General features: G+C 42.0%; 1 protein-coding gene and 1 long non-coding RNA gene across 2 annotated transcripts; one reads left to right on the plus strand and one right to left on the minus strand.

Annotated features, from left to right (window-relative positions):
- The first annotated feature begins 17,585 nt into the window (after nucleotides 1-17,585).
- On the plus strand, nucleotides 17,586-48,100 carry ADTRP (androgen dependent TFPI regulating protein). Its single transcript, XM_036406647.2, has 6 exons — nucleotides 17,586-17,958; nucleotides 25,147-25,281; nucleotides 26,690-26,791; nucleotides 37,152-37,267; nucleotides 41,010-41,161; nucleotides 46,941-48,100. The coding sequence occupies exons 1-6, from the start codon at nucleotides 17,806-17,808 to the stop codon at nucleotides 46,982-46,984; spliced, it is 702 nt and encodes a 233-aa protein (XP_036262540.1). The 5' UTR covers nucleotides 17,586-17,805; the 3' UTR covers nucleotides 46,985-48,100.
- On the minus strand, nucleotides 29,996-38,848 carry LOC129046992 (uncharacterized). Its single transcript, XR_008508912.1, has 3 exons — nucleotides 38,758-38,848; nucleotides 38,292-38,340; nucleotides 29,996-30,025 (listed from the first exon to the last, which is right to left on the minus strand). It is a non-coding gene; the product is annotated as an uncharacterized LOC129046992 (long non-coding RNA).
- Nucleotides 48,101-72,089: the final 23,989 nt, after the last annotated feature.

Raw genomic sequence — 72,089 nt, forward strand, 5'->3', positions numbered from 1 at the left:
CTTCTCCCTGCTCCATCTTTCTTTCCTAGGATCAGATCAGTACATATGAAAGACCATAATCTGGATGCCTTCCATTCAACTATTTTCAGAGGAACATCTTGAAAGTTTCCTTTCTCCTTCTTAAGATGAAAAGTTCTTTTCAACTCCATTGGCACTTCGGTGCCAGAAATGAGATCAAAATGAAGGGTTTCTTATTTCTTTCCCTCAGTGAACACCTGGAAGAACACCAGAGGCTATCTGATATTCTGAATATCTGCCATTTTTCTCCTGGTAGCAGATGGTCTCTTCATCCTTGGACACTGCTGTCATGTACTACACTTAAAAGCTCAGAGTCAAGGTAGAGTGCTTTAGAACAACAAAAAAAAAACAATTACTAGAACATAAACATCAGTATAAATACCTCATTTGTAATCAGTTTTATTCCATTGTTACAGCAAAATGCACATTTCACCTCCATGCGGGAGATGACTGAAGCAGTAAGTATACAGCAAAGCAAAACCACCATTGGAAGAGCACAACTTCCCTTGGAAAACAGCCTTAGAGCAAAATCAGAGAAGCACAAAATCCTGCCAAGACGTCAAGTTTTGCTGACAGTTTGTTTTGGAAATAACATCAAAAAATAAATGTTGTCAATACCAAAAAGGAATCTGATAGCAGTATTTACAGTTTCAGTGTGCTAAAATAAAGTTGTTTAACTTAATTCCAAAGCCACCTTTGCTTCAAATTTCAGTCAGTTGTGGTACCTGACTTAATACCTATACCCTCAAGAAAAACAGTGGGATGGAAATGCTCCAGTTACACTGAAGCATGCTGAGAGGAAGATTTGAGTTTTATTATTGTAAAAATTTTGGGCAAGAATAGTGCAATTTAGGAATGTTAGTTTGATTAACATAAAGTCACAGCTGGAAAAAAATTCAGAAGGGATAGTTAAAGAAAACCTCAATCCTGCACTCAGCTCCTGGTGTGGCAGCAAGGGGAAAGTTGTCCAGATGCTGCAGATGTTCACCTTCTGCCTGGCAGGGAAGATCTAAGGATCTTTTGGGGTTTGCAGTCTCTATACAAGGGGGAAGGAGATGCTCAGCATCCTACTGCCAGTGATGGAGCAACCACAGGGCAGGGACTTCTGCAATAGAAACCTTAAGAGGGCAGAAAGGGTAGCAAGAGATTTGGTGGGTGTATGGAAAAGGGAAGAGCAAACAGGGCCAGCTGCTTCTGGATATGGGGCAAAGGTGTTTTCTTGAGGTTTCTGCAGGAGGGATTTCCCCAGCAGCTATTTATTGCCATTTCTGACTTTAAAAGACAAGACTTCGGGAAATACAGCACAGGGTAGATGGTACTGAGAAATACCCATCCCTCCATCTCCCATTTCTTCTTTAGATGAGGAAACCAACTGAAGCCTGCTTCTGCTCCTCTAAGCAGCTGCATCACACACATACACAGACTTTATGTGCATATTTCTTTCTATGTATCTTTTCACATGCCCAGGAGGAGGACAGGGCATGGGGAATGATTACATTTACAGAGGTAGAAAGCCTAGATTGGTTTCCTGGGAAGAGCAAGGTGAGGTCAGACAAGGTGCAAATTGGCAGAGCTATGCCTTTTAATGCTACAGGGTATTTTTGGCAGAAGGGGAACCCCAGTTTCAAAGTGAGCCTTATCCTACAAATAGGAGCTATCTCGTGATGGGGAGCCCATCTCCCATGTGCATGTAGGGAAGTGAGAGTCACAGCACTCCCCAAAAAAGTGATGCCTCCAAAGCCTGGAGAGGAGCAAGGAGAAGAAGGAGCCCTACTCCACCTTGAGGGTTCCTACAAAACACTGCAAGATAGGGTGTGGATGAGACCCTGTGCTGCCACCATCCCCCTGAATTAAAGGATGATACCCTGCAGTCTTGCTGCAGCATCCTTTTGGTATACTCAATCCCACACTAGCAACTTTTCACCTCCTTCAGGGAGATGGGGCTACGTTGTGGCCAAGGATGAGGGTGCTCTTTCCCACGCCAAAGCCAGACCCTTTCTCCCAGAACAGAGTAATTTCATACACCGAGAGACCAGATGGCAAAGCTCAAATGTCATATTAGCTTGTTTCTGAAAAAAAGCCACAGCCCAGGACAAGACTGGCAAAGCAGAGGGAGCACAGCACATGAGCACACACGCCCACTCACCAAAACACAGCTGGCTGGGGTTATTTTTAGACCCAATTTGACAGGGTCCCTTTAAATTTCGCTGGCTTTTGTCAGTTTGTATCACAGAGCGAACGTTGTTTAAACAGAACACATTATTTTTGGCCCGTGAATCACAGGACCCGCTCAGCAGCCTTTTCATGCAAACCACTGAGAGGCCTCTGTTTTTCTCTGCACCAGATTATTGCAAAAATACCCTTAATCACCAGGTACGGGGATTGGCTTCAAAGTTTTGCAAATTAGGAGTCAGCTATCAAATAGCTTCCTAGGGGCTGTAAACCACACAAATCCCATTGCCATTAATGAGGGCTTATGCCACTAAATGATATTTTCTGTACATGCACACATATATATACCAACACATACACACAGGGAGTGTACAGCACGCCTGGTTGGTTTGCTCCTGTAGGAGGCACATGGGATTTCCCTGATGTAACATCCTTGGTAAACCTAACTGGCAGGCAAGCGGGGAGATCTCCCGGGGACCCCTCACTCATCCCTCTGGGAGCCAGCACCCTGGGAGCAGCGGCGGTAATTGCTCAGCTGCGGTTCTAAGGGAGATGCTGGCAGAGGAGCTGTGGGAGTGTTACGAGGGGGGGTGAAACACCAGGGGACTTTTAAGTGTGGCAGGGAAGGAAAAAAAAAAAAGCAAAGGGAAAAAAAGCAAAGGCAGTTTGTTTTAAAGGTCCCAAAGACCTTTGTAAATACATGTGCCTCGTGCCTAAGCACTGCCAGCGGTGACAGGGATCTTCCTGGTTCCTCCGTGGCGGGAGGAGGAAGAAGAACATCCCCATCCCTGAGCTCAGCGCCTACGTAGGCTCGTGGTTCCCCGGTCCCGCTGGGCTGCGGGCAGCCCTCCTGCAGCCCTGGAGCACCACCAGCGCCCTGAGTCACACGCTGCCGGGCCGGCGCCTCGGCCAGCGGACCGCAGCCTGCGCAATGCTCGGGGAAAGCAAAACAAAAACAAGGCACACGCTCCCCCGCCCCGCTGCCACCCCGGGATGGGTTTGGAATGATTCGCAGCTGCTGCACAGAACTGTCAGCTCTCGGATGCATCAGTCCCGTCTCAGCGCCGAGGGGACGGCACGGCAGGGCACGGGAAAAGCGAAGCCCCGAGGAGGGCACAGCTCTGAGAAACCCAGTCCTCCGCTGGGCCATCCCAGTGGTTACTGCCTTCCCGCAGCTTGTGCACATTCAAACCCACTCTTTTAGCATGGCAGGATTATCCAAATCATGACATGCATGTGAAAATGAAAGGAATGCAAGTGTTCAGTTTGTTTGTTTTGTTTAGTTTGTTTTTTTTTAAACTCAGATCTGCAGATTCTTTTCTGCTCTGAATTAAAAAAAAAAAGGGGAAGGAAAATTAAAAAAAAAAAAAAAAAAAACAAAAACCAAGAAAAACCGCATAGCTTCCATGTCCCAAGTTGAAATGAAATTATGCAGCGTTTGCTCTTTTGCACTGGGGATTTCCAGGACCTTCCTTCCTGCAGGAGGAGCGGCCCCCGAGCGCCGCTGGGCTGCCCGGCACAGCTGGGGCCTGTGTCAGGGCCCCGGGCGAAGGGCACGGCACCAGTGGGCGGGCTCCAAAATAAACTCAGCTGCGGCCACATTTCCTCCTCACGGCCGTTCTGTGACAAGGCAGGAGCCTTGCCCAACCCTGTCTAGCCCCCTTTTTCTTAACCGAGGCAAACGCTGCTGCAGTTTGTCCAAAAGGGGTAAGGAGAAGGCGGTGGGGAGGGATGGAGCAGAGCCCAAAAAAGCAACGAGGCTGTGAGGGACAAAAGGCAGGATTAAAACAACAACATTCATTTCCAGGATAAAAATGGTAACTCCTGAGAAAAGATGGCTTAGAAAGTCTCCAGGCAGATGGAAAGTCTCAAAACTTTCCATTTCTTTATTTAAAAAAAAGAAAGGAAAGAAAACAGAAGGAGAAGCCCCACCAATGGTCTCAGTTTTAAAGACCACTTTCCCAGTGTGGCAGCAGCAGTTGTTGCATTCACTGGGTGCACAGCCCTGTGGAGCAGGCACTGAACATCACACCCCAGTAACATGTCTGAGCCCAACTCCTCGTCCATTTCAATTTACACCATCATTCCAGCATCCCAAATTCATCCATTCCTGAAGGGCCCAGGAGGTATCTGTGGTGGGAAGCTCAGGACAGGGGGCCTGAGGTTGCAGGTGAGGCACTGGCCCTACCCCACACAGGTCACTTCACCTTTCCTCACTGTACCCACAACAAACAGTGAGCAAAACAAATGCATTCAAGTCTCAGGGGAAAGTCTGGGACAGGTAAGGGACAAGGGCTCAAAGCAACAGCAAAAAGAGGACTGTGAACACAAGGTTGGATAGATGGTTCTTTTCCCCTAGCAAACATTTCCATTTTGTTCACCCCCTGATGACATTGTCTCCTTTGTGCAGTACTCTTGGAATCTTGGCCCTCTTCAGCATCTTCTTTGAAAGACATATCATCATCTTGGATTTGTGGATAACTTATCCACTTAAAAAAATACACATTACATACAATTACAGCTGTAGCTTAATAGGAATTGTATTCTCTCCAAAATAAGCACTCTGGGCCAGTGAGCTTCAAGTGACTTTCAAACAAGGTTTACCAAAACAGAAACAAAAGTGAAAGATGATACCTACTTTCTGTCTTCCTACCTCCCAAATAAAACAGTTTTGTCCCCAGTGGAAGGTTCCACCAGAAACAAAGGAAAGATAGGATTACATGGAGTCTCCCACATTTGCAAGGGTGGGGGGGGGGGGGGGGGCTATTGAGAGAGGAAAAGACTGATTACTATCTGCTGTTTCTTCTCAACAGTTGAGAAACAAGGGAAATTAGTTAGTTTTGACACTGGGGCACTGGGGACACACAGATCTCAGCAGGTTCCAGGGAGCAGTATCAAGAGAGCTTTTCCTGAGGTCCTTGGGACAAAAAAAAAAAAAAAAGGCAAATGAGGGCAAAGGAGTTAAAGGAGTTAACACTTTACTGTAGGGCAAGCACACTAGTATCACCTAATTTTGAGGGCAGGTCAGGTTCTGGGATTGGGGACAAGGCTGATATGTCTGTGCTTTGTCATTTTAATTTATGTCTAATTCCAGCTCCAAATCCTTAGCAGCACACTGGAAATATACTGGATTTACTCAAGCTCTCAATTCACCCTGTTTTGGGTAGGGGCTTAACCAAAGAAAAAGCAACCTGCAGGGGATATGTGAGTTTTGACTGAAGAGTGGTTGTCAATCACGAGGGTCTCATACAGGAGTCCAGTGCAGACAGACCCTTCCTTCCATCATGGCATCTGATAGAAATGGAGCAGCCCATGGAAGGCCATTCAGCATGTCATCCACATGCCTGGACATTATATATTAAAATAAACACAGGGACTCCAGAAAGACAGAATGCTCCTCCCTGCTTCACCCAGCCTTAGCAGTACATCTTCCTTTAAGGAATCAATATTCAAAGGTAACAAGGCCATTCTGAACTGCTCCTGACCTAACTACCTACTTGCACAGATGATCTTCTACGTTTGAAAAGCAGAATACTTTGTAAAAAGTTATGATCCAGCTTCCTGGAGATTGTTTGCTCTTTCCTCTTTCCATTAGACTGCTTTCTCCCTTGCCCTCCTTCTTTCTTCCTGTAGTTCTCATTATATTTTTGAATCCTTGACTTCACCTTTTCTTGCCAGCCACACTTCTCTCAGTGACCCAAATTCAAATCTAAACATTGAGGCTCATTGAAAGAGAAGGTGCACTCAGTGAAACCAATTACAACAAACAGACAGCCTATTTCTCCACTGCAAAAAGACACTTTAAGTAAGTTTTAAGAGTCCATGCATATCTCACAGGATTGCATGGCTAATTTCAGATTTGCAACAGCAATCCTCAAACTCATCAGTTAAAGATGCCCAGAACACTGCACTACTGAGTCAGTTCAGAACGCATTTAAATCTATGTTCTCCTACATGTTTCTTTATGTATTTCTGGCATTATTTAATATTTTCCTCTATATATTTAGAAAAAAACACCAAAGAGTAAATAAGATATCCATTTGCTGCTGACTGTATGTATTCAAAGTCCCAACATTGAAATGCAAGGCTCTGGTTGTAGATTGAAAAATCTGTTATCTTCTCTCTCCTGTAAGCTGGAACCACTACTGGAGTGGCTTCTGCAAGTCCTGCATAGCCATGAATTTTGTGGAGTCAGTTGGAAGTCACAAAAACTAGTTCTGTGGAAGAATCAGCTTTGGGGCAGCTTAGCTTTATTTATTTTTTTTTTTAATTATCCCTGTAGATGACATTTTTACTAATCTGTAGCAAAGTCCTCACATGCCCTGACTTTTGCGTTGTTGGGAAACAAGCTTACGTTCCACAAAGGTGCAAGCCACCTCTGTTGCAGCTCAGATCTGCTCAGTATTTTACACTTCACTTTCACTCTGCTCAACATCTCTGGAACTGGCTTCTGGCAGAGCAATGCAAAGCTGCACCAGCAAATCCCTCTGCCAGCTGTGGGTCCCAAACCTGCAAAAGCTGTCCTGGGAAGGAGCCCTTCCAGTCCTTTGCAGGGCCTCTCCTAATTGACTTTCGCTGTGCTCATGGAAACCATCTCCAGCATAATCCAACCTTCACTACCTCCATGGATGATGCCCTGTTTTGCCTGTGTGCACACAGCCCATCAGGATGCATTTCAGGGCTCCATGGAAGGACACTCAGGCATGTGGCAGGAGGGAAGTTCAACAGAAGGCCTCATCTGGATAGCCAGGGGAGCAGGGCTGCAGAGTGCAGCACTTTCTACCTCCCACACAGTACAGATGCAGCCCAGGTGGCTCAGAGTTTTTATTACTGCACTGATGGAGAAGCTCGAAGGAATGTAGAATTGGACAGTCTGGAAGTCATTATCCCACGGTGCTGTCTTTAGAGTAGCTATTCTGCCTTGGACAAGCTCCCTGAAAATGTGCACAGGCTAACTCTTATGCAATAATAAATGAAATAGAGCTTTACATAAAAATAGCAATTGCCAGGGTGTATAGATTTGTCTTTGAGGGAAATATGCATTTGCTGAATTACAAGAACTGTTGTGGAAAGCAAAGATGCTATGCTCAAGGTTGTTACTAAATATCTGCAAAGAACCAGAGGCCCAGCTTCATTTAGCACAGACCTTCCTTGTGCTGTGCAGTCAGCAATATTCACACGTGATACTTGACCTTCCTGAACTGCATATTTTACAGCACGATTTTTTTTAAAAAAAAGCAAAAATAAAAGCAAAAAAGACACTTCAAAGCATCTCCAGCATGTGCTGCTGGCATGTGCTACATCCTAGCTACAGCTAGTGGGATTGAACCAGACACTGTCAGCAGACAGTAGTTTGATCCATTCACTGGGGTCCCAGCAAAGCCTTTCTTCTGGAAGAGCATCACTTTGCTTCAGCTCTCACACCAAGCTGGCTAGCAGATTACAAAGCTTATAACCTTTTACATGTTAAGAGTGTATTTTTTCTATTTTCCAGTCACATACAGAGCAAAAGTTCTTTCCCCTTTGAGTGTCCTAAAACATATTATATTTTGAGTTCAGAAATTTACATCTCAATGGAGAGGAAAGACAAAGAAAAGGGTAAAAGAGCAAAATATGTGAAACTGGGAAGGCTCATCCTTTTAATGTGGCAGCCTGTGTTCCTCCCACTGTTGTGTGAACTGCAAGTCCCTTCCTTTAACCAACTAGGTCTGCTGTTTGGTTATTCCTCAGCTGTCATTCTCCTCTGTTTTGCTCCTGGCTTCATCATGAAGCAATACAATACTGCCCAGTTTCCCATCACTGAGCCCACTTAGCTGACACCACTACCTTTCCTTCCAGCCAGAGTAGTCTGAACCAGGTTCTCTTAGTCCACAATGACTACAGCATTTAGTGAGAAGAGTGGTGGCATCTGGAATCATACTTTTTGTGCGAGTGCACCAGCAGGCATGAGGAAAGGAGCACAGACTGCTGACATACATGGCTGTGAGAGCTTCTGCCACTCAAGTCAGTGGCACAACACCGAGCTAAAACCGAGGGCACTGTCAAGCTCTGGGCTCTCAGTATCAGCACAGCATCACCTACTGTTCCCCCTGTGCTTTCTGCATACGTGCTGGGCTAAACTCCAGGGATTAATTTACCACCCACTGAGCAGTTTTGCAGAAGAGGAAGGGATCAAAGATTAGTTCAACAACATGAAGTTGTCACTAATGACGCAGAGGCCGATATTTCCTCTTGGCAGCCTGGAGTGCTGAGAAGGCTGGTGCTGGCACCTCCTTAGGTGACACCAGCACTGCTCTCCGTGCCAGAGTAGCACCACTGGAAGGCAGCACTGCCCAGACCCATATACTTGTGGCTGCCAGAAAAGCTGCAGGTGTGGTATCCCAGGAAAATGCCAGCTCAGCTTGCATGAGGCTGGTGCTAATGGTACTCAGGGAAAGCCTCATCCAGATCTGAGGTACTTCCGATTATTTTTACACTATTATCCTCCCCCCACCATATATTTTCCTTCCTTGATCACCAGCAGATGACTGAAAGGAGTCACCACAAGTCTGACTCCTGCTCTCAGACACCTGCAGCAGCACCACTTAGCATCAGTCCATGTTAGCATGGGGCAAAATTTGTGAAGAAACAAAACTCTCTCAACTCCTAACTGTTCTTTGTTTTTTTACCAGCTTCCATTTAATGTATTGGAACCAGCACATCTGCACTGCTTGTCTAGAAACTCAGGTTTCCTTTTTCAAAGCAAGGGAGGTGACACCCTCCTTCCTCAAAGGGTCTTGGAACGCACACAGAGAAAGCAGTAGAGCACATCACCGCTGAATGCTACAATAAAACACCAGCAGAAAGCTCCTGAAGAAAACAAGCAGGCAGCTCTGTCCTGCACTCTGTAGATGAACTCAAGCTCACTGCCAAACACAAGCAGTTCTCTTGCTGTGTGAACAGTAAACAGTAGAATTAGCTGATAACCAGCATCTTGAATTTGGCAAAGGCCCACTTTTTTTCCACCCCCACTTTTAGGAAGCAAGAATGCATGAAAACTCCAAGGCTTCGAGATGGAAAGTGAACAGCAAACACTGCCTCCCTTCACCAGATGATCCCAAAAACATAAAGGTGTACAAACTGCCTATGTTTTCACTAAGCGGCTAAAGCACATGACTGAGAAGGTTCAGATCCTGCAAATACATTTAGTGTTAATGAAGCACAGCATGATTTCAGAGGGCAGGGAAAAGGAGGCAGCACAAGAGTTTCATACCAAATGGCCTTATTCCAGTCTCAAATTCCCCACAAATACATCTGATTATCTGACCAGTAATTAAATGAAATGTTGCAAAAACTGGAGGCACTTCTCCTCAGCACTGAAAATAGCTGTAAGGAAAGGAAATGTATGAATGCACATCATGTAATGGAACTGACAGTGGGAGAAGGAAACTTTAGGTGTATGAAAAAGTGGATTTTGTGGAGAATATTTTTTGTCTTTTTTTCCTCCCTCTTCCCCTCACTCAAGTTCATTTCTACACCGGATAACTCCTGAAGGATAACACTTTGTTATGGGAGACAGCCAGTCTTATGAACAGCTATGGCAAAGTGCCCTGTGGGAAGCTATCACTAAATCAATCCAGTCTGTGAAATTGTGACACGCTAAATCAAGTAAAGAGGCCCTGGCTGCAGATGCAAAGGTAAGCCACAGCTGCTACAGAAGCACAGGGCTCCCCACTGCCTCTCACTCCCCTGCAGAGGGCAAGCTGAAGCTGTGCCCAAAGCACAGCCTGCAGAGCAAGAGAAAGGCTCAGAAGCAGAAAGAAAGTGCTTGTACTGCCACCTCCCTCACATGTAGCACTGCTAGAGCACAGGTTACTGCAGGCAGGTGCTGTGGGCCGGAACTTGGTCATGCCTGGCACAGCTCTTTGGGCAATACACGTCACCTTAAGGAGGTAGGAGAAGCCACCCAGGGAGGACGGCCTGTGAAAATTAGGAGCTACAGTGAGTGTGGATACATGTGATAACTAAGAGGAAGCTGGAGGGAGTGGATTGACATCCTCAGAAAGGTGCTGGTGTTAGGAAATATCTTTATGTGGGGGTTACCAGGGTCCTGGTGAGCAGGATAAGAAGAAATGAAGCAGAGGCAGCAGGCCACTTCAGCTTGGGAAAGCAGGGCAGGGCTTGCCCCTTCCCCATCCCAACTTCACCAAAGAAACAAGAAAATTCAGAGAACTTCCTGGGGTAAAGGGTCTGAACAATAGGGGCAATTTGCCAGCTCTTCACAGTTGCAGGAATACTCATACATTGCTGGGGAAGAACAACAGCTAAGACACTGAGATATCATTGGTATCACACACAGCTTCCGCTGCAGGATTTGCTTTTTTGTTTGAGAAGGGGGAGATGAAGAGCAGCATTGATTTGGTAAACCCAACATTTGCCTGCTGACAGTGCCCAGCTAGAGGCTGATTGCCATGGCAATGCCTCCCTGGAGAGCTGAGCAGGGGGTTTAGGCTGTGCCTGAGCCGGAATAGCCCTCTGAGTAACCCCTGCTCCAGCAAGGGCCTACTAACAGCTGACTGCTCCGTACGCAAGTAGGATTCAGAGCCACAAGCCTGTGTCAGACACTGCTGATATTTTTTATGAAAACCACAGCACTGGCTCTTATGTAGGAAACCCACTCTCTGTACCCATTGCTTGAACAGCAGTTGGACCAGCCCACTGGTTCAAACTTCATTATTTTGCTAGCATCATTAAAACAGTGCAACCTTTGTTTTATCCTGTCTTTGACAGACTGAAAAAATTACTTTGTTCTTCAGTGCCTGGTAGGAACTGGAGCAGGAACTGGACATGGATTTGGCGTACAAAGGATATTAGTGTCCCAAGGGAGAGGAGATCCTTGTACTTGCCACTCTGGCCAGGTTGCAAGGTCCCAGCATCTAGCAGGGTTTAGGAAATTCTTGGCATTTACACATGTTTTGTAACCCACTGAGTCATCCATCTAGATTATACCAGTGGTGGGAAGCAAACCAGAACCTCTTCAACATCTCTTGCAGAATTATGTTTTTTCCTCCAACATGATTCAGAGTTATGTGGACTTAATGGGAAAAATCATTAATTTACATTTCAGCAGAAGATTTTCATGTGACCAGAACACTGTTTCACTGCTCTGGATTACCCTTCTCCATGCACATGGCAGGGATAAGCAGTTCCATGCTCTGCTCTGCATTTGTTGCAATCTAAGTACCAAAGGTTGTGAAAACAGATTTTGGTACTATACTAATACTCAGTATAGTTCTTATTACCTAATAGATAATCCAATATTATCTAAGATAAAGTTGCACATAAATGACACCAAGTCAGAAGCACTTAGTGGAGTCAGCGCTAGATCTCTATTGCCTTGCATGTGGAATAATTACTTATGGTTATAAATAGACCACATTAAGAGTAACATGATATGCAGTATGTTATCAAACACACATCTATTTACAAGACAAGTTCTTGACCACCCTCTAGAAAGGCCAAAGCAAAAAAAAAAAAAAAAAAAAAAGCATATCTTAGCTTGCCCAACAAAATTTTCTAGGACAGAGTCTGAGAATCAGTTATACTATGTGCATGCAGGATAAATACCCTGGCATTTTTCCCTAGTACACTGTGGTGTGGTTTTTTTCACTCTGAACTTCAGGTTGTTTTTGCACAATATTTCTAAATAGTCATATATTAATTTTGCCTCTCTGACAGAAAAGGGAAAAGGTAAACTTAGGAAGTAACTTATATATCCCTTTAAAAAAAAAAGTATATAAGTTCTTGGAAGCTGTGGAAAATAAGTGAAAACCATGCCTTTTATCTCTAAACAATATTAACCTTGCCAAGAAAGAACACACTCTTGGGGTTTTGTGGTAAGGTAAACAATTACTAATTTCCCCTATAAGTAGGAGATAATGAGATAGGCAAGCATTTTTCTGATAAAATGTTCCTTAATTTCAACATATCTACTTTTAGAATCCAAGTTGTTAGCTGAAAAGATTTTGTTTTGATTGATGTCATAATTCTCATTCATTTAAAAGAGTCAGAAATGTCAAATCATTGTTATACAGGAAGTTTTGGGCTTGGATCAAAGTGACATTTCATTTAGCAGTCTGAATAAACACACAGTTTAAAAGCCAACTCAATGAGAGGGAGACACTATGAAATCTAAGCACTAAATACTTCCAACACTCTGAAACCTAAGCACTAAATACTTCCAACTACTGAATCCAATTTCTACTTGTACACAAGTAATCTCTTTGGGACTGAGAAATCCCTCTGAATTTTAGCTTTTTGGAACAACCTTTTAATTCAATTCAGAACAAAGATATTGAGATGAGGTAAGCCATTTCTTCTTCCTTCTCCTTAAAAATACATATTAAAAATATTAATCTTACACAAGAGAGAGAGGAGAGGTGCATGCAGGAGGATGCATAAGCTGTCTAAGAACCATAAAATTTTCCTGCTTGCCACACACATTAGGTAGATGCTGCAGCAGTGCTTATTCTCAAATTTGTACTGAAATCTTTCAGGATATTTTTAATCAATCTCCATTACTTGTTGCTATCACTGCTGCATTGCTGGGCAAAGCCCTCAGCTTTTATTAGAAGTTAAAATATTTTTACACTTGTTACTCGTACCGCTGTGAAGAAAAGTTAACTCAACCAGAACTCCCAGAAGCTACCAAAGCCCAAGACAAATAAAACCAGAGGGAATTAAGTCTTGTGAATTACACCAACCATATCACTTTGCCTCAGGTTTTGATGATGCCTGGAGCAGACTATGCCAAGCTGGCAATTTTGTCAATTATGTTTCATTTCATACATTGGGGCTGTCATAGAAAGAATTGTTATCATAGATGTCCCTGGGGACATTGAGCTCAGGCAGCCTCACACTACATGCTAAAAAGCTTTCTCAGACAGAGCTTGTCAGGAAAAAAAATCTTCCACACAGAGCCCTGCCCTACCTGCAGCTGAGCCAGAAGGAGGGAAGAAGAGCCCCCAGACACATTCACATTCTGCACAGAGGATGCTGCACAAGAGCAGCCCCGGGCCCCCCTTGCAACGGATGCTGACCCTAATGCAAACCAGCTGACAACAGCAGTACATTAAAAACAACCAAACTAGGAAATCGACATGTGAAATAGCAGAACTGTGTCAAGGACAGAAACATGCATCAAAAAACTAGAAGAAATATGTACTTGCCCAACTCCTTGTTTTCTTTTCACCTTATAAAATCACTCTGGCAGAAGCAAGACCCCCTGCTGTACCAGTCTCTTATTCTTAGATGGTGCCTAGAAAGGAGAACTAAGCACAAAGATGGGGTTTTTAAAGTCCCCAAATCTTTCCTAGGCTTTTGCATGGCTTTGAATCTGTTCCTGTCATCTGATCCTAACTGCTGTCACCTGCCAGTAATTTCCTGCCTTGCTCTTGCTTGTTTTGCCATCACTGGATGCTGCCATGGCAGAGAGGAAGCCTTGCCAGTGCAAAAATACTGAAGAAGATTTGAAAGGCACCTATCTGGTCTCTAAACAAATTTTCAGAAGTGAGGAAGCAAGAATATTTGTTTCTATCAGCTGCTTCATTAGCGCAGGTTGAGGTGGTAATTAAACACTATTATGATAATGATGGACTTAACTGGGGGCTGCTCGATGGCCTGGAAATACCATGCCCATCAGGGAAGACACAGAATTATATTGCCACTTCACACTGTTTGCTGTCACCTCTGTACCTGAACCATACTAATAAAATGAGTGAGTCAAACCCATTTCAGTGCAGCCAAGCAAGCTGGCCTAAGTCACTCTCATAGAATTGGGAATGAGCAGAGGACATTTTGTGGACATAAACTGGATTTATGCCTCCGGTTACTTGTTCTATCCTTCAGCTGAACCATGTTAATGAACTAACTGGGAGCTCCTAGTTTGCTTCAGCACAAAGTCAGCTATTGCTGCACAAATCAGATGAGCCCCTGAAGTGGACTGGGAGCATTGTCAGAGTGTGTGAATGTGGCTCAGCTCCAGGGGAGAAGCAGATGCAAGCTGGGGTGTGGTACCAAGCAGATGGAAAACGGTGTTTCCCTAAACAGTCCCACTAGATCTGCAGCAGCACATCTGCTGCACCTCAGTGTGTGCCTGCTTCCTTTTTCCACTCACTGCAAAAAGATTTGGACTGAATCCCCTCTTCCACTGAACCTTCAGTTGATGTTCAGACCCATGGAGAGGTGACATAAGATATGACCTTTCCTGTGTATTTGCTTGCCACATCACACTGGCTGTGAAATAAGAAAGACTCCATGGAGTGTTGGATTTCAGATCCTATTTGGTGCTCATGCTTTCTTTGCAATGTTTCTGCATCCAAATTGTATCCCTTAGCTAGGCTGAAGGGAATGTATCTTCCTTCTTGTATATGGGAAAACAAAGCAGATGGTCTCAGTCTGAGGGACAGATGTCCAAATCAGAAAACTGTCACCGCACTTGACACCTTCCCAGTCATACTGGCCAAAATCCTCCAGAAAAGAAAAAACACACCTTGCCATTTTGCATACATTTACATTCATTTGCATGCATTCAGGCACCTACTGAGCAGAATGCTCAGCCTTCCCATTTCTTAAGTTGCACTCAACCTCAGAAAGACTGGTGTGAAGATTACTTGTTAAAAGAGATGACTGCCTGGTGACTTTGGTATGCAAGCTATTAATAAAAAGGACCCTTCTGTGCCAGTGTCCTATTCTCTTCCTGCCTTTTGTCACAGGGATGAGTCTAGGCACAGAAGAGCAACTCATAATGGCACTGCCCCTACCCAGAAATTCTGTAAAGGCAAATGAAAACCCTTTTCTGCTAAATTTTCTAGGACATGAGCAAAACATTTGACACTGTCCCACATGACATCATCCTTGCTGCTAAACTGGATAGACACAAATTTGACAGAGGTACCACTCAGTGGATAAGGAATTGACTGAATAGTTGCACTGAAAGAGCTGTGGTCAACAGCTCAATGTTCAAGTGGAAAGCAGTGGAAGTGGCATTCCGAAAGCATCAAGACCAGTACTACTTTCCATCTCTGTCAGTGACAGGGACAGTGGGATTGAGTGCACCCTCAGCAAGTTTGCTGCCAAGCTGTGTGGTGCAGTCAGCATGCTGGAGGGAAGGGATGGCATCCAGAGGGACCTGGACAGGCTGGAGAGGGGGCCTGTGTGAACCACATGAAATTCAACCAGGCCAAGTGCAAGGTCCTGCATCTGGGTCAGGGCAATCCCAAGCACAAATACAGGCTGGGGAAGAATGGATTGAGAGCAGCCCCAAAAGAATGTCTGGGAGTTGTTAATGAGAAGCTCAGCATGGCCTGGAAATGTTAATTTACAGCCCAGAAAGCCAAATGTATCCTGGGTTGCATAAAAAGTAGTGTGGCAGGTCAAAGAAGTGATTCTGCCCCCCTATGCCACCCTCATGAGACCCCACCTGTAGTAGTCCCATTCAGCTCTGTTTGTAAAGAAGGACATGGACCTGTTGTGGCAAGTCCAGAGAAAGCCACAGAGATGCTCAGAGGGCTAGAGCACCTCTCCTATGAAGACAGGCGGAGAGAGCTGGAGTTGTTCAGCCTGGAGAAGAGAAGGCTCCAGGGAGACCTTAGAGCAGCCTTCCAGTGCCTAAAGGGGGTTCTGCAAGAGAGCTGGAGAGAGACTTACAAGGGCATTTTGTGACAGGACAAGGGGGAATGGCTTTAAACTGACAGAGGATGGGTTTAACTTAAATATTAGGAAGAAATTCTTCACTGGTGGTGAGGTACTGGAACAGGCTGCCCAGAGAAGCTATGGATGCCCCATCTCTTCAAGTGTTCAAGGCCAGGTTGGAGGGGCTTTGAGCAACCTGCTCTGTTGGAAGATGTCCCTTCCTATGACAGGGGAACTGGAACTAGATGATCTATAAGGTCCCTTCCTACCCAAATAATTCTAGGATTCTGTGATTCTATGAAAAGACTGGTGATGGTCAGAGTACAAAAAATACATAATCTCATCCTGTTTTCCTTTTTTTTTTCCTGGCAGGGAGTTTTCTCTTCCAACCTCAAACAACCACAGAAGGCTCTACGTCTTTATTTTTCATAAGTGAGGCAGCAATAATTCACTGGGATTGTGGTGGCTGGTATGCCTTAGGGATCTGGATGTGGGCAATCTGAATTAGGGGAGAAGTCAATGAACCACAGGAGAATACTGAAGTGCCTTAGTGCGAGGCCTGTTTCCCAACATGCAGGCATATTACTGTCTGAGTTCATAGGAAATTATCCCACATGGAGCCTTGCATCTAGTAGGAGGGGGAAAAAAGCCAGATAAAAACAGACCAAACCAAAACACAGCAGATTGCTCAATGCCGTCTGTAAACCAGTTAAAAGGGGAGGAAAAAGAGATCTCTTAATGCAGTCTGCTTGGCCAAAGCTGAGCCCTGCTCATGAGGCAGTGTCTGCAGGGGCAGGAAGAGCATGCTGCTTCCCCATCCTGAATGAGGAAGGTCCAGCTGTGGCCTGGGGCGTGATACCTGCTCCCATCAAGGCCCCTGTGAAACACTCAGGTGGCAATTACTGCTGAGAGCGCAGCAGTTATGAAGACTCTAGGAAATGCTGTGTGTGTTTTCCAGTGCTAGTTATGATTGCTTGGTGAGGCAGGAGGAGAAGGAAAAGCAACAATTCTCATGGAAATTTTTTGTTTCCTTCATTTTAGGGTCATTTTGTATTGGTTCTTCTCTTCTTCTCAGCCCTGATGATGCGATGATGTTGTGCCAGGGAGGAGGGGCTGTCTGAAGGTGAATGGCAGCAAATAAAGAAGCAGAGAGGGAAGACAGGCTGCTCAGCACTTCCTGTTTGTCACCCAAGGCCTTTGCCCTATTGTCTCCATCCCTGCCAGAGCTTCAGAGTGACTCAGGGTTTGTCCAACCTGCCATGCACTGCTGTGATGAATTTCAGCTGCTGGGAGCAGCATAAAGGTGGCAGAGCCTTTTCCCACAAAAAAAAGTTAACAGCCAGAGAGATTTTCAGCCCCAAGGACCTTTGCCTATGAATCCTGTCAGCTTCCTTACCACCTCCATAGCTTATCAACAAATCAAGTAGGTTTTTCTTTCACAGGCCATTACATTTCCCACTTCTTTCTTTGGCACAAGGCAAAAACAGTCACAGAGGCATCCCAAGCTGAGCTGGAGACATGGCTGCACACACAGCTACAAGTGAGGAAATGCCACTTGTTTTCACTCTCTACTCGACACATGACAGTCTGTTACACAAAATCAGCAGCAAAACTCCCCCCCACTTTTGCAAAAGAATAACCCAACCCAAAACTTATGTAACTCTGCAACTAATCTTTGGTAATCTTGAGCAAGGCATTTAAATCCAGGGACTAAGCCTATTCTTCTCATCCCCCTCAACCCCCAGCCTATCTGTAAAGTAAAAAGGGAAACAAATAGAAGCAAAGTTCACAGCCTTGTGATTTTTCCTTTTGACCAGAGCAAAGTGGCATCGTGTCCCAAGGCTGCTCTGAAGTTAACCCTCCTGCCTTGCCTTATCCCATGCACTGAGCACCTTAAGAGAAAAGCTGCTTTCAGAGCAGCTGTCAGTTGCTTTTGGCTGAAGCATGGAAATCTCTACTCTTGCCACGTACCACTGCCTTGCTTTTGTCTGGTACTTTTTTGTTGCCTACTCCATCACACACGTGAAAACAGAGGAGCGGCCATCTGAAGTGTTCCTTTATGGTGGGCAGTGGAAATATTTGACAGTCCTCAATCTGGTAAGCAAATCCTGTTGTACAGTGATACCAATATGTCTGTTTGTTTGTCTGCCATCTGCGCCTCAAGACATATGCAGCTGGTGTATTTGCTGCTGTTAAACTGCTTACTTTGGTGGTTTTTGCCCCAAAGGAAACTAAAGAGGGATCTGTGCTTGTACTGTGAAATGTATTCACAGGTTTCATGCAGAAAGAATATTGACTGGTGAGATGCCTGGTTTTCAGAAAGTACTTCAAAGCTAGCTGCCTTCTTGCAAAAGAGGCATTGTCAGTGAGGAGAAGAACAGAAAAGTGGGGGTATGTCCTGCCAGGACACATACAAGTTTGGTGCCTGTTTTCTAAACTTTGATTCAAAACATTTCAACACTGCTTGGAGTTTTACTTCAATTTTTAAAATAGGCTTTTATGTCCTTTAAATTACAGGAAAAGTGAAACAAAGCAAAGCACGTGCTAATTTAGCCATTCAGAGTACCTGCTTCATTTGACAATCAGTTGAGAACACAAGGGAAAGAAATTCCAGCCTGTAGAGAGAGCTGCTTGTGATGTTATTACATGAGTTTCAGCAGTGCTTTTAACTGGTTGCACATTTCCTAAAAGCACACAGAAAAAGAGAGACTGTAATGTGTTCTGGTTCTTCTAATGTGCTGTCATTTCACAGGATAGAAATTCAAAGTGAAAGTACATGAGATACCCAGGGGAGAAGGCTTGTTCAGAGTCCAAGGTGTTCATCAGCAGCTTGGGGAAGTAGTGCTGGTGGGGTGAAAAGACCAGGCTTGTGGAGAGGTTTCCTATGAGGGAAAAATTTCAGGCACACTTGCTAATTTGAAGGATGACCACAGGGACCTACACAGCCTTTCATCCATTCTGTGTTACCATCAGAGTTAAATTCCAGTGGGAGGTCTGGTCTGGGGCATGTTTGTCTCTACTTTTAGCCTTCAGAAGGAGACATCCTATGTTGAAGTTCAGTGGAAGCCTAAAGGCTCCCCAGCTCCAAGTGGGGCTTTTGGAGACCTTCAGGGAGGTGGGGAATTTGGTTTTCCTCTATCCTCAACCATTCTGTGACTCTGTGAAACATTTGCAACCAAGAAGCAGTGAATGGCAAGTGAAGTGACTACAACAACCCAGGGATTCTGGTAGCCCCAGCCCTCTCCTCAGTGGCCAAGCCAGCTTTGGGAGGATGAGGACACATATATATCACTGCAGTTGGGTGGCATCACTGCTAATTGCGATGGTGCCTGTTTATCAGTATTGCCATTTTGGGGGAATAGCTGAGCCCACTAAAATACCACCCATACTTTCAGGCAAAACAGCATCTCCACTCCCATCCCCTGACACCATTATAATGAGATTTACCACCCAGCTCTAAAGCATGAGATCAAAAGGACAAAGCAAGTAACCAATCTCCCAGTATTCTGGGATGAAGAAATACTCACTGAAATTGTCATCCAGATTCCCTTAGTGACCAGCAGTGGACGATAAGGGAAAGGCTGCACAAGGCAAGAGCATGTACAAGCATGAACTGAAGTTTCCATAGTTTTACTGTCCCACTAGCATAGCCAGCCAAAAAATAAATCTAGGCTAAGGTAGCAAATATCTATTCAAAGCCTTCCTTTCATCTATCTAAAGGAAAAACATGCCTGTTCATACTTCTGATACTTTCCCTTTCCTCTGTGCCATGAGGCAAGTGTGCCTTGTGTGAAAGAGCAGTTCATTTTGTTGGTGTAAACCTGCTTCCTTGACAGCTGAGCTGGATGCCTCATTATTTCTGTGTTGTAATTTAATCATCCATCCCTGTTCACGTTTTCTTTCCACAAATTAGAATGGCATTAGATGATCCTCTTAGTTACTGTTTTCTGCAGGCTGGAAGTCCAAACTGTTTTCATTTCTCTTCACAAAGGGTTGCTTCTCATTAAAGCATCCATGTCACCCTTTGCAGCAGTTTTTCAAGTTTCAGGAGGGAGTAGGTGGAGCAGGCCACAGAGGTCAAGTTATGAGCATATATGGGCTTATACAGTGGCCTAAAGGTGTTTCCTTGTTTGTAGTTTAATTCTTCTTGGCTGCTCCTAACTCTCTATTTGTCTTTTTTGATCACTGGTAGGCAAGTAGACAGCAAGTTGAGAGAGCAATCCACACTGAGACTAATATTTCTTTACTGGATGGTGACAGCTAATATAGAACTCACTGTTGAAAAATATATAGAATTGAAGCTGCTTTTTAATTTTTTCTAAAATGCTTGACATTGCACTTATCAACTGATTTTTGCCTACTATTTGATCACTCAGGCACTAAGTATCCTGAGATTCTTTGGCAATTTTACAGTCAGGTCACTTTGACAGGGAAAAAGCCCACATCAGATTCACGAAAGTGTACCATCTCAGTATTTGCTCCCTTTGCCAGCTCATTTACAGATGTGCTGAACAGCTCAGGTTTTATTAGATCTCCATGAGAGAGGGCTCTTGCTCCACTTCCCCAGTCCTTTGACTCCCAAATTTTAACCACTCATTGATCTGATCCCAATGCTGAAATGGAGATGCCAGCCAAAAGGGAAATGGTTTGGGCTGAAGATATTGCCTATCTCATGCAGAAAATGTGGCAATGGGAAAGGGTGTGCAAAATTACTCCTTCATGGATGGTAGTCCTTCTTCTTCAGAGATTTATTTATTTCAAGAAAGGATTGCCAAAAAATGAAGAGGCATTAGGGAAAGAAATGGTGTCACCCTCCTTCTCCTGCTGAACTGGGTAGCATTTTTTGGTAAAGCAGCAGCAAAAAGGTGGCAAAATGTTCTTGAGCTGCTGTATAAGAGAGGAAATGGGTGAGAAGACAACATGTCCTACATGCTGTGGTGCTCTCTGTGGGGCTCCACTGGACTTAAAGGACTCATCCCATGGTCTGGCATTAAGCCACTCCCTGTTGTTGCTGAGGATCATGGAGGAACAAGAGGTGCCTGTCAATCACACTTGTCCATTGGGTGCACATGCAACACACTGAATTTTGGTCAGTCTGGACACAGCCCTGGAAAACACCTGGGGATGTTGGGAGTTATGGTTGTGGGGAAGAAGAGCTGGCAAAAGCTTCACACTGGGCTGTTCTGGTTCAGTGAGTCTGCTGTGCTGGGCAGGCCTGGGCAGTGCCTTGGAGGCTTCCCCAGAGCCAGGAACACAGAGACTGCCTTTGTCCAGCTCTTCTGCCTGTATCCTGCCAGACTGGGATTGCCTGCCTTCTGGCACTGGCTGTCAGAATCACTTGGAAATTTTCCCTCCAAAATTTCTCTTATTTCTTTGGAATAGCATTTAAAAATTTCTTTCTGTGGAAAGCTGCTCTGGCTGCCTCACTGTAATCTGAAATATAAATACTGGGAAAACTAACATTTTCTGAGGATGGAAATGCTGCTTGTCTCCCAGTTTTGCTGGAGAGACGCTGAAAGAATTCCTTCTAGATATGACCCTCTTTTAGCACCTCATTCAATTCCTTGCTAGTCATGTGGCTATCCCAAGAGAGCTACATCTCTGACATTGCTTCAGATCCATCTTCTTAATGATCATAGCAATCAAGATTCAGTAAGGAAATATTTTTGTAGGGGGAAAAAAGGATAAGTGTGCTTTGTATCAAAAAGGTTTATTGACCCATTATTGAAGAAGCAGAAATGACAGATAAAACCAATTTTGTATTAATTGACACAAAACAGTGCAAGCAGAATCATTCATTGCCTGAAATATCTGAGCTCATAAAAATCTGCTCACTGCTTACAATCCATTAGTAAATCACTGCATAATGAGCACACTGCACTTTTAAAAACTATTACTTGTATTCCTGCCCCACTTTATTCCTTATACTTTTGTCTTTCATAATGGAAATACTTTTCAATTGTCCTGAAAGCTGCTTTGTATTTATTTCAGAATAGGCCCAGTATTTAGTAAAGATATTTTCCAAGACACTATCATGTGAATGGATGTGTCTACACTAAATATTGACTTTTATGTCTAAAAACTTGCTCAGAATATTGGATTTATCCCTCCCTAAAGGGCAGAGCTGGGAGCCCGATTTATTTGTACTAGTTGGAGATTTCAATATACACATATGGCAAGATCTTATACACAAAAGTAAATCATGTCAGGTTAGTTAAACAGAAACACCCTTTTGATCACTGCACAGATAAAAATTGAGCTTTGTCTTTTTCACTGTGAGTCTCAGTTTGGAAAATTGATCTGGCCAAATTAAATGTTTCTACAGCACCCAGCACCATGGAACTCTGCAGGGTCTAGAGGAGAAAGCAGCCTCTCTCCAGCAGGGATAATCATATCCATATTCTCCTCTTTGGGTTAATCATTAGCTTTCTGAATGCTTCCAGTCTTCCCTTCTGTTCGTGCGGGAACACTTTAGGGAATCCTTTCTATTTACAGCCAGTGGATTTATATTCCATGAGTGCCTGCAATAGATTTGTGAGTGCCAGCACTGCTGCTTGGGAAATTCACAGGACATCTGGAATAATTTGATGTTTTCACTTTTTTTTTTTTTATGTCAACATTTTCCCTTTAATGGAGGGCTACATGATTTGGATGCACCTTTCCAGTGGGTTTGGAGCTTGGATTTTAATCTACTGGGGGTGTACAATGCCTGACTGTGCAGTATTAGGGATGATCCTAGCTAAGTTTAGTTTTCTGGTTTGAAAATTACTTGTATAACCTTCCATTGCTCTTGGAAATACAGGGTGATCACTAAATTGTCTGCAACACCTTTGAAACTATGGTGATGAACAAGAGTAGAGTTACAGCAGCACAAATCCGAGCTCCGGAGGCTGAGTTCAAACTTCTTCAGGAGTTGTTCTTCCCCATGTTTAGCTGGAGAAATGGGTCAGGTTACACATTCAGATAAGAATTTTCCATACAGAAGATAACATTGTCCTCCCCTGTGTATAACAGAATATTTACCAGGCTGAGAATGTGGCTGTTTTGGGACTGTTTCTTTTCAGTAATGTTTATTTTAGTTAATTTTGAAGCGGGGAAAGAAGCAGCCTATCCCTGTCCCATGATTAATGTAAGGCTGACCATGAACAAGATAATAATAGCCCCATCCTCTGGGAACCAGGCTTCTCCCTAATTGCTTTATTGGCAATTAGTCACCATGTGTCACTGGACTGTCACCACCCTCACATTCATTTTTCATGCCTTTTACAGAAAGTTACTGCTGACTCTACAGGGTGTAGCAAGAGCTTCTGGTTATTACCAGGCTTTTCTTAGCTCTTCGAGGACTCGGTATTGGTGTCCTGGTGAGACCAAGAACTGGGACAGATTTGGGCTGAACCTGTGTTTGTGTACACTGCACCCCAGCATGGACTTTACTGAACCAGACCCATGACTTGGAGGGCTGAATCGCTACTGACTGAAAAAGTGCCTGCTAATTGTGATAATAGGGAGGGGAAAATCACACTCAAAAGAGCTGCTTTGGGTGCCTCAGAACTGAACAAAAACCTCTGTGGGTTCTGATGAAGCTGCTTGGTTTCGTTTTTAATGTCTGTTTACCCTAGGCCTCAGAATTGAACAGAAACCTCTGTGGGTTCTGATGAAGCTGCTTGGGTTTGGGTTTTTTTTATGTAAAGATATGTCTCTTCACTCTAGGCCTTGATAGGAAACATGTGGCTTTGCAGCTGAGCTGGGTGATGCACAGCCTCTGATACCTGGTCCTGTGTGACCCTAGGCCAGTTACCCAGCCCGTGTCAGCACCTCCCTACCTCTGCTGCTGTGGGTCTGCACAGGGAGAGGGGCAATCCAACAGTGGTACTTACTGTCCTGGCTCTCTGGGCTGTGGAAAGGATAGGGAAGGAAGACTGTATCTTTTCCCTGTGCTGGGAAGAAACAAAATGTTTGGGGATGATTGCGGATAAGTGCAAACTATAGTAATTTTGTTGCCCAGGAAGACTCAGTCTCTGGAAACTAAAGCTTGCAGAAGCCCTTGTTTGACAACAGGCGTGGTGAAATCATAGTCTCCTCCTCCCCTCATATATTTTGATAATAAAGGAATTTCTGATGGAAAAACGTTGCACTAATTCTGTCCCCTCCCAAGCATCACCCTTTTCAGCTTCTTCAGAAACTGATGAAATAACCAGCCACAACTTCAGAGACTTTGCTCTAAATAAATATCTGAGTCAGAGTAAGATCATGGCAAAAGAGATCTCATCCTGACAGCTGTAACCCTCTTTTCATTTAAGCATCACTAGCTGATCCAGTGTTTGCAGTAAGATGCATTTCCCACATTACATTGCTCTGGGACAACCTAGCCTTAAAAAGAAGTGGTCACCCCATGAGTTAAGTGAACTGAACTGATTTGGTGCTAAATGCAAGACAGTGGGAGAAGTATTTTTCTGCAAGGTTCTATTCTGCCTTTGTGTGTCTGACAAATCTGGTTCATCTTGATCTGCTGTGTAGTATTCGGAGAGAAAATGAAGCAATTAGAAAAGCAATATTGGTTTAAACCACAGTAATATGACAATTTTACACACTATTTGGAGAACTCTGTTTTGTCGCTGTGCATGTATCTAATTCTTTACCAAATCCTCCTAGTGTCCTCCCCAAAAAATCCCACCTTCACTACCTAGAAATGATTTTTAGTAAAACTTCATTTTTAGTTGGTGACTCTGGATCTTTGCTTCTAAGCACTTGAAATCCTTTCTTGAATCCCTTTGAGTTCAGCAAAAGAGGTTCTGTTTTTTTTAACTTCTGCACCTAATTCTCACCTTAGATGATTTTGAGCTACTTGACACTGAGACCAATTGCAGTGTGAGTCCTAGAAAGAAGAACCTGTGTAGGCTAAATAGTGGAAAAGCTCTCTAGCAATTGCTTTACAGGAAAAATGTCCTGGCATAATTTGTTCTCTCCTGCTCAGATATATCCAGTGGTCAACCATTTACATAGGAAGTGTGATGGAGCTGGCTTTCAACCTGTCCCTTCACTCATCTGAATTACGTCACACATCTCTGTTTAATCTATTAACTGGGATACTGTAGAAGTTATCTCCTGACCAACTTTATTTAATCAGTTTGGGTTAGTAAAAGAGATTTAGGCAACAGCTATTTCCCTCACACAGGCTTGCAGCTCATGAACAAAACAGCTCCCTGAAGAGCACAAACGGATTTCATTGAGGAACATGCTAATAAAAGCTGGATGAGTTTCCCTCATTAGGTGTAATTACTTTAGGTTTTGCAGGCTGTCTTCTATGGGGTGTCCTTCCTGGCTGATGTGTTGAGACTAATTAAGAAACTGCGATGTGCTAAGTGCATAATTTCCAGCAGAGACCTTCTTTTCAGTGTCCTGGCTTTCCCAGTGTCCACAGTAAGTACCTTTTGTCTCTTTATGTGAAAATAACGTTTGCATAAATGATTAGGGGTGTATAGTACCAAAAGTATGTGTATGAAATAGATAAGAACTAAGGGCTTTCTTTTGCCATTGAATTTGGAATGTATTTGGACCATTTAGAAGAAGAAACAATGCTGAGCCTGTCGTGGTTGAGAGCAAAGCCTCTTGCACAAACCTGAGGGTTGCTGTCCTCAAGTGGACACAGATTGACCCCAAAGGGTGAATGAGGTGTAACCTCTCTGTTAATCTCATGGTCCAAATAGCTGTGGATTTATCAACTTACGGCTTTTCTCTAAAGGGCAGCACAGGTCAGGAGGACACAAGAGGGTACCTAAGAGGCAGAAAAACCTCACATCTTCTTTGATGCCAGAGTAACTTTAAATAAGCACTGGAGAGAAACAGATTCATGGAAAAAATAATTATAGTCACAGCCTACGTCAGATTCATCATGGATCACCTACTCCCTCACAGACAATGCTGTTTATCAAAATGCCGTGGGTTGGACAGGAACTGATGGGTTATTTATACATGTAGGTACTCTCTGTGAGAGTGATGCCTGCAGCCACCACTGAATCTCAGAGGGCTGAGAAACACTGCTTAAACATGGTCCACAAGCAGCTCAGCTAGCTGGTCCATAAAAAAGCCCTGCCAGGGATGGAGTCAGGGTGTTCATTATGCTGCTCTCATATCCTGCTAGGCATCCTCACCATGCCTGCAGGACTGTGGCATAGTCTCACTCTTCCAGCATCTCACATCCCTGATTTCTAGCCCCAAGCACAAAGTCTGCTCAAATACAAAGCCAGGCCAAAATTGCAAATCAGTTCCCAGGTATCAGTAACTGATACCAGGGACCATTTCCTTCAGTTAGGTTGTCCCATTATAATTCCTGATCTACTGGGGGGAAAATGGATGCCCACAGTGTGCATCTTTCACCTGCAGTTTAGGAATTAGACCTAGGAGATGTGAAGGTAAAGGGTAAGTTTATGTGAACTGCCTTATCACGATCTGGTTTTACTTTCTTACTGAGCAAAACAAAGGCTTAACAGACAGTCCCTTGAGGAGAACTACTTGACCATCAAAAGTTCCCATCTGCAAAGGGAAAGGGAAAGAGGAAAAAACCAGCAGCTAATCTCAGATTCCACAGAAAATGTCAGTGTTGGCAGTTTATAAAGCAGGGGTTTTTTTTTCTCTCAGTATCAACATAGAACACTGCATCTCTGAGTAAATGTGCCATAACGTGAGTTTATCTGGCAGTGTCATAATTTTTCATGTAAAAAAGCATGGAGATATTTTTCCTTCTCAGAAATGAAAGCACTAACCAAATCCTATCAGTTATGTTTGTCTTCCATTTGTAAATTTCTTTCATTTTGCATTTTGGTTCCAGTTTGTGTGTATATCCTTTTGGACACTGTATACCTACAACCGAGAGCTGGTTTACCCCAAAAGCCTTGATGGAGTCATCCCACTCTGGTTAAATCATGCTATGGTGAGTAAGAAACACCTCAGCCTCTTGCAGAGAAAACAGAGACCACTGCATTGTACCGTTTTCCAGAAGGGCTTCACAGCTTTTCCGTTCTCACCTCCTGCTTATCTGAATCTGATGTTGAGCTGTACGCAGCAATCAGATGCATGTGCTTGAAGCTGCCTCAAGAAGCCTTTTAGCACACAAGGAGCGTCAGTTCATCGGTGCTTGTCAAACCTCTAAAGTCAATGAAATGATGTGTAGTCATAAGGAAAGAAAATCTCACTTATTGTAGCTCAAAAAAGAAATTGTGTCTGCTAACAGAAGTCTCTGAAATACAAAATGGCTGTGAATGTAACAAAGCAGCCCTTAATTTTTAAAAAAGGTGAAATAACAAAAGAGAATCTGACAGCTCTACAGCTAATAAGCTAATGTGTGCACAGTTTTGAATAGCTGGATTGCAATGATTGTTTACAGATTTTCTATAAATACTTTCCAGATTTCTCCTTCATTTGCTCTGGCCATTTTTATGATGTGTTGAATAATCACATATTTCTCATCAGTCAAGTGAAAGGAGGCTGACAGTAACATGGAAAACTGTGGGTGGATTGCAAGGTCAGGGAGGCCTCGTGGGACGAATGGGAAGTGGGAGAGAAGGGAGAGGTTCAGCTCTAGGCTGAATCAGAGAAGCCAAAAAGTATGAAATAATCACATAGAAGACTCATTTCTCTCCAGACTTCATTTCTTAAGAACAGTGCTTTGCCATCCACTGCAGTGGATTTACCCAGTGAGTGTTGAAGGTAAATCTGGGAGGGTTTGGGGTGTCTGGCTGAGGACAGCTCAAGGTTTGAGCAGCCCCTTGATTTAGACAGGTGCATTCAGAGTCGTGTGACTGGAATCCAAACACACAGAGGCATGTCCGCATTGCTGATATCCGAGTGGTGAACCACAGCCATCATGCACTTTTAACCTCATCACCTGCTCTCTGTCCACCAATTCATTTCCACCAGGACCTTTCTGTGGCTGTCCAAACCTCTGCACAGGTGCAAAAGGGTTCTGCTCTTTCTGAAAACCATCATCCACCAAAATGAAAGATTCTTCATGTCCTCTGCATCATGCTGGTTTCAGGTCCAGGATTTAGTATGGGGAACTGGTTTAAAATCCTCACAGTGGTGGAGGTGCTGAGCAAGGGGGGAGGGGGGAGTAGCACAAAGTGAAGCTCAGAGAAGATAGGCTTTGCTGCTTGTTTTAATCCTGGCTCACAGCTGAGAATTTGCCCTTTCCATTTCCACATTTGTTTATGACATCGGAAGGTTGAGAGGTTTTAGGGCATACATTTTTATTTCATGTGCAAGAAGTCTTTGCAGGAACCCCTCAAATATATCAGCTATAACATCTTCTTACCTTACCTACATCTACATTTCATAACAGAGTCATTTTGACTACAATAAAAAGCTTTTCTGTATCAGAAGTGTCAAAAACAGATGTTAAAAAAGGAAAAACAATTCTTCCTGAAAATTATTTTGAAGAGAAACTTCACATAAAGCAAACCTCTATCACAACCTGATATTTTATTTCTGAAGCTCTTAATACACTGCAGACACCTTGTGCTTGACAGTTCCTGGGTAGGAAATTTTCCTTCCAGTCACTATCAAGCATAAAACATCTGCCACCAGACTGATCCCTGCTATTGACAATCGTTGTGTTTTAGAACACCTTCCAACAGGTGCCTTCAGGCTTAGCTGAGGCAATTTCTTCTTCTAACACAAATATCTGCTGGAGACACTAAGGAGATCCAGGGACACTTTAAGGGACAATCTCCAAGTTCTGATTGCCAAGCAGACACTTTTTCTTTGGGTTCCTTTCCTTACATATTGCTGTTAGATTATGGCTCTGAGAGTACAGGCATTTCATGGCAGATTGAAGCAGCATGTAGCTGGCTTTGGAGGAGAAAAACATGGGTGTATCAGTAGTAACCATCAGTGCCATATCATTTGCAGTGGGAGTACTTTTTTTAAATCTCAGTCTATTTTAATGTTGTACATAGGGAAAGCATATGTTGTTATGTAACTGGAGAGTGAGCCTAAAAAATAACCATGCAAACCCACTTCAGGAATATTGAGCTCCTTGGCTTTGTAGTGATGCTGCAGCACCTTCCTTGCAGAAATGAATAATAATTTTTTTCCTCACATGAACTGCTCCTACAGTGGGAAAGGGTTGTTGTTGCCCACCTGCTAGCCCAGAGTTGCAGAGTGAGCACTATAATTTAGCCATGTTTTTGCACTCTGAACAGAAACATTTTGTTTTGCAGATGGGATGGTTAATGTAGAAAGCAATTTTGCTCATAGTTGAAGGAGACCAAATATTCCAGACTATCTAGGTTTCTCTCTTTGCTTTTCTACTGAGTTTAACCCAAAAGTTGGGCCTCTGTTTCCACTTCTGTTTGCCTGGGATAATTATGTTTTACCATCTTTAAACCTTGACCTTCAGGGATGAAAAAAATCCACTCTACTTATGTCTCAAGCACAATTATTTTATTTGAACAAGATTTTTGAAGTGGAAGATGGCTGAGACAAAAGATATGCTGGCCAATTCATCAAGTGAATTTGTTTATTTCTTTCCCAGTCATCCTTTTCAAGCAACATCTGGATACTCTCCAGAAGGAGACTAACTGCTGGAGACAGCTTGGATTAAACCATGTGCATGTATTATTCAACTTAATGGCAGTATTGGGGAACACTACATTTTGAAAGGTCTGACAGAATTGAATGCTAAATAAAGTGGGCCACTGGTGGGTCAGAAGAGATAACTCAAAAACATTTTTGATCTATAACAAAAGATACATATAAATGTGGAGCAGATGTGTTCACAAAAATAGAAATGGTACAATTGTGTTTTGTAAAAGAAGATTTATATTTTCAGTCTGTTGGCACAGTTTTCTTTATTTTCAGACTGCAGCTAAGTTGAGTTTGGCCACCTCTTTTTCTAATTTACCCTGTAGCTGTGTTACCCTTTCACCTTTACAAAAACCAGCATTTTAGTTCCACGGGCACTCTACTGACATATGGTTATGAATTGTGCATGTTCAGAAGATATTGTAAGCTATAAAGCTGAGAATAGACAAGGAAGGAAGGTAAATGGAGGCTCAGAAGAAACATCTCTTACCTGGCAGACTTTCAGCAAAGATGACAACAGATTCCCCATTGCCTGAGCTTCTGAAGCTCCTTTGCACTTTGCCCTGTTGTGGCTAAGCTGTACCTGAAAATAAAAAATGAAAATGTAAGGGAGTGAGAGAACAAGCAAGGTACATACAAGTAATTTTCCTTCACTGAAGCAGGCCACCGATGCCTTGACAGTAGGAGTACCAGCAGGACTCACTATGTCCCCTCTCATCTTGGATCTTCTTGGTATAATATACAAGCTGCTTGTGATTGCCTACCTAGCTCTACCTCACCTTCCCCAGTGCGGACACATCTACATCAACGGAAATGGTATTTTGGATCAGTGTGATTTACATCCATCTGGAAAAAATGTAAGTTATGTGAACATAAGTTACTCTTACCCTCATGTGAGGGTATCTGTGTGAAGGATTACATCTTACTACAGCTATTTCAGGAAGCTGCTGCATCACTAACCGAAAAAGGGGGTGCAAATTCAGTTCGTAGGGCAGAACCCTCTTGTCCAGGCCACTCTAACTTGACTCCTACTCCAGGTGTGTACACAAGAACAACCTCAGGTTCATCTTTGGCCATCTTAAACGATTCTCTTTGCAAGCATTATTTAATGCTTAATAATTCTTGCATATTTACACAAGGGAGAAACATTTCCATTTGTTTGCATTTCACAGTATCTCAATTTTAAGCTGTCTGGCAACTATGGACATTCACAGGCTGCCAATTACATTCAGCTTTTGGCAAAAGAAGAAGAATGCGTGTGTGAGGAATATGGCACACAAAATTAATCACCGCACACATTTAAGAGCAAAGATGCTTAGCTTTTCCCAGCACTACACAGATTTTTTTGAAGTTTCCATTTTTGTTGACATAAGCCCATTTCCTCAGGGAGAAAGTATGTGTTTCACAGACAAATGTTACGGCAGGGAATCCTCCTGGGCTGCTGCTACCCCAGCGTGCACAGGTGCAGTCTCCGTAACCCTCCCTGCACAGGAACAGCTGGAGAAAAATATTCCACAGCAAAGGATGTGTCACTTCAGTCTCATGTCAGCCTCCAGCTGCAGTGCAACATCAGTTTCTTAGACTACATATCTAATGTCAGGGAGAAAGGCAATTAAAATTCTGGCATTGACATTGAGACAAAACATTTGCTAGTAAGCAATAGGATATTCAGCCAGGGCCTTATTCCCAAAAATGCATGTGTGCAGGCAAGAAAATATCTCTGAAGCTCTTTTACCTTTGATCATACAATTGGTCTAATGTTTCATCCATTTTTCACTATAATGTTCCCAAACTACCTACACATCTGAGAAAAAAAAAATTATGTTGCTTTACAGGTGAGAATGAATGGATCTGGAAAGGGCAGAAACAGGTAGTAGCTGATGGTTCAGAGAGGAATGCTGCTGGAATTAAATTGAACAGTATCTTCCTCACTAATCTGCTACACACCTGCTCAATAACAGGACTCCCCGTGCCTCCTGCTCTATCCATAAAATAAATCCGTGGTTCCCTGAAAATGCACTAATGGTTGGAAACACAAAAGACATGTAGCGACCCTAAGAGAATTATATCTTCAACTAAACATGGCAAGGTGCTAGTTAAAGAAATAAAATGAACAATAAAGCTTAAGCCCCTTCCACCCTGAAAAATGAAGAGAGGTTAAGGGAAGAAGAAAAATGTATAGGGAAAGATTGCAAAAGAAAATTTTGAAGGAGGCATTTGAACACAGACAAAATAATAGCAAAATAAATCAAAAGAGGGAATTAGTTCCAAAATTAAGCCAAGAAAGTAGAGACCATACAGAGATTTGGAAAATTATGAGTATAAAAACTAAACAGAGGTTATGGTGACAGGAAGCCCTTTAGTTTTATTATGCTCAGATAACACAGGCTGTAATTGTTCATGAAAGCATCCAACTGAAGGAAATTTCCATAGACAAGGGGACATTTTCCAACAAAGAGCTGAGTATCTGAGTAAACACCTCAAGGGACAACCAATGAACACTGGCTTATGAGCCTCATAAGGCAACACCAAAGTGGGTTTTTCCTCTTACTTTGCAGTAACATACCAATGGGGAAGAGAGAAGCACGAGTATTGGCCACGACTGCTTGTCAGCACACAGGCTCTGTGGGGAATTGGTCTGAAAGGAGAAACACAGGCAGTTTTTCAAAAGCACTTGATGGTCTCCAACTGTGCCCAGTGGAGTTTAGTTTGGCCAGTGGTAACTGTTTGTGAAAAGACCCTCCCTAAAGTCTCACATGTTAATGGAAAGCAGACATGGAGGGTATGTAAATGCAGACGAATTAGAAACAAACAGCTCTGGTCAAGCAAGGCATCATTTCCTTTGCTCCGGAGTCAAACAAGGTCACACCGAGTCAACTGCGACACGCGTCAGGAGCACCAGTGATCTCAGCAGCTCTGGGGAGACTTTTCATGAGCTGCCTAGGCTGGAGGCTGCAGCTGAGCACAAACTCTACCCAACCCTGCCTTCTCAGCCCCAGGAAGCTTGCTCTTACTTGAATTTTCAACGGCAAAATGAGGATATAGCATTAAATAAATACATTAATTATTCAAAATACGGGAAGTAAAAATTCCATATGGTCTTAGCAAACACTGGAAATAATATTCAGAGAGGACTTAAATTCATGAACCTGAAGTGTATCCTGGGAAACATTCAACACAGGGTAGGAAACAAAAAGTAAAGAAGCAGGGGAATGTTCTTGTCTGCAGGAGAAAAGTTAACGTGCCAATATTTGAGATAAAGCTCAGAATATGTTTAAGAAACATTCTTCCCCCTGTATTCATATGCCAGAGTTTGTACAAGCAACAAAAATAAATTTGTAATTTTATAACTAGTTCAGTTTCACCTGAGTTTTTCAGGAAAGAAGCAAAGAAACTAAAACCAAATGGAAAATCACAGTGACTGCCAAAAAGAGACACAAAGGATTTTAAAATGGAATGTTTAGAAGCAGAACTTAGGCTACAAGTGTGATTAGTTAGCTAAATGTCTCTGATAATTTTGAAAGTCCCATCACTTTTATCTCTTCGCTCTAGGAAGAAATTAAAAAAATTCTGCTCTTGCAAAATTTGTAGGCTGAAAGCTTTCCTCAACAAACAGAGGTTGTTAGACAAATAAATACATTAATATTTCAAAGAACATAAAAAATAAGTAGTAGAGGTTCCTTGCCAAGAGTAGGGAAAAGCTCTCTGATTCAGTTTGGTTCATTGATAGCCTGATCAGTACACACAGCTATTGTTTTAGCCTGTTTTCCTTATCTTGGAGTGAAATAGGTGGGTTTTTTTCCTCTCCCTCTGTGATAATTATTTTTGACAGTTTCATTGTTTATATGTGAAACTGAGAAACTGTTAATTGAAATAAAAAATGAGTCACTGTTTCCAGCAAGTTTTGCCAATGTTTTGATCTGTGTCAATCTGAGCTTAATCATTAAGTTTTCTTTAAAGGAAGAGGCAAAACTGTATATTTTAATTTGGCCCCATACAAATACTGTGCTCCTCAGACATACGTCAGTTTAAGAATATGAAACGCTGCTAAGTAGGATTGAAAGTATATTTAATGACTATGCACCAGAGACCTACAGTTAAAAATAATGCAGATGAAAAAATACATCTTTTTTTTCATCCTTCTTTTATTTTTTATTTTTTTTTTTAGAAAAGGATATGAGAAGCCTTTATAGCCTTTCAGCAGATCTGATTAACCATGATATATGCTCTATCACTAATGATGTTGCCAAAGTCAACGTCTCTGGGCTGTGAGAGGGAAATCATGTGGAAAGCCAATTGTGTGTTGTAGGCGAAGGGCAGGCTCTGCGCCCTGTAGCCATCCACACATTCCCCTGGTGTCTGCTCTACAAACACTCATCTGCTGTCATAAACTTGCTTGGGTATTCCATACGAATTCCTCTGTGATTTTACTGTTAATGCACAAATTTGGCTTGGCAGAAATAGGCTCTGGGATAGCAGAAGTGTGAGGAAAGATTTTCCCACATGTTTACGAGCCTGGGGTGTACATGAGAAGGAATTGGGGGGCAGAGGGATAAATGAAAATAAAAACGCCTTTATATCCACAAAGGAAAAATAATATTTTTTTTAATTGTCCTGGGGGTGCTTGAGGAAGCTGAGAACTGTTGTAGAAATCTGTTTCAAGAAGGCATTTTCACAGCAAATTTAAATGACTCTACAAAACCCCCCCACATCTAGTTAATATACTTGCAAAATATATTTTAAAAGATGCAATTATTTGAACAGAAACACAGCACACAGTCATGGGCCAGTGACATCACTGGACTTGGGAAGAGAGAAGCTTGCAGCTTTTCTATGCCACAACAAATTTCTTTCTTTGTTTTTGGGGTTTTTTTTTTGCATTTGTTTTTCCAAATCAGTATAGCTCCAAGAACTTTAGGAAACTATTTGCAAAACAAGAGGCAGATAGTCCAACTCCTGAATGCTCTTGCTGTCCTTAGACATGGAAAAGCTCTTAAAAGCAATGGAAAGATCATTGAATCAGGAATAGCAGAAATTTCAACCTACCCCTTCCACTAAACTCCTGGCTATTCCCAAAAGCAGGCAAATTTTCCAGTTTTGCCAGTAACTTTCAAGCTTCTATTGATTTATAAGCTCCCGAGTGTTTTCTCTAACTCCTATATAAGTGGAGAAGCCTGACAAAAATGAGCAGTAAAGCACATCAGCCTTTTGTAAACCAGCACAGACTACAAAGCAGATCTCCCAGCAATCTTTTGCAGGCACTACCGGCCCGCTGCTCAGCAGCAGTGCCGATGCACGGCGTGTTTGAGCAGCAGGCTGCCCCTCACCACCCCCAGCCTCTCCCTGTGACTGTGTCCTGCTGTCCACACGTTGTCTGTGTGCTGCTGGAGCATATGTGCTTCCCAGCAGGAAGCTGCATCTCTCTTGTGGAACACTGAGACACTCACCCCAGGTCAGGGACACGATGGACATGGAACACTCGCTCATCACAGCCATCACTGCACCAATCTCTTAGGCCTTTGAAACTTCCCTTTGAAACTTCTCATTTTCTTCTCCTCTCTAGATGCAACAACACATTCAGTGCATTCACAGTTTCTATGCCTGCCTTTAGGCTGCTTCACTGTTCATACTTTCTGGCTCTTTGTGCTGCTCTTTCCTGGGCATGCTCCAAAATACCTGTCAAAATGAGGTGCTCTAAATCAGCATGCCCGCCAAAGGCTTAGGCTAAAACCTAAAAATGAGGACAAGGTGCAGGTTTTCCACCACTGCTGCCTTGCCATGGGCATTTTGGGATTTGTTCAAGGACAAACTATTGTTCAGCTATGGAAAAGAAACTCTTATAACTGTTTTTCAAAGCAGCTTAACACATAGATTTCTGACTAAAAGAAGTTACAGGGATTACATATGAAAACTGTGTGCACTGAAGATATTTTTCTGGTTAAATGAATTCAGGAATCACTTGTACTGATACAAAACTTCTGCAATCAACCAAGCAGGTTGTAGAGCTGAAGAATATCTTTGTGAAACAGAACAGAAGAAGAGAACAGTGCCAATGACTGAAAAGGACTGGAACATAAATGAAATATTTTCTATCTCTTTTCTCTGAAAAATTAATAACTGAGATGGAATGGTTATTTTGATAGAAGGATAGCCAGGTATGAATTGCAGCTCCTGGTTTTGGTAGGAGGGCTGAGGAAGGACACTCAGCTTCCAGGGAGTGGTTACTTGGAAGCAGCAGACAAAAGTGGACATCCATCTCTTAAACAAATAGCTAAATGCATGCATGCTGTTTATAGCTCACTGTGCATTTAAAGAAATTAAGGTGTATTTTTCACAAGCTCTAGCATAAATACAAGGCAATAAAACTTTGACACTATTATCAAATCAGATACTGGCCACAGTTTCTGAAAAACATGTACATTAAAAATGTTAGAACCATTTATCTGGGACAAGAGAAATCTTCATACGATACACCCAGTAGGTTATGCCTTTAGGGAGAAAGACAAAAAAAATCCTGAGTTTGACATTTTTTCTATTTAAAACTCTATCTATCTTTCTCTGTTGCCCTCCTTCCATACCTCCCCCATCCACCTATGAAACTATTTACTTAATTACCAGGAAATTAAGCAACTAATCAGCTACAGTTGTTACTACAGTTTTTCTCCTGATGCATTTCATTGACTAGTTTTGCTTTGCTGCTCCCCAACATTGTTTAAGCCATCTGTCCTCGGTATTGCAATACAAAGTTATTGTTTGCTTGCACAAGGAATACAAAATTTTCAGTGGGGAAATTTCACCCAGGCAAATTATTTTCTAAAATTGTTTCAAATCAGTCAAAAATTTGAGGCATTAGCATCCCATGAATCCCTTCATTGCCCATTTAACATCTGAGCCCAGAAGGCTTTCTGCTGTGCTCTCAGCATCCCCATGGTGAGGAGTATCCCTCTTGGAGGCAGCTCCTCACCACAAAACAGTCAGTGCCACCAAACTGTCTGCCCAGAGCTGAAAATCCTCCATGCTCAGACAGCATTAAAGTCCTTGAAGCTGAAACTGCAATTTAAATTCTTCAACATGAAAAAAAAAAAAAAAAGAAAAAGAAGAAAAACACATTTCTCCATCAATTTAATTCCTTTCTGATTCTGGGATAAACTTGCTTGAAGTTTCTTCATCACCTTCAATCACAGCTAACTGAAGTCTCCTGTATGTTTACAGCCCCATTTTTCCATTTACAAAGGGAAGCACAACACACTGGGATTGCACTGGAGCAAGTAATAAATGATACTATATAAAGTACAATAATGACTAGAAGAGAATATGAAGGCAATTCAGCAATTGCTCAGTGAGTTCAAGGAGCACTCTTCTGACATCCTCAACTGCACATAATGATAGAGCTCAATATCTTTTGTACTGTAATAGGAATTATAAAACAATTCTTGCATTACAAAATGCAAAAAGAGTTCACCTATTATAAAGATAGACCACGCTACAGGCAAGACTCATTTTTATATCTTATTAACAAGAAAATTTTTTTGCTTATTACTCTGGGGGTACTTCATTGTAAAAAATGAAGTATGCACATTTGTATATAATTATTCTCAGTATTGTTAAATAATTCCTTGCTTCTGAGCAGGTGCCTGAACTTTATGATCAGCAATGACTGAAGGCAAGGCACTATGATCTGTCAGTGACAGAGTCTCTTTTTTCCTCAGCACACGGCTGTATTGCCATTTGCTCTCCTGGAAATCCTTGCCTTGCCGCATCGTTACCCAGCAAAGAAGAAGGGATTGATCCTACTGGGATTTGTCGCTTTTCTGTATATCAGTTGGTAAGAATTTAAGTATTTTTTCTCCAAGTAATCTACTTTTTAAAATGAAGCCAGTTGCTGTACTTTTGACCAAAAGTTCCCACCCAGACACAAGGAGGACAGCAGTCTTTTCTGTGGAGAAATCATTTAAACTTCAGCTGAGACCCATGAAAACTATTTCCAAATGTAAACAAGGCAGGTTTCTTCAAACACAGTATAGGTCTTGAGACCTTACACAGTGTCTCCTGCTCTTGTAAGGCCTCTTAAAGGAAAGTGACTAAAGTGCCATAAATTCAGGGATAATTTGAGTAATTTCTTCTGGACTGGAGTTTTTATTTCTATTGGTACCATCAAATTTACCTCCACTCACTGTCCTGCTAGCTGCAAAACCAGAAAATCCCAAAAGGTCTGGGGGTCACGGGAGCAGGAGAGGAGTAAAACTCAGTTCAGTGTTTGGCAGGGACACGTGCCTGGTTTTAGAAACTTGAGACAGAAAATGATATGCAGAGCCAGGTGCAAACTGGTGGGTAGTGAGGAGACATCTGCCCACCACCACCTCCCACTCCACCAGTGGACACTGCCCACATTTCCAGCAATGCACCCATTGATCCCCAGCCTGTTGGAGAATGATACTGAGAAAATAAACTATATCTAATCAGCACCTCTCACCATTCATAGCCATCTGTCCACCTGCTGTGTGTGTGTCATGCACCTGTGGAGTGGGTTTGCTCATTGTATCCTGGCTGCAGTGCTGGGATATGGAGGCACTGCCACCCCATGTAACTATGGGCAGCTGCCAAAACCTCAAAGCTCTCAGAGGATGCTTTGTATTGAGACCCAACTCAGGAAGGGGGCTGTATAATTTCAGGGTATTATACAACTTTCCAGAGCTGAGGAAACATCCTGGCTTTAGGGGGAACAATATAGAGCATGTGTATAACAACAAGAGGATACTGGTCAGCGAGGAAGGGACTTGTCCTCATGCAAAGACTTCCGAGAAGTCACTGGAATTATGAGGAAACCCATCCTTCCCATTCCTACTCACCAATTTTCACTCTCATCTAGAGACCATCTTCAGCCCAGTGAGTGAAAATCTGAAATAGAAAATAAACCGTTCAGATGAAACACTGGAGTGACTTGAAGCCCATCAGAGTGGCTGTGGAAACGGAGGACTTCGCTGATACATTACATAAGCAAATTAGGAGCCATTTATTCTAATCCTGCCCAGAGCCTAATAGGATTACGACCATGGCTTCCTAAATTCCTTTTCTATGTTCTGATTCACCCCATTGCTTAATGCCAGCTTTGTTTTGCTTGTCTTATGACAACATTTGGGTTTTACTGTCTTTGAGACGAGACTGCTCTTACAGCCATGTGAGCCGTGCTTTCCCCTAAAATCCCTACCAGCTGAGCAATTTCATCCCTCAGGAGACGTGGCTCATATCAGGTCCTGAATCCACACCAAAGAATGAAGATCAACACAAGCATCAACACATTGGAGCCCTCCAAACCTTTTCTATGAATTGGTGCTGCGTCGTGTTGCCAGAGTCCTGAGAGGAAGGTGGTCCCTTAGAGAGCTTGTTCCCTATGTGCCAGGGCCCTGATGAGAGGATAAAAGATATTAGGATGTTAATAGAGTTTTCAAATCAGCAAGGAACCTCCTGCCTGCTTTCTTTTTGCTTCTACTTCGTGGCTCCCTGCAAACCACAGACAACAGCTTTCAACCAATAGAAAAATTTTCTGGCCTGTGCACTGAAATCTCAACACATGTACATATTTTACTGTTGGTGCTACAACCTGGTGATTTAATAGCTCCATTTGGGCACCATATGTTTCACAAGCAACAGAGTCCTTCCTCCAAGCCTCTCCTTGGACTGTCACTGCCATTGCTGCAGCGCCAATGGGCTGAGAAGTGACTGGTCCCTCCACGGCAGCAGAGAAACTGAGCAGCCAGTTCCACCTCGCAGCAGAGAGGGTGTCACTGTGGCTTTGAACAGTCATTTATTTGGGTTTGAAAATACAGGTTGGAGTGCTTCAAATGAGACACACCAGCTGGCCAAATTGCATGAAGATAACTTAGTTCCTTGTTATATAAAAGAAAGGTGGTTGTCACTCTCTGTTTTACTGTTGGAGGTACGATATGAAAAGAGGAGTCCTGTGCAGTGAAGAGCACATGCTGACATTTGCACTCCACTTAGCACTTGGAATTCAGTGTTTCTGCTCAGCCTCTCAGGGGCCTTTTCTGCAGGCTTTTTTTTCTTTTTTTTTTCTTTTTAAATTACTTAGGTGTTTCACAGCTCTGTTTGTTAGATGAAAAAATATTGAATCATAAAAATGAATCCCTACATTTAAATATTTCCATGCTCAGTCCAGACATCTCTACTATCAATTCCCTCCATTGCTCCACTCTATCCCTCAGGTGAAGATAGTAAATCTTTATTTACAGGCAAGACAAAACCACCTTTTTATGCCCCACTTCTTCCTTTTTTTACTAGAGAAAGGAAGAAGCATCCTTTCAGCCTTTTTTTTTTTCCTCCTTAGCATTCTCCCATTCCTCAGTGTCATGACACAGTTTCAGGATAGTGTGGCAGCCCATTTTTCACTTCTCTTTGAGGCATGATGCTCAGTAGCATGCTGGGTGACATCAGAAAAAATTGCAATTGTGTTCCTATGTTAGCACTGGTGGTGGAAAGTATGGCATAATACTCAGATATGTTTTTTTAAATGAAGAATTAAAGTTTTTAGGACCATTTGGACCCAAAAGTTTGTTTTAGGGAAGTATTATCCTTGTTAAAATGGCACATCCTGATAACAATCAATGCAGACATACCCTATTTCTTTACATACTTTAAATTCTTTACATAATCAATACAAATATAAATAATTTTATTCACAAAAAATATTCACAAAAAAGCATTTTTCCTATACTTAAGATATATAAAGACCACTTTTATATTCTTTAGTTCAGGCATTCTCTATTAACTACTCATATGAGCCATAAACAATGAACATATTACCAGCAAACTGACAGCCACTACAAGATATTTTCTGAGAGAATAAAAAAGGCAGAAAGAGAGGGCACAATTAGAAGAAAAGAAACCCTATAAAGCCGGCATATTAATCTTCTTTCTTTTCCAAACCATGCTTTGCAAACAGTTCTGGCACAAAAGGGTGAAGCAGCCACATCTGTTTCCCACCTAGCCATTCTTCTTCTTTTCCTTCTCTTACAAAAGAAAAGCTGCTGGAGAATTCCCCTTGCTCTCTCACCTCTTGAAAACTTCTTTGCACTCCTCAAAACAGTGGTCAACAGCAGAAGGATTGAGACAGGGAGGAACAGCTCTGTGTCCCCACAGACTCTAGGGATCTGGATAGGGGCTGAAAGGCTGTTGTATCTAAAGAGCAAACATATGTGATAGCTTATTTGAATAAGCTTCGCTAGCATAGCCAAGTGCACATCCCTGTTCCTGAGCATTTTGCTATTTTACTGTGCTTTTACTGCTGTTAATAGCAAAATTCCACCAGGGTGACAGAAAAATATTGTGTGCATTTCAACCTGCACTGAAACCCATCTAATTTAGCACTGGCTCAAGTGTGCTTCACAGCAAATAGCCCAAGTGCCGAGGAGATGTATTGACAGCTGAGCTAATTTTCTCTGTATCAAGCCTGTTTTGATAACTCAGCCCCTCAGGAGCTGGAAATTTTGAAGTGGTTCTTCTAATTGAATGGTCCTAACCTAAGGTCAATTCTCTCCTTCCTTCCCTAGGGTCCTGTGGATTTATTCTGTAACAGGAGAGTGGGTATATCCTCTCTTTGCTTTGTTCAACCCCCCTGGACTAGCAGCCTTTTTTGCCGGTAGCCTTGCCATCATTGTCGCCTTCTACAACTTTGGAGAGTTCCTCAACCGCATGATATGGGGTCAGTCCAAGTTTTCTTCCTTACTTCTATGCATATGACAAAAATACCCCTGAAATGAACTGCTGTGATTGCCCAGGCAGGCAGGAAGAGGAAGGGGGCATGAGTACACTGGGGAAGTTGTTGGGATGGTGGCACTTGGGTGTCAAATAGTCATTGTTGTGTCCCACCCGCCTGCTAACAAATAGAGAACAGATTGGAGCAAGGATCCCAACCCTGCCAGACAAAGGTTGGACCAGCTTCCTCTAATTTGGGTCAAGAAGCACCTCTAATCAGCATAATCACTGGATTTTGAATTTCTGTTCAAAGAAGGGTCCAGAGAAGCCACATGTCTTAGGCTAAAACTCTTACAACTGCATCACATGCTGTTTGTCAGACTAGGGATTAGCAGCGTTTACTGCAAATTTACAGGAATGCATTCATGTATCCAAGGAAAAGCACTGCAGCAGCAGCAGCAGCTCCATGACTAAAACAGCACTTTGGAAACTTTTATAAACCGTTGAAAATTTTTCCCTTCTGCTTTAGTAGTGGTATGACCAGTAGTGACCTAAAAAAAGTGAAAAGCAGCTTCCTTGGACATAATGGGCAGTTGGAGGGGGGAAAAAAAACGCAGTTTAGGAAAGCATATTTAACAAGTGGAAGAAAGAGAGAACTGAGGAAGCACCTTTGAGGGTTTGGCATGGGATACTATTGTTATTATTGTTGTTATTATTATTTCTGTCATTATTATTCATTCTGGTTTCCTCTCCTTTTTCATTCAAGATTGAATTTTTGAGGATGAAAGTGTTTCTGTCAGGAAAATGTGTGTATTTTATTTAGGACAAATGTGGGAACATTAGCAATTTCTTAAACTAGCTTTCTGATTAAAGAAAAAGCACTGCAAAAACACCTCTGAAAATAAATAAGACAACCTCCCTCTGTTCTCAGGGAACATTTGATGCATGATCCATTTTGCAAAGTCTCACATGCCTGTCAAGCCAACGTAGAGTGTCTGTAGTTAGTCTCTCACCACCCGTACTCAGCTACCTAAAAGCAGCAGATTGGCTTTCAAATGTGCTGAATAACCACCTTCACTGCTTGCTACCTTTGCAAACAAGATGCTCGTTCTACATGCCCATGTTTGGAGATTTTGGCCACATTCTGTTCTGCAAAATCATCATATGAGATGAGGATTGCTGGTAAATGAAAACAGATCTGCAGCCTTTCTGCACTAGCTCTGGTTTAAGAGGCATCATATATAAATAGTAACTACTGCTAATCAAAGACCACACCATCACCACATGATGGCATGAGTCTTTATATGAGATATCTGATATATTTATGTATCAGATTTTTTTTATCACTGAGTACATATTAGTAATTTTAGGGCTAGGATATGCCTGCTGCATAAGCTGGAGATAATCAGAATAAAAATAATTTGATTTCCAATGTGTTAACTGATTGGACAAAATATTGTGCCAAGCAGAGATCAAATTAACTGCAAAAATTAGATGCATATTCAACAGCTGACTAAAGAAACTTGGGCAAGCACTCAACTTTACTGTGCACACAGAGGGGCTAAAAAGCACCCCAGTTGTGGTAGCATGAATGTAACCTCAGAGTATGTATATAAACAATACACAATATTCACAATATTGATATCTGGTGTGCTCTTGTGATCCCTGGAGGCCTCATCTGTGTGGTGGGTCTGCCTTTCCATGCATAGTTGCTTTTTTTCAAAGGAGCCACAAAATCCTGGCCTTAACAATTACATGGTGTTTTCATCCACGTGCAAGACACTCCCCTTGAGTTACAGTTCCCCATGTTGGTGCCAAGTGTTTTAACTGATCCACATCCCAGCTGTGTCCACCCAAGAGAAGAGTAGGACTTCCTTAAGCTGGTATCAATAATGAAGTCCCAATAAGCCTTGAAACATAGCCACAGGGAAGCTATTCCAAATTACAGTGTGCCAGAGTTTTAATATATTCCTGACTGAGACAAATTTTTGGTTCAGCATTGCCAGAGAAAAAAGAGCTGCAAACTGAATGAAAATGTGATTCCAACATACCTTTGTTCCCACAGCAAAAATGGCTCCATGTACTTTTTTTCATCCTACCCTTTCCTCTCTCTCCTTCCCATCACAATAAGGCAGAGGATGCAGTGGAAATGATCCTGCAGAAAACAAAAAAACCAGCCAAACAAACAAAAAACACACCCCCTTCCCCCACCCTGCTCCCACCCAAGGCAAAACAATCAGTGGTGGTAGAGGACAGACCTCTTCATCTTTCCATACTCTCCACTCTGCCCACCTTCTTTCTCCCTCAAAAGATAAAGCACACGGAAGGGCACATTTGATCTCTCTTTTGCTCATTCCCCGAAGGCAGTTTGGGTTACAGGTTAATACAAATATCTACTAGGTTCCTATAGGCACATCTGAAATCACCTTGTGTAATAACACCTGAAGCCACCAAAAAATTAGACCTGATGCTGGTGGGATCTGACAAGGCAGAGCTCTCTGGCTGGGCTGCTGGCACCAGGATTCTCCCCAGTGGAAAAAAATCCGAGGCTGTTGCTTCTTTTTATTTCTTTCCCACTCAAATGAAGAACAGTTCCCCAGAGGTGTTTATTCAAAGGTGCAAGAAGCATTAACAAACAGCTCCACCAGGAAGGCAAAGCCTGGCTCCCTCCTGGACTTGCATCCTGTGTCAGACCATAGGCTGCTAATGAAGCTTGTTCCACAGCAAACCATGCTTCATATGGGCTCTTCCACACTCCAGGCCATTATTATTTTTCCTAAAACCAGATACATAAGTATTTACTCTTTTTCACACTTAAAGGTATATTTAGTTCCAACTTATTCCAAAGTCTGTAGATGGCAGTTTCCAGGTTCAAGCAAGTAAATGTTAAATCTACGTCCTGTGCTTGACCGAAAAGGTGCAGAATCATTTCCGAGAGCTGGAAAATCTAGGCTGTAGAATAATATAACCTTATTTTTCCTTTTCAGGATGCCAGACCCTAAATTCTTTTTATTATTTATAGACAAACTGTTTCATACAGCATTGGAGGTTTTAAAAATGTATTATCTCTCATGCGCCTCTCCTCTCCCTCCCCTTGCACAGTTGGATTGGTGGTAACTAAGGCAACCCAGCTGCACAGCCTGAGAGGCACAGAAAATAGTACCAGTAATGACTTCTTTTTGTTTTAAATCCCAGAGTTTCTAGAGTACAAGACAATGTTGAGCAATAGAGAAACTCCAAAGAGGATAATTTGAAACAATGAGCTGATTCTTTTACTGCCATAAATTTACCTCAGCCAAGAACTTGGCTGCAGGGTCTGAGTACCAAAGATGAACCGTGTGATCCTTTCTCCCCTTCCTGATGGGTGGAAAACATCACACAGGCAACTGATCTCATGTTTCTTCGACCAGTCAAACTAGAATCCTCAAAAATAAAGCAAAGCAGTGCTTGCTTGGGGTTTGCTCTGTTTGGGACAATCAGATCCTTGGGAGAAATTTGAATCAAAGTTCTCCACATCAGACAGAGCAACCTTTCAAGTGAGGTGTCTTATCTAGAACTCACATTTGAAGATGGAGCACATTCATTTGTCTTCCATCTAACACATCTGAAAAAAAAACCAAAATAACATTCATCAGCTGCTTCATTTCAATACTCTAAAATGCAGCTGGAGAGGAGCTATAGCTAGCAACAGCTACTTGCTCCACCAGCAATTGAAAAGCCTCCTGATGCTTTTGCCTCTATTTGCAAGATTTTGTGGGCCCAAGGGCTCTCCCAGAGAAATGCTTATCCCCACATGGTGGAACTGTCCTTTGGGAGAGAAACAGGGGAGGAAAGGAGGCTGATTGTTGGAGTGGGTAACAGCTCCAAGAGACCTGCCTAGGCGCTTGCTGTCTCCACTAGAAGGGGAAGCTTTTGCCAGCAGCTGGCTGAGGAACACTGTTAGGCGAAAAACAAAAATTAAAGATATTATATTGCAAGGGGTAAGGCAGCTCAACAGGAATAAGAGCTGTTGCTTTGAGGAAAAAGAGAAAACTTATGGTGGAATACCTTTCTCATGCTCAGTGCATAGATGGATGCACTCTTCCAGATCTTCTATGAGCTCTTAAATATCTTGGGAAGACATTGCTGAAACCTATTTACCTAAGGCTGAAATAAAGTTAAACAACATTCTTCCCTCTAGCCTGTTTTTCCTCTTTTTTTTTTTGGAGTTCTTTTGCATTCAGCGCATTTTCCAGAATCATATAACATGTTTTCACAACTGATTATTTTCCCTAAGTTTTATTTTTGTATTTATGGGCTTTTGAAACCAAGCTCCCTTAATACCCTGTAGCCTTGGGAAATCCAGCCTATGTGACAGCTCACAAATCTGTGCAATACAAAGCAATACCATAATAAGATTGAATTCTTGATGCTGTCATTATTCCAAGCAGCTGTTGAGATTGCAGAAACCTGAATGGCAAATGAAGGGATGCAAAGGGCAACTGTGTGGGGCATGAAGCCATGCTGGTACAGGCTTATCAACAGCAGGTTTTGTATGAATGCTAAAATGCTGATGTTCTGCACATAGTTACTACTCCAGACACAGGTTCTACCCTTTGTTATTACAGTATCCAGGGGGATTTTTAAACTGAGATTCTTTTCCAGAGTATTTGTTGTATCATGCAAAGAATAAGAGTCCAGAGTCTATCTATTCCTTTCAGTGACCAAATGATGTTTATATCCATAATTTTGCTATATTGCCAATGATTAATGGAACTCAGATTTTACAGGATTTAAATCCCATAGTTTGAAAACTAAATATGAGTATTTACTTTTGACTCATCCATTCATCCTAGTTGTACCACAAACCTGTGATGGCACATTTATGTCCTTCATATTTGTCACTCCCCAAAGCTGCAGTTTATCCCTCAGGCAGAGATGACTGACTGTGTAAAGGAAACTTGCACTATTTGTCACAGGTCCTATTTTTGGTGATAAGTCTATCTGGCTATCCACTGGAGGCAGACTGGATCAGAACCTCTCACAAACCAGAGCTTACAAATTCATCAGTGGAGGCCAGACATTAAGAAGTGCTGGTTAACATGCTGGTCCTGGCCTGCCAGGCTATTTTCTTTCTTTGTGGTTTGGGGTTTTTTTTTTCCCCTCACCCATAAATATCAATTTGGTCAGTACACACCAATACAATACAGCAATTAGTGTTTCAGAGCCTCTGAAACACTAGGAAAGATCATTTAAAGCAGAGTTTCCTATGAGTGAATGATCATCGGACAGGAAGAAGAGAGGCTGAGACAGTGTGTTAGAAAAGGTACCCATAAACAGTTGATTATTGGGTGCCCCACAGCAGCAAAATAACTGGTGCTTCAGAAAGCTGTGGGATTTCAGTAGGTCCTGTGCTGTCCTGACCAGCCATGTGAGAATCCTCCAGCTTTTCACATGCTCTTACAACAAGCTAGGTTGGCTTGGTGGCAGACACTTTCTCCCACTGGCAAAGCACAATTATTCTCAATGGGTGTGGTCCACGGCAGATTTCAAATAATTCCTCAGTCATTGAGTAATCTGTTACTTGCTGGGGACATCCCAGGCTCATTTGACTTCCGCAGCACTTTAGCATGAGCAGCTGGTCCAAGACATGCAGTTCACTCCCACTCCCAGATGGGTAGAGTTCCCCAGGGATGTTGGGAGGCTGGGGCCTGTTTCACATCCTCCTCATCCCTGATGTGTGAAGGACTACTCTGTTGTGCCTTCCCCCTCAGATCCCAAATGTCTTCTCCTCTGTCTCCAAACAGGAGATTCAATAGTAATACTGGACCACAAGTGGAAAGGCAAGTGAATCCTCCTCTTGAAGCCAAACAATCCCTCCATGAATTCTGAAGCCATGAAGTAGAGGAAAATAAACGTAGCTGTGATAAATCCTTTCTCCAATTCATTGCAGCTTCTGGTGAAGCCATTATGACATCAGACATATGGAAAACTGGTGGAAAATATGAAATGTTTGCCTCTTTCACGATAACTCTGCAACTGCTATGAATAAGAAAATTGTGTTCATCTGTTTACACAGATTTCTCTTCTCTTGCACAACGTACGTGAGGATGTGTCCATGGTTAAAAGTTGTCACTGATAAATGCACTCCCTCATGAGCCTCACACCACTCTGTAAAAGACCTGTGAATGCAAGCCAGCTCTTGTTTGGATTGCCCTTCATCAAGTCTGGAAAAAATTAAGAGGAGAGATAATTTTAACAGTGCTGTGACTTCTAAGCTAGCTAGATAACAAATTGGGCTAACAAGCACTGTAATTAGAAATGTCTGCTCAGAAAGTTCACCAAGAAGCCGAGTTCTTCTAATGAGAAACTTTCTGTAATATTAATATGCTTATATTATGCTTAATATCTTCCCTCCATTTTAACAGGAAATCCGAAGGCAACACTTTCTTCCTTTTTCTTGGTTTCAGTTAATCTCGCAGCAAAAGTAACCTAATTATACTGACTGTATGATTGCTTTGACAGAAAGCATGTTAATTTAAAGCACTGTTTAACATAAAGCTGCCTGCCATATAATTACACTCCATTCACATGTTTACTAATTTTCCTCAATATAGTTGATTTCTGTTATTAGCCTCAACATTTTGTTAACATCCAAAACACTGGAGATCTGCTTTGCAAACTCCAATAAACATGCAAAACCGAGAGTAGCACAAGTGTTCCTTAATGGTCAATGTGAAAAAGAAAAATCTCTCTTATTATTCCTGCATTCAAAGAGGATTTGAAACTAGTTGCAGTACTTAAATGTCTAAATCCATCCTCATTGCCAAAACCCCTTGCTTAGAGCTACTGTGCACGCCATTCACCAGGGTGTTATTTTCACCTTTCAAATGCCACTGGTGCTCAGTAAAAACAAAACACATTGTAGGCTGACTGTGAGCAATAAAAAGATAATGTGTATACATAAGATTGTTCTTCTCATATGTTAAGCACCTGATAAAAATTCTAATCTGGGAAGTTAACATGCTAGGCCTAGACTGTAAACTAAGTGAACTCAATGAGATGCGTGCATGCATTCAGTAATTCCCAGCCTATCTAGATAACTGGCTCCAGCTAAATTTGCAAGGGGAATGTAAGCAATTACACATGCCCACACACAAACACACTCCTCCCTCAATTTTTGTTGAAGCTGAAAGATGCTGGTGAGAGGAAATATATTGGAGAGACAGACAGAAGAAAAACACAGAGGGAATTAGGGAAGAAGAGAAAGTTATGGTAACTGCCTGTACAGGTTTGCTGGGTGTTTTTGTCTCTACCTCTCTTCTTTTTAAAATCATTTGTTTTGTACTGATACTCCAGTACAGTTTAATTGTCAGAAACTCAAAACAAAGCCTGGGCCCCAGCACAGATAGATAAGTCTTTCCACTTCCAACCAGAGAAGCCAAATGACAGACCTTGCCCTCAGCTCCTGCTCATACCAGTGGTACCTTTGGGATCTGATGTGGTGACTGAGCTGCTGGACTACAGGGCTTTGAGGAGAATCATGGGGAAGGTTGTTTATTTCTTTGAAAAGGGCTCAGAAGAGGCACTTCTTTCTGCTACATCCTGTATGGAGAAAAGCTGGATTCCAGTCATGCACTTTGAGAAATCAATGAGGAATTCCTGTCCCCAAAATACAACTGCTGGGATCTTGGATTTGCTTTGTTCCTTTCTCTCATATCCACAAAGCTCTGAAAGGAGGAAAATGTGTCATTGCTGACAAACCAACATTTTCCCTGTGATTTTTCAAAAGGCTTTACCGAGACACCCTGTGTAAGGATCTGGCCTTGATGACATTTACACCAGATTTCTCTTTCGAGTCCATCAGTCTCTCCCATTTCATTTTAAGCATGCGAAGCCAGTCAGAACTGTTTATTTATAGCCATAGATGTTCATGGCTGTATAAATTAGCTGTTATTACCGAAGGAGGTGCCCGCCCACTCGCCCAGAGCAGCTGCACAGGAGCCCTTTCATGCTGCTCCATGGAACGCAGCCCCAACGGGCAGGGAAACAACGCTGTCCCAGGCAGACAAAGGGACCACGGCTCAAACCCCTGGGCAAAAAAACAGCAATTAATTTTTTCCACAGTGCAATCTGCAGCATGACAACCACAATTACCTAATACTGTTTAGACCTGCCACTTGCATTTGGCAGAGAGAGAGAGAAAATGAAGGATTAAATTCACCAGCGGGGAAAAAAAAAACCCACCCAGACTAGAACCTACCCCTGGACTTTTGTTTTATAAGATTAAGTGATATTTGTTTAGAGGGGTGAGGGGAAGGGACAGTGGGGGGATGGAAATGCAAAACTGGTTTTTATTTGAGACAGAGCACCATCAGAAAATAAGGACCCATCCCATACACAGAAACACTGAGCTGTTTCCAGCAGAAACAGCTGGAAAGTAATACCCACCACCACGAGGAGCTTTCATCTTAACTCACACCTTTGTAACAGTTTACTTCCACAAAAAGCATAGGCAAGTGCTAATTTATTCCCTCCCCAGTTTCCCACACAAATTTCTTGGTTTGGGTCTCTGCCAGAGCTTCAGGGTCACAATGTGACCTCAACAACATAATTTAAGATTGTTCCAAGCCTTCAGTGGAACTACTGAGGATTTACTTTGATGGATATGGAGCCAGGATCTGGCATGCAGAAAATATGCATTTACATTCTACCAAAGTGTCTAAAATAGTTGCCCAGGGATGCTGAAATTCAATTTGAGACCTTGTATTCACTTGGCAGAGCACATAATTAAATATTTTGTGCCACAAAATTAACCAGAGTCTCAGGGGTATGGGTAAGAGACAGCTTAGAATCAACCATGAGAGCCAAACTAAGACCTACTTCCCAGGCAAGTTATTCAGTAAATATTGGGAAAAAAATCATTGCAGTGATAGATGGGTTCATAATAATTTTTCTTAGTATTTAATCTTGCTGATTATTTGTAATTACCTCTTACCTCAGAGGAAGAGGCTATCGGCAGTGCGGATTCATTTAAATAACACCAATATCAAGAATTGCTCTTGAACTAAAGCTCCTGCTTTACAGCTAAAAATTGTTCTTGAATTAACCATTTGGAAAGAAGCATCAGGTAAAAACCAAATACAATTAGAATAGGCCAGACCTCAGAACAAGTGGTTAAAAGCCCTAAAGCAGAATTTTTGCCTTTTGAGGTCTCCAGAGACCCTACACTGCAAGGAGTTCGATGTTCCTGAAAAGCAAACCAAATTCCTTTAGTGTTTGATGTCACAACCTTCATTTTAGATTTCAGATATGGTGAGTCTAAAAACAAGGGTTTGAGTTAAACCCCCAGGATATGGCCCAATAATAGTTGTGAACTATAAAATTTAATGGTAATACTTGGTATTTCAAATGTCACTTTCTATCAAATGCTCTCAAAACGTAAACATAAAGCTGCCTGCCTTGTTTACGAAGCTTTAAGCAAAGCTTCAAGTTCCTTTCACCTTGAGAGGGTAATTTCCCTCAGTACCTGGAGAACAACACACATATAAGAGAATAATGCTTTATTTTACACCTAAGATGAGCAGAATTACCTCCTCCAAGGATGCAGGACAATATGGTTTCACTGTTGGTATGGACTAGGTTCCTTAGGCAGAGGAGAAAGATATATACCAACATATATATATACCAAAATATATACCAACATAAGACTGCTTCTTGAGATGTTAGTTCAAGATTAGATGCTTTTTGAGATGTTAGTTCAAGTTTTTGGTGTGGAAATCCCCAGTGGGTGTGCAAAAGCATCAGTGCTCAAGGGGGAAAATGAAGACACGTGATGAAAGGAGCTCCACGGTTAAACATTTCTTTCCATCAGCTGTGGACAGAGAGAAGCACAAGTGAGCTTCAAAGTGTGCTTCAAACAGGGAAGAACCACACTTTCAATCATAGAGGTATCAAGGCTGGAAAAGACCTTTAAGATCATTAAATTCAAACATTGACCCAGCACTGCCAAGTCCACCACTAAACCATGTCCCAAAATGCCACATCCACGCGTCTTTTCAACACCTCTAGGGACGGCGGTTCCACGACTTCTGTGGGCAGCCAGCTCCAGCACCTCCAGCCCTCCATGTCCTTGCTGTAGCGCGGTGCCCAGAAGCGGACACAGCACCGGAGGCGCGGCCTCACCGGTGCCGAGCACCCGCCGCACTCAGCACAGCAGCGGCAGGGCCAGAACCAGCGCGGCAGAGCCCGGCAGCTCCGCTCCGCTGCGGCCGCTCCGTGAGGGGAAATTCCCGGCAGCTCCGCTCCACCGGCGGTGCCGGCACTGCGGCCGCTCCGTGAGGGGCAATTCCCGGAGGAAAGCGCGGCAGGGAGGGAGCGCAGCCCTCATCCCGAGGCGCCACAGCGGCCCCTGGCGGCGGCGCGGCGCCAGCGCCTGCCCGCCCCCTCAGCGCTGAGGGGCCCGGACGGGAGCGGAGATCCCGGGGCGACTCCCGGGACAGCTCTGCCAGCCTCCAGCGCCGGGAAGGGCCCTTTCCCACCGCGGAAAGCTGCCACGCCCTCCCCACAGCAGCTCCTTGCATCGCCCATGGGTGGGCGATTTCAGCGTTTCAGGGGCGCAGCAGCCTCAGCGTTCTAAGCTGAGTAATTCCCTTAAACTGAATAATTCCATCAGGACACGCCTGATGGATGCTCAGGGATGCAGCAGCGTTCAGCTCTGGAGCACGGGGGCAGCGCATCTGCGAGCCCAAAGCAGCCCCAGGCCAAAAGCAAATCCCGCGGTGTCCCAGCGCGGCGCCTCACAGGCAGCCAACACCACCTTATTAAGTCAAAATCACAGGAAGAGGGAGAACAAATAGAATGTCATTTTGATCAACAAATGTAACAATTATGTGCAAGAGGAAAAAACCCAAAAGTTAATAAAACGCATTGTTTTTGTCCATAGGTTCAGTTTTGTGGATGCTTTGCACTTTTTTCATTTTTTCCCCCTCTTTACCACCCCCTCCCTCCCTTTTTTTTCTCCTTTTTTAAAAAACAGATGTTGCCAAATGTTTTTGAATCACACATACTTCAAAATGCCTCACAATCATTTGTGGAACCACCCCCAGGCTCTAAACCCTTATATCACTAATGCAGCCTCCTTGTTGCTAGCTTGCCAAACAATAGCCATTGTTCCTGAAGGGTCTAGCCAAAAATAATATGATGTGCAACTGCCTTCCCACTGTTGTCCTTGCAAAACTACTTAAAAGTTCCAGAGATGCCTTTACGGATGGTGTACAGTACAAATAAACCCAAAAGGAGCAGAACAATTGGAAAAGCTTGTAGGAACATTGGAAGTGCGTGGAGTATAAATAAAAAAATGGTGGGGGGTGGAAGAGAGAAAAGCATTGTGAGAAAGATTTTATATTAAATGATAGTAAAGTGTTATGCAGCTGTTTTTGTGTTGTTGCAGAAGTGAAACCACAAATATTTTAGTATTCATATCACTACAACTTGCATATAACTCATGAGTTTGGTAGCTGTGCAATTGCACCTTAAATGATTCTTTTATGCAGCTCTGATTTTGGAACGAATCACTTTGAATGAAGATTTGGGAGGGAATATAAAATGGCTACCATTCCTGCTTGGGGAAATACATTATCTGAATAAGAAATATCTGGAAATCATAGGGGTCACAGACCCACAGCTATATATAGCCTGTAGCTTATGGGCAGTCTGGTCTGTATTGAATTCAAAACTTAAGCATTGAGGCGGAAGGAAAAAAAAAGAAAAAGAGTTATTTTGAACTGCCATCATAAAAGTTGAATTTATTTCTTATGTGTAGTTCATTACATACCAGTGAAGGATCAGCTTGACCTTTCTGCTATTAGTAGTCCAGGCCATGAAAGAAGCTCCTTCATGAACCAATGAAACTTCATACTGTTGTTCTCTGTGCGGTACATCTCTGGATATAAAGATCACGCATCTTCCGTCAGCAATACATTTGTTGATAAAGAAAGCCCTGCAAGGCAGGTCAAATCCACAGGCACACTGTGTGTGGTGTGAGAATCGACTCTCAAGTGTTCCTTCGCATTTCTACTTCTAATCATTGATCTATTTAGTCATCCTAAGTCCCAGTCCTAGACTCTCATACAAATTCAGAGCTGAACTTTGACCACAGTCCTGAATCAGAAGTATAGAAAAAAACTGAGGAAGTGAAAAAAAAAGTCACCACAACTACTTCAGAGGAAAGCTAATTGAAAAAAAAAAAAACCCCACAATATTCTGGCAAATATCAAAGCTGATATTTCTACATAATGTAACTTAATTATGAGGTATTTACTAATCACATCATATTTATTGTTAACAAATTGTTGCAAGTGCCTACTACAATGGACCTCTGTTTAGCCATTACTGGATGCTTGACAAATGATCTGCAGTGTTAGAAGGTCACAGGAGAGTAGTAGAGAAGCACTGGGAGGGGGAAAAAAGGGAAGGAAAAAAAACCCAAACCCCAACTATACAGCAAGACGAGACTGTGGGAGAATCTCAGATATGCTCTTTAAGTATAGTCATCCCTTATAAGGAAGAAATTCATTTCCAACATCAAGCACAGCCTGTGGGCAAAGTCTATGCCACTCAGATGTACCCCCAGCGTGTGTCCCTGATGACGTGTCCGTGTAGTCATCATGCAGGTATGTCCCACTCAATGTACAGCTGCAGCGTCTTCCTCCCCGGGGGATACAGGCGTCTATATGTCCAGAGAAACAACACGTGGGCCCAGGTCTGACCCCTAACCTCCACATGCTGCAAGCTGCTTCCAGAGCTGAGGGAAAGGAAATGACCCAGAGGAAACAATGCAAGACATCATTCCATGAGTGCACTCTTGTGGTCAGCTGGGAAAACAAAACATCAAACCAAGAAACGAAACAGTCATGACAGAAATTAGGTTGATCTGGTCATTACACTGACAGAAAAAATGCCTTTCCTTTTAGTGGTTGTGGTGCCTTTTAGGAGTTTCTGCTTTGCTTTGCAGAATTGCTGGGGTTTGGAGTTTCCCGATTATCAGAGCCCTCCCAAAGCACTCCTACACTCTCTGTCTGTGTATGTGAGTGCTGTCTCCTATTCTCCAATGTGAAAGGCATTTGTAACAAATTGATAAGACAGAATTTTCCCATTCAGTCACTATCAGGCAAGCAGAGCACTGCATGGTGTGTTAGAAATTAAAATTGTACTCTAACTTGAACTAGCCCTTCGGTTTCTCCCCCTTCCTCATCCCAGGGTCAGAGCCAGATAGAGAAACATCTCCCAGTATACAGCACTCACATTCCTGAAGCAAATGCCAGATGCAGTCCTGTGTCCTGGGTTTGGTCCACTTGCCCACCTATGTTAACTGTTGGGGAATTTCAAGGAAGCAGGAAAAACAGCAGCTGAAGGAATGAAAAACCAGCCACTGCATCCAACATTGGCAGCAAACACACAAAATCTGTGTGCTATGTCTTCCTTGTGTGTTGCCCCATAGGCTTTGAGGAGCAATCAGTAAAGCCTGATTTCCCTCATACAGATGGAAAATATCTGCGACCTGAGCTTGTAATGAAAACCATGCTTAGACAGGGGTTTCTATAGGAGGGGTTTTCTATGGGAATGAGGCAAGGGGCAAAGTAGAATTCCCCTTTTGTTAACATACCATCCCATAAAACTCCTAAAATGTCCTAAGCATTGAAGAAGAGATTTAGCTTTGGGCAAGAAGTATTGTCACAGAATAATTTAATAATTAATGGAGAGGTTCTTTAATTTAACTCCTGTTACAGTGAGGTTCTCCTTGGTGTTGGGAACAGCCAGGGCTTTCCAAGGGTGGGCAGCATGAGGCAGCAGGCTATATCTGTCAACAAGGCACTGTGCGGGCCAGCTTAAAAACCTCTCTTCCTGCCATTGTTATTCTTGAAACCCTGGAATTTCATCCAAATGGATTTGACCCCTTGCAAAACAGCCTGTGCATACTTCCCTGATTAGGGTATTCCTGTTAGATGAAAAGGAGGGGGTGGAAGTGGAAGAAGAGTGGCTTTTTCCACCTCTGCCCAAGCAACACAAGTGTCCTGCTGCATGCTGGACTCCAGGATGGGCACATGGCTTTGAGGAAAAACAGCTTGTCCATTGTCCAATGGGGCAGCAGGTCTGTGCACCTCAGGTGTGTCCCACAAGCAGCACCTCCTAAAGGGGGGAGAAAATAACTCAGAGGAGTTGAGTTCTTCACCCAGCTTGCATTTGCTTGTGGAAGAAAGTTGTTAGTCATTTGGACCCAAGCTTTAGGAAAGGTCTTTTATTATGGCAAATTCAAGTCTGAAATGCATTGTCCTTTCCCATGGTGCAGCTCTCAGTCTGCCCTAATGCTTTGCCATGCTGGCAAGTAGTTCTCAAACCTCTCCATCTATTTCCCCCCTCATTTTTGTACCAGTCTATGACCTGCTAAATTCTCTGTACCTGACTAGATGATCTCAAAATTTCATATAACTCAGAATAATCACTGATTAGTATTACCATCTGCTTCCAGCTCTCCCACTTTGTTTTTCTCCGTTCTATTTCCCCAACCTTCCTACAAAAGGAACTTCACGGTTTCTTCCTTGACAGGGTTGCTGATGTCCAGAACAGGCCACTGCTACTGCTTCAGCTCTATCACTCAGCATATCCCTCTGCCCATACATGAAGGTGTTCAATAATCAAACTGGATTTTTTGGAAATAGAAGAGCACTTAAAGAAAAACTACCTTCAGAACACCTGAAACTAAAAGGTCTGGGCAGAACATTCCAGACTTCATCAGAAGAGGATCTGGGTCTTCTCACTTCTGGCACAAGACTTCATTCCCTTTGTCTTCACTAGGCTTTGGATCAATGCACGCAAAAAATATTTCCACTGGGCTTTAACTTTGGCCATTCACCAGCTATGCACTCCTGTACAGCCCTGTGCTGTTATTGTGGTACTAATTAGCAAAGGTTACACAGCCATATCTATTGTTTCAGCAAAGTTTGGGCCACAAAGTTCACATGATCATACTGAGCTGAAAATAGGTTATCAAGCAATCAAGCTAAGCACATTACTTGCAATTACAGCTCCTTATTTGTTTTATTCCCATACACTCACCTTGTCCTGCCTTCCCTTCTCCCTACTGCCAGCATACCACTTGGAGCAGTGCTGCAGCTTTGCTGTGAGCAGTGATCCTGCATCGTGTAGGCAGCTGAATTAAACCCTATTGCTGTACCCATCTAAAGTGACATTGGGACAGGGGAGACACGGGTATGCCTTGGCAGCTACATGGCAGTAAATGATATTACAGCAAAGACACACCACTGGAAAGGACAAAGCACATTGAGTTAAACCTCAAGCCAGGCTGTTCGTAGCCAGTGGATGCAAATGATTGACTGAGAGTTCTCCCTGTGCCAAAACAATTATGAGAGATAAAAAGGGATTTGGACATTGATCCCCTTTCACTCTCAGCCAGAATCCAAAGAAACAAGTATCATGCACACTCAGGTATTTTGAAACAAAAGTGTACACAGAAGATTGAAATTGTGCAACCAACTCTGTTCTTAGCATCACTGTCAGTACTTGTGTAAAGTACTATGGCTATATATGGCTGTTTTCTTATTTACATTTCACCCATCTTGGACTGTTGTTGAATGAGACCATTTTACTTTTATATTCAGCCTGTCATGTTTTTGGTTCTAAGGAGCTAGCATGAGGTAGTTATGCTTGGATCACCTTGCATGCTAATATTCAAAATTTGCAAAAAGCTTAAAATAGATTGTTTATTGAATTAGTTCAATACCTGGAAACTATTCTATGGATAGTGTTACCTGTTTAAGCCTGACTTGGCTCAGTTTAATTGTGCCTCTTAGAAATTCAGGTTACTGATAAGTGTGGTCTGCCACCACACTCTGCTTTTTACTGACTTTAAATGCCATGCTGAAAAACTGTGACATTAGGGTACTTCGACCTGGAGTTCTTTTTGTTTGTATTCTGCCCAGAGACCCCTTAAACCCTATGCTGTTCTCAGAAGCAAAATGATGTCTAGAATCTCTTTTTCTGCCTTTTGTGCTCTATTTATGAAAAATCAGATTTCCTCATAATTAAGTGACACTAGAGCAGTGGACTCTAAACCAAGATGACACCCCTATTCATGGAAGGAAAATTAGGGGCTTCCAATGTGGCTATTGCACTCCATAGAAACAGCCTGGTACTACAGCCTCTTCCCAGAGACCACCTTTTGTTCTTTAACTTCTCCCACTAGTTTATTCCTCAACAGCTTCTCCGTATAGAGGAACTTTGAATAGCTCTTCTTGAGCTCTCTAGCTTGAGAGAAAAGGTTGCCAGCTATCCTCAAATCTAGCAGTGATCCCTCCACCAAAACTTGTTTAAAGCAAGGGTTATTTGTGGGGCACACAGGTCTGTTGTGAGCCAAATACTTTGTGCCTGTCATTGAGTGGTTACCTCCTTTCTCATAAATACAACCACAGAAAAATCACATTCAGTTTAATTAAATAGTAAGATTTATCCTTTTCTCAAGAATTAGAGGTGTTTAAAATATGGTGGTGAAAACAAACTTTTCTAGATCTCAGAGCAAATGAAACAAAGTCCTCAAAGACAACTATTCTTGGAATACCCCAAAAGGAACATTAAGGGAAAAGATGCAGGCAATTCTTTGATAAGAGGCTAGAGGTCAGATCAGATATGGCAAGCAGAAAATTTTTGTTCTTTCTCAAACAATAAGGGGAGAGATCTGTTCAGGATTCCTCAAAAAACTGTGCAAGAACTGACTTACAAATAACATGGTAATTCTGAATGGTAATTCTGCTCTTCTCAAACATCTGTTTTGTTTTTCCAAGTAATGCATTGTTAAGCACAGTATTGATTAGCTTTGATTTAATGCAGGTTCTCCTGTGACTACTTATCCATAACAATGAAGATTTTTCCTCCCTAAATGGAAATAAGAAGAAATGACATTTTAGAGCAGTAGATATCAAACCGCGTGGTGGCTTTTACCTGGAATATTAGAGTTCAGAAATTAAAATAAAAAATACTGTTCATTCTTAATAAATCAAAATTTAAATATTCCCTTTATTATACCTACTTTTTTATTTCCCTTCCAAACTTCCACATTAATAAAGGCTGTAGCCATAATAAAGTCTGGAAAGCTAATGGAGACATAAAGTACCTTCAGAACCACTTTGGCGTGGTAAATATCAACCATATTTCATTTGACTCCATGTAAGAGAAACATCTAGTTGTCCTTTCCCAAGCAAATTTTCGTGGTTCTTTAAGAACACAGAACTGTTTGCATTTTGTTAAAACTGGTGCCACTTATGGAAAGAAATGAGGGCTTTCTAATACAGTGATTTCTAATACAATTCATCTGTCCCTGCAGGAAATTCATATTGCGATGAAAAATGAGCAGCATAGCTTAGTTGTACACTGGAGACTTTTTGCTAACCATTTCATTCCCAAGTTCTGAAAAGGCTTGCAATTAAATCTGGCAGGCACAAGAAATTACATAACATGAGGCTCACACAACACAGAGTTCCTGAGAAAGGCCAGAACAGCAGACACTCCCATCCCAGGCCTCTGCTGCTTCTCAAGGAACAGTGGCAAGAACACCTAATTGCACAAGTGCCATTTGTTTAATTAATCTAGTTCAGGCTGCCCTCATGTGAGGCATCCAGCCACTGGATGGCTGAGCAGGACACAACAGGTGACACAGGAGGTAGGATGCCATCAGACAGTGCCAGACAGATTGTGCAAGGGCACTTTGCTGAAATAAAGGTGAAAGATCATGCCCACCTTCTGCCCCTTCTGGCAATGGCCGTGAGTCCCGTTCCATGTCTGTTCAGCTGACTCACTTATACACATGTAGAGAGCAGAGAGGAGCAGTGATGTAAAGCCTTGGTTGGCATTTTGGAAAGGTCTTTGGTTGAGTTTGTTCCCCCTGCCTCATCCCAGGAATAGTATTTCTATTTCTGTCTCTGCCACTTCTCCATCTCTAATGGCATCTTTAATGTCAGACAGAGTAGGAAAGAAGTATAGCAGAGTGAGATTTGGAAGCTACTACAAACCAAACCCTTTTGCTAAATCTGTCTCTGCATTCCCAATTTCTCTAAGTACAGGTTGAGACCAATATGAAGTTGAAGAGGCATCTAAAAGCCCCATGTTACTTCACAGTCTTTGAGCCAGGTTTTCTATTATTTTCTTTCTTTTTGTGTGAAAGGATTCAATGAACCTAAAAGAGCATTTTATTAGAAATTTTTAAAGTGTTTAAAAAACTACAGTGGTGCAAGGACAGCAGTTGGAACTCTGTGTAGTGGATACAAAAATATTTTAACACCAGAGCTGGTGTTGTAGACTTACTTTCTATTCCACAACTTGCTCCTGCTTTCTTCCTTTTTGGTCTCCTATGTGTTGTACATATTCATGGCAGTCTTCCAGTGGTGAGGTTGCACTGAGAGTGCAGACAGCAACCCTCACCTGCAACAGAAAATGAACTTTTATTTATGCCATGAATATCCTATGCCATTTGTAAATGCCAACTTGTTTGGTTGTGGGTTTGGGTTTTGTTTTTTTTTCCTAAGATATATGCATTTTGGAAAACATGCTTGCTTCCTCAAAATGCTAAGCAGCTTCACAATGTCTCATAGGAATGAAATATAACTAATAGTCATCTTTTAAAAAGTGACAACTGGCACATGAGTAGCAACTGTGCCTCATGCAGCATAATTACTGGTATTTCAAAAGGTGACTTTGTAAGCAGGGATGTTTATAAGGCACCCTGCTGTCTGCGTGCTATTCGAAAGTTGCTGTGGATTTGCGTGATTTTCTTTTACATTTTTGTTTGTTTTGAGCTTTTATCTTTTCTGTAAAAGCAACACTTTGACATTAAAGCAGAGTTTGGCAGGCAATTTAACTCTCAAGTAACAAAACTGTGGTCTCATATAGTGTCTGATTTTAGAATAGAACATGGAGAATAGAAATGAAACATGGAGATAAATTCTGAAAATTATTTTAAAAGACCTACTTCTAAAATACTGTGTCTCTATGTGAAAAAACAGCCATGTAAGAAAAAAGAATAAAATGAACTTCTACCAAAAAATTTTTTACTGAAATTTCCTCAAGTGATGCATTTAAGTTACCTGCTTTCACCTCAAACAGGTTCAAAGAATCATGGGCTAAGCCAGGTTAGAAGGAGCCTAAGGAGATCATCCAGTCCAGCCTCCTGACAAAGCAGAATCAGCTGTGAACATGGGGGTTTTAAAAAACAAATATCCCAATTCTTTTTGTTTATATCCTAACCACCACTTAGGACTGGAAGGCAGCCTCCTCCTCATCAAGCTTTTGAAAACAATTACACAGGAATTTCTTTTTCTTCTTTAGGTACAAGGGTATTTATTTTACTATGACAGAACATGAAGCCTTTTCCATCGTGCAGTGAACAAGGCAGGGAAAGAAAAGCCTCTCTTGGTAAATAAATACATCAGCACATACAAGCAAGGATTCGGGGAGACAATGGAAATGTGGACATCTGACTTGTACCGGTTAACTCCAGGGAAAAGAAGTAAAAAACACTATTGCCTTGGATATCTATAGTTACAGCTTTGCCATATGGAATTACAGTGATGTAAGCCCAGACCAAGCAAGCTCATAATCAGGCTTTTCAATCTAGTCAAAGGAGGTGTTGGGGAGAGGTAATGTTGACAAGTAACTAAAGTATAACTGAGGTAGTATTGTGAACAAGAAGTAGCAGAAGTCAGAAAAAAATATTGCTGCCCCCTTACCCAAACCTCCCTCAAAACAATAATTTTACTTTCAGGTCTGACTTTGATGCTGTTGTTCACATGTAGCGAACTTGAGTTTAAGCCCAGGGCAGCTTAAGGGTTTCCAGGAAAGAAAGTGGCTCAACAACAGAGTAATAAAAAGGTAAGGAAGTCCACATCATGTGCTGAATCCTGAATGTCTGCACAAGGAGTGAGCTAATGTGCAATGTGACGAAGTAGGAAGCTGCTAATGACAGACAAGCTCCAAACTGGATTGTTCCTGGGGATTCCCAGGTGCATATCAGATGAAAAAATAATAGCAGCAAGGAAAATGCAAGAAAACATAAAAAAAAAAAAAAAAGTATTCTTATGAACTCTTGGTTGTGTAACCGTCTCCATAGCCTCATCTTGAGTCACTTTTCCAAAGCTTTGGAAGTCAAGTCAATTGTAAATACACCTCCTAAAGAAACAGAATTGCATTGGCAGGGAGAAAGATGTGGTGATCCAAAGGGTCTTTTCTCTCTCTAATTACCATGACCTCAGCTGGACATGCCCAAAATCTTTTAGAGAGGAATGTGTGTTAACACTTCCATGAGGACATGGCCCCCTGGGGAGATGAATGTGTAATTGGTCCAGCAAAGAAACATCATCTAACTAGTCAGGAATGAAAAGTTATTGTACACTGAGCCAGTATTAGTCCAGTTGAGAAATTTCTTGTCTTTTTTTTTCCTTTTCATCAACAGTTTCCCAGTGTGATCCATTTCAACTAGGCTTTCTATCCCACTAAGCAAAGAATCTCCCAGATTTCAAATATTTTTAAATTTCAGATGAACATTTTAATTCAGCATTTTATCATATTTTTTAACTTTATCATTATCAGATAAACAAAATTTGGTTTTGGGAAGAAATTGCAACGTGTTTCAGATAATCTCTTCACTGAATATGCCTCCCCTCTAAAAATCAGTGTCTATAGTAATAACTAGAAATGACTGTACTGTTATTGTTAATGCTACTTGAATGAAAAAGAACTTTTCAGGAAATCTTATGACTATTTCTATGCTGGAAAGTTTTTAGCTAAAAAACCCCAGGTTTTAGAAAAAATATTTATATTTTTGTTAAGTTTTCAAACAACAAAGATTTTCTTTTAAATTGTTACAGAACTTTCAGCAACATTACATGCAAGTTTTTTATTTACATCTTTCTATTCAACAGGTACATTAAAGTGTCATAAGAGATTAAAAAAAAAAAAACAACAAATTTCAATCATAACCATCTATTTCCTGTGACGGAAAAGGAATTACTGACATTTTAATGTCGTTTTTTTTTTAGTAAGAAGAGGCACAGCTGGTCTGTTTTGATAGCAAGACCTGAGAACTTATCTGAACAAGTATTACTAATGACTAAAGTGGTGATAGTTGACTGCAATTTAGGTTCAGTATTCCCAGAAGAACTTATTGTGTAATCAATTTGAACCTACATGGTTAAATCAAATCAAAGGATTAACATAAAAAACAGCACAGGAGCATATAACCATGTCAGATCTAGGCACACTTCATCTCTGGCTTTCAGTGTTTGAGGCAAAGACCTGGGAATAACATCAAGAGTGGAACTATTGAGAAAACTGGGGAGGCTTCAGCTTGACATGGGGCAGCAACAGGGTGCCCTCTAAGTCTGAAATCAGGGAAAGATGTTGTATTTTAGGGTCTTTCCCACCACAAAATCTGCCCACCACAACTTGCTGAGACTGAGAGGATTGGAAAAGCACATACCTGTGGACGTATGCCTCTGGCTCTTGATACCAGTTTTGTCAGTGCTGAAGATAAATATTTGAAGATAAAAACTTACACATTTTTATTTTTCTTTGTTAAAACAATAAGGGAAAAACCTCCTGCTTCTTGCTCCACAGTGGTGTGACTTTGTTTGGTCAGTGATAGCATTCAGACTGCCTTAAGGGCTTTGACGGGAAAAGGCTAAACCATATTTAAAATAAGGCTTGAAAGAGGCATGAACTGCCACCCAATCTCTGAGGGAAGTGGAGATCTTTTTATTATTATCATCATCATCATCATCATTACTTTGTTATTGTCTTGAGATTAGCCTTAAAAACAAGAGCTATTTTTGAAACTGAAACATGGGTGAAAAATGCTTGGGTACTGAGCCAAGGTTTCCTAGGGCACTGTTCCTTAGCTGGGTTTTTAAACACTGTAGAAAACACTTCAAAAAGTTTATTGTTTTTAACTTTTTTTTTTTTTTAAGTAATATACACAGTACAATGCTCCTTGATAAGGCTGAACCAGACCTGGAAGATGCTCGAATGCAGCTGGAGGCAGGCAGGGCACCCCCTGCTCCAGCACTGGGAGGTGCTCACCTTTGGGGCACTCAGGGGAGACACAGCCATGCCAGAGGAACCTGTTTCTGTGTCTCTGAAATCCCTTTGTCCTCCTGGTGGGTGAAAGGGCTGCAGTCAGAAACTTAACCATGCTCTTTGAGGGTCACTAATTAGCAGGGCCATTAACCCCACATGTGGAGCCCAGCTAGGACTGCAATAGATGAGAAAAACTGCTCCTTTACTCCTTATGGACTGGCTTTCCATAAGAGCAATGCTCTCCTAGAATGCAGCTTGGCTGTGTTTGTTAAAAATACCAAACTGCATGTACTGCACATGACAGATGCACATCAGCAAGGAACTTGAGTGTGTGCCCCACTTTTAACTCGTTGAAAACAACCTGTGTGCAGCTGAATATGCATTTACCCATCCTGCTAAATTGGAAAGGGTAAGATCTACAAGAGACTGCTACAATATAAATCAGGCACATAATGCTCTGTTTTCTCAGTTACGAACGTGCTGTTAAAACTTGGAATGACAGTTTAAGGAATGTAAGATGAAATGAATGTTTTTCTGTATTGTTATGAAAATTCTCATCGATTAAAAAGAAATGTTTTCCAATTGACATTTTTCCTGAGGTAGTCAAGGAAAGAAGAACTTTTCTAGTCAGCAAAGTGTGATTTTTAGAAGGTCATTACTTGGTGGAGAGGAGATAGTGGGTACCTGTTTCCAAAAATGTGACAGCTTCACTGTGTCCTCAACTAAGATAATTGATTAAGTGCATATTGGATTAAAAATTATGTTCTAGGGGGATCCTGTCAACTGTACAAATGCCTTAATGTCTGCAATATTACCATGTGAGAGCTGCAAGATGGTTTGGCAATGAATTCCTAAAAAGGGATTATTTATTGTTTTCCTCTCAAAACTGAGTTCTTAAAAAAAAAAAAAAGGCAGAATCAAAGAAAACTTGGCATCTGCCCAGCTGTATGTTGGAAATAACTTATGAATTAGCACTTTGTAAAGCACAAGCTCAGCCCGTGTTTTGGAGGGGTTTTCTGCGTTGCCCTTTGTTTGTCACTGGGCTGCTCTGCACCTGTTTCATACTGTACATATTTGGAATTTTTCTGTATTCTTTGTCATTTCAAAGACAGGAACATAAACAGCTCAGCTTTTCCTGAGATGACTGTGTCTGTGTCTGTGTGTATATATGCATCACTGAAACTTCCTAGACTCAAATGCTGTTTTCTCTTGCCAGACTCGCCTGTGGGTCTTCCTGAACAGCAGGCACTTTTTCAATAGCAACTTGGAGATACTGAGGGAGAATAGAAGGTCATTTTCTAAGACAGGATGCCAAGAGGACAGGAATTGAATGGTGCTGGCTGGCCACTAGACGCCTTGCAAATCAAGAATGCAGCGTGGTCCCCAGGGAAATGGTTCATGAGCCTGGAGTATATGATAAACCTGCAACCAAAGCCTTCTCAGGCAAGTGCGATAACAATGTGTCACATTCCAGAGGAGTCAAAAACAAAGGTTGCAAAAGTCCTTGCAAAGCAGCACTCCCTCAAGACAACTGTGCTTTCAAGGAAAAGGAAAGATTTGGCAGGTTCTGTCACTTCTGGCTATTTTCTGAAAACAACACCGAACGGTTTGGGGTCAGTCTGTCTTGAAGCCTCTGTATAAGTGACAGCAGAAAAGAGATGTAAGAATCTCTAACCTTTAAGAGGTTATAAAATTGATATGCATATGCAGCCACACACTGAAAATAAAGTAAATACCACAATAAGGAGATGGTAAACAGATATTTCCACAGTACATTACAAATAATTACCTGTTTTAATGTAGTGTTAGCCATCAGCTAGACTAACTCATCTCTTTAATTGCTTTCTTACCTTTCTCATTTGCATATTGTGCTGCTTTCATAAATAAGTAGTCACTTCATTGCTGCTCATAAATTGAGAGTAAACAGCTCAGGATATGTACTCCTTTTGTTTGCCATTGTTCAGGGACCAGTCTGTGCAAACAGATTATGAAATAACTGAGCAGAGGAGATGTTATTTACTATTAATTACTGATGTTGGCTGCCTGGCCAAGTCCCATGGTCTGCAGGAGAGGGGGACAAGGGATGGGAGACCAAATAAATCACTCTTGCTAAGGTGATAGACAAAATCCTGACATGTGTGTCTGAAACACAAGATTCCACAGGTAGAGCATAACTTATGGCGTCCTGAGAATCAAGGAAGGAAAGATCAAGTGTGCCCCAGAATTCAGAAAGTAGCTACACTGTTCTTTTGTGAATCAGATCAAGCTTACTGCCTCACCCTGCTTTCAACTTTGAGGTTTGCTGCTCCTCTTTCAGATCTGAAGGTTATCTGAGCTCATATGCTCCTTTGTTCCAGATATTCCTGCCAACAGCAGTACAAACAACACAGATCTTTGTGGTGTTGCTTCGTAAAAATTCTTTGATATCATCAAAGATCCCTTCTCCCTAGCAGAGTATCACAGTGCACCTCACAACACACCACTTCAGCAGTGGGATAAAAGCCTTTGTGCCAAGCTCTAGAGCCAGAGATCATTAGCTGAATTGCAAAGAAAAAAAAAAAGTAGAAAACCTGGAAGAAAAAAATTTAAAATAGCAAAACTGAAGGCTGGAAAGACTGCCAAGATCACAGCTGAGCTGTCTGTAGCAAGGCTGTGTTTTTCACATGGATCCCCAAAAGCTGTTAAGTCAGGCTAAGGTAGGCACTGACTCCTTATTCTCAAAGGCACCCAGAATTTATGCATAGGTGAATATGAAACACATCCACATCAGAAAACAACGACAAAGAGAGCCTCTAGAACAGGATCTGCTGTGCAAGATTGTAACACCATGCAGCCAGGAAACTAACAGTGTTCAAAACCAGGTAGATGTCCTTTATAATACCTTCTATTTCTGGCACTGTTCCTTAAGGCATTTTTCTGCCTGTCTTACTGTTTATGTAATGCTCTATTTCTGACTACAATTACATGACAACCTCTAACAGCCCTCAGAAGGAACTGTCAGACCACCATATTAAAAAAAAATAAATAAAGGCTAACCAGTCATTCACATCTTGCAAGGACCAAAAATTATCCTCAAGCACTCCAGCAGCTTCTAACTAAGAATAGAGAAAGTATCAGCTGGATCATAGAGAGTGCTAATAAGCTCTTTAACAAGTGCAATTTGCCTTCATAACTGTCTCCTGAAGAAAAATCCAAAGGTTGCCATTAATTTTGCTTTCTCTTCTCAGAAGTGCATTAAGGACAATTAGCTCTTTGCTTCACTGGTAATCTACACAGTGAAAAAGCTTTCCCTTTCTCCTCTGCCCCCATCTGTGCTTCTGAGGAAACACAGAGCCTTAGAAATAAAGGAAAGCTGCAAAGTCATTCACAGACCTCTCCTTCCTACCACATAATGTCTGCTGACAGTAGTCTGCCCACTCTGGATTGACAGAAAAAGTTATCCATCAACTGGCCAGAGCATTACAGGGATTTGGGAAGCCAGGACATTTTGTTGTTTCTGCAGCTAGAGAAAATGCAGTCTTTGTGAGTGCAACAGAGTGCAACCTGTGCAACAATCACAGGTCTCCTTTCCTCCATCCCATCCCTATCCTAGGCAGTCATCCAGTTTTCCAACAAAGCTCCAATCTCCAGGTGATATTATTTCCCAAAGTCTCACACATACCAGAGATTAGTATGAATCTCAGGTTGGGATTTGCAGCCTGAATTTTCCCCATCTCTATAAATTGTTCACATTTAATCTTCCAGTTTAGACTCACCTGCAGGGATTAATACATTTGGGAAAAACAAGAATAGCAAATTAGAACAGCGATTCAAAGCCTGCCAACTAAAAATAGATCAGTTTTCTATGCAGATATCACTTACAGCTGAACATATGTATTCATCACACATCTATATAAGTCCTGGCTCTTATTTTCTGTTTCCTCATACTTAAAAACCTCCTACACAATTATTTCCTATATGATTCTTTCCTTCCTACCAAGCCCAGCCACTGCCCTTCCTGGTAGTGCGCCAGTTCTGTTATTGTTCAGAGGTGAAAAACAAGACCTATCCCAGGAACTCACTCTGGCAAAGCTTAACCCAAAATGATTAATTCCAGAAGAGGGACATAGCCCAGTGCAGGGGCCTCTGAGCAGGGCTGGTGGTGCTGCTATGACACAGAGAGCCATATGCATGGCTTTGCTGTCCATTTGCTTCGCAGTGACAGGGGGGACAGTCCTGCAAGGACAGAAAGCTGATCATACTCAAGGAGACCACAAGTTACACTTAGGATTAACTTCCTGGCAAAGTAATAATGAGGTTGCCATGAGGATGCTCTGGGGTTTGAGAATGAAATGGGGGGCAAGCCATTAAGTTGTGAAGAGAAGCAGTGCTTCCCTCCCACGTAGCCCGAACACACAGCTAATGATTTTATCCATTTATACCATTTGAGGAACAATTTGATTTGGCATCTGGGCTGCCCAGGGGCAACCTGCAGCTTCTGCAAAGCCACCTACAAAATGAAGCTGAATAATGAAGTTCTGAATATTTGTAACCACTGGAGACCTGCTCCCCCAAGGATTACTGGCATTCCATAAAATTTCACTGTTGAAATTTCACACTTCTCTTTCCAGTTTACAAGATCAACTCACTGGTACTTTGTTTTATTACGTTCTTTTTTTCCCTGAGAAAATAAGCAGACACTATATGGAAGGGAATTAGCCTTCATTCAAAACATGTTTTGCAGAAGATTGGATTTCATTCAGTGCAAACCAGAAGACAGACAGTGATCTTATTTATGAGGTCTGGATCTATTGTCCAGGTGTAATTAGCTGATTATTACACTTCCCATTTCTGTTATTGTAGATCCTTAATTCTTTTTGTAATGTGATGTTCTTTGATGTTTTTCAGAGCAAGCAAAAGACATTTCTATTTGTCCTAATTGTTCAGGAAATTAAAACTGCCAATATTTTTTCAGCTAATTAGTGTGAAATACTTTGTTTGCTACTCCCAGAACAGACCTGTAACATCTTTGTTGCTCTCTCTAAATCACCAACTGCTCATTTGCTTCCTTTCACCATCCTCCTTCACTCAGCAACTTTTTCCACAGGACATTTCCTCTCACCAGTTGTTCATTTGCCCATAACAAAACATATCCTAATGGAGACATTGAGCTTTTTTTCTCTCCAGATATGACATAGCATACCGCTGTTGACAGCAGAAGTCACTTCTGCAAGAATAGAGGCAGCAGCTTCACATAGGAAAAGAGGAGTAGGGGTGTGCAACAGGCCACTGCACTGCAGGCATGGGTAGGTAGGATGCAGAAGAACTACTTCTTCATGTTCATTGTATTCTTTAAATATTGTGATTGCGGGGGGAAAAGAAAAAAGGGAAAAGTTTAGGGCTTTGTCATTGCTGCTTTAGCTGGTAATTAGTGAGATCAATTTTTCTAAGTCATAAGGGTCTTTAGATATCTCTGTCAGCACCATATAGGACCCATCAATTAACTCTTTCACATGACACACAAGTTTTAGAGGCCTGTTTTAACACTTGTCTACACCTGATCTAGGCTAAGCACTCCCATGTAACTTTCTGTAGAACCATCTTACCTTAGAATTAATTACTCTTCCATCTTAACTTCAGATTGTGGAAGTCTTCCATAGGAAGCCAGGCCCTACACATCTTACCTTGCAAGCCTCTGTGGTTTTTGAAGTGTTTGAGATTGTGCCTATCCATAGTCAACTTGTTTCTGTAGCCATTACATCTGGTACACCTCATCCTTCTTCAGATCCCAAACTGCTGTCACAAGGCTAAGGATTTAAAACTAAATTGACCCCTTCTTTTGACATTGGGTCGATGCCCCTGTGAAGTGTGCTGCAATGCAGAATCATGAGTGAAATTCATTTCCTAATGTATGGTTTGCTTTTACTGCTGCTTCAGTGAAACATGGAGTGCTTACTTACAAAGGTCAGTGGCATGAAACAGCTATCAAAAGTTTTCCTATGAAAATAAATCAGAGCATGCTTAAAATAACAGTAATTCTCCTGAAGGGTTGACAAATACTATTTGGTACTGAGACAGGGAACACTCTCTCTATCCATAAATCAAGATGTCACAGAAAAAAGCAACAGGACTTCTTCATATTCTCCTTTCCTACACCTTCACCCTTTTTCTCATGATATCATTGCCCCAGGAACATGATGAACCCTTAAAAGGAAGAAAATCATTCTACTGCCATGCCTCTTCACTACATGTCATCCTTCAGATTGTACTAATAGCTTGTTCTGGTGGCATTTGCAATATGAACAGCCATCTGCAAAGCCTGAAATCCTCAATATACTTCTAAATATATCCTCCATAATTGAAAAGTTTTGAAATGTCCATGTCTGGGTTTGGGGACTTGTTTGGTTTGGCTTTTTTTTGTTTTTGTTTGTTTGGGGTTTTTTCCTTTGGTTTGGTTTCTTTTTATTCTGTCCTTTGGCTTAGGAAAAATACCTGAGATTTTAAGATATGCATATTGACAAAAGCAAATTTAAAGCCCTGTATATGCGCTAACTAAAGCTGTGTTAGTGCTCATCTAGCTAAGGAATATTCCTAACTCAAGCTATTATCCTAGAATCGCCATTCTCTAAAATAACTCTGGGTCTCAGAATAAAAGATGGGACTACCCCAGTACACTTTTCCCTCTTTCTCCACTGCAACACTAAGTCCTCATGGCAGGAAAGCAAATGAACAACAATATCCTGTAAGATAGACACATTTGCAATAATATTGCTCATCTTCAGCTTGAAATTCCTTACTGCTCCCTGGCAGATTGCCTTTCCTAGAGAACAAGAAGGAGAGGAGATTTTACTGTTGTACACCCATATGTTTCCTCTCACTCCTAAAATCTAAGAGGCACATTCTCTGTACTGGTGTCCTTTTGTCTGGCATAAATCAATTATTTCTTTTCTCTTATATAACTAAGATGAGTCATAAATGCATAGAGTCAGACAGGTACTGCATGTCCTGAAAGCACCTGGAAAAAGATACCCAGGAGTAGGGAGAAAACAGTAATTTTGCTTGCCCACAATATAATAATGGGTTTTTTTTCTTTTAATTGATTTTTTACATAGATTTTAAAGAGATAGTTATAGGCTGCATAATTTCTGTCCCAAGCTGCATGAACATAAAGTTCTCTTTCCATAGCTCATTTAAGGAATCCAGCCAAAAGTAAACCTAGGTGAAAAGGAATATCTGACAGTACTTTTGCATAGCATCATATTTGATATATGATACCAACTATCCCAGGCAGTTCAAGAAAAATAATTTTGGATATCTTGCAACAAGTTTTATTGGAACTGGGGACAGAGGGGAGAGTAATGCAGGAGCATGCAAAAGCAGCTGTAGTTTCAGATCAGAACATAAATGAAAACATTAAAAAAGGTGTCATCTTAAACAAAAAATGGGAAGTCAGACAGATAACTCCAGGAAGAATTAAAAGCTATTTGAAAGAAAATTATACTCACTGAAAAAGAGGCCTATGATCAGCATAGCTGCTAGCAAACCACAGCATGAATAAGACCTGGCAGACTACTGAAAATTACTGAAAAACCCTTTAAGTGCTCTGTTAGGAGCAACTAAATATGATTGTGCGTGTTGCAGGACTGATACACACTGGGAATGACTCCTTCACCCCAGCTTGTGCTACTCTAATAAATATATGTACAAATGAGCATGTAGGGCATACCTAGAGGATTATTGCTTTGTATAAAACATCTCAGCTGACTATGGCAATGAAAAAAATGGATCCCGTATTTTTACGTACTCTCATGTTCACTATAAGGGGCGAGTCACTGGAGGCCAGGGGGACCAGTAGGGAGCAGGAACCAGTGCAGGTAGGTAGCAGACTTTTAGAAGAGTCCTGCTGCAAAAACCACATCAAGAACCTATGAAAGAGAAGGCAAGCGAGTAGCAGCTGTTAGTGAGTAGGAACTATTGAGGAAGAAGCTAGCCTTAAAGATATTCACGCCTGGAACTTATGGCTACCACTGGCCACTGCCTACACACCACCCCCTGTGCTGGTTACACAATAGCAGAAACTGTGCAGGCAGTGGGGAGATTTCACACAATATTCGCTGCCACAGAAAGGAACACCCAAAATTTACACCATATTTGGTTTTTGTAGGGCTCTTTTTTATTGTATTTGTGGGGTGCCCCAATGAAGGAAGGAATGATGAATCTGACTCTATGTTCTCAGAAGGCTAATTTATTATTTTATTATACAATATTATATTAAAGAATATTATACTAAACTATACTAAAGAATACAGAAAGGATACTTACAGAAGGCTAAAAAGATAATGAAAACTCATGACTCTTTCCAGAGTCCCAACACAGCTTGGCACTGATTGCCTAATGAGTGACAACAATTCACATGAGACCAATGAAACAATCACCTTTGGGTAAACAATCTCCAAACACATTCCAGATGAGCAAAACACAGGACAAGCAAATGAGATAAGAATTGTTTTCCTTTTTCTCTGAGGCTTCTCATCTTTCCAGGAGAAAAATCCTGTGTGAAGGAATTTTTCAGAGAATGTGAATGTCACACTTTTTCACTACAGAATAACAATAAATGTTATGACACTCCACCCTGTCCCCCCAACCTGTGCATGCTCTGGTGCTGAGCTCTCAGCATTTATTTTTCTATAACCATAGGAGCCAAGCAATTCAACCATGGCCACATTAAATTCCATGTTTGTGAAACTGAGCCTGGAAAGGGAAATTTCCTGGCAAATACAGAAGAGAAGCTGGAAAGATCAATTGATATAACCTGTTTGTGACCCATCTGTTATTCA

Source organism: Molothrus ater, chromosome 1 (assembly GCF_012460135.2).
Source record: "Molothrus ater isolate BHLD 08-10-18 breed brown headed cowbird chromosome 1, BPBGC_Mater_1.1, whole genome shotgun sequence".
Lineage (NCBI taxonomy): Eukaryota > Metazoa > Chordata > Aves > Passeriformes > Icteridae > Molothrus > Molothrus ater.

Coding starts and splice junctions, on each gene's coding strand:
- ADTRP (XM_036406647.2), top strand. CDS start 17,806: ATGGAAATCTCTACTCTTGCCACGTACCACTGCCTTGCTTTTGTCTGG. Junction 25,282..26,689: donor TGGCTTTCCCAGTGTCCACA/GTAAGTACCTTT, acceptor TTTTGGTTCCAG/TTTGTGTGTATATCCTTTTG. Junction 41,162..46,940: donor CCTCAACCGCATGATATGGG/GTCAGTCCAAGT, acceptor GTCTCCAAACAG/GAGATTCAATAGTAATACTG.